A 72,089-nucleotide genomic window follows, 5' to 3' on the forward strand; every position below is an offset into this window, starting at 1 on the left:
TACATGTCACTATATTATTATTGTTGATATATGCTCACTTTAACTCTCAAATGAGTTTAATTGGTAACAATTTAATTCTCATAATGAAAAATCTCTTCAAATTAAGTTTTATGTAACGATTATTTATATATAAAAAATTGATTTTCAATCAATTTATTGATTTACGCATGTATGAAAAATTCATTAAATCTTAATAATATTTTCCACAATAAGAACAAAATCGTTAAAAATTGTAAAGTATATGAATTAAATTGTTACTTATTAAAGTTTAAGGATTAAATTGTTACAAATTTCGAAGTACATGAACAATATAAATCATTACCAACTAAAAAATAAAAAACTAATTGTTATTTCTATACAAACTTTTGGGACTAAAAAGATGTTTTTTAACTTAAATTTTTAATAATGTCTCATCTTTTTATAAAGACATCTGCTTGTTGAATTAGAATTCCCAAAAGAAATACTATCATCTTCAACACTTGCTATCTATTGGTCTATCTGGAAGGAAAGAAATCAACGTTCATTCAAAAATATATCTAACAACATCCTTTAAATTTGGGAAATTGTTTGTAATTTGTCTGGTTTCTTGATGCATAGATCATTGCTATTCATCTCAATCTTTCTGCTTTCATGTAATTTCGTGTTTTTCTTCGCCTTCGATTTTTTGTTATGTACTAGTTTTGATATCGTTTGTTCACATGAACTTCTTCTCCATCTCTTATATATACTGAATTGTTGTGATGCCAATATATCGAATATGAGAAATAACGAGAGTGTTAAGAATGTATCAATCTAATTGAAATTTCAGACCCTCACATCTCTAATATATATATATATATATATATATTTTAAAAGTGTTTTCTATTGTCATAGAATATTACTAGATATCATATCGGATGAGATTATTGAAGTACAAAACTAGAATAATTACTTTTAGAAAAGAAAAAAATTGAGATGGAAGTAGGATTAAAAAAAGAAAAAGTGATCATTTATTGGGTGAAAAAGAGGACCTAATAATGAAACATGTTGTGTATCTCTCTCTTCTCGTGAAAGCCTAGCTGGTGATGTTGGGACTGTCCAAAACCAGTTACAATTTAAAATTACATTATTTTCTTTAATAATAATACTGCCAACATAAATATATATATATAATATTTCAAAATAATTCAGAACCTCGACCCAATCTCTAAACATGCACTCCTTCAAATTAATTTAATCCCCTCTTTACATGAAAAAGGGATTAAATTATAAAAAAATATCATAAACTTTGTCATTTATTTTTAAAAGCTACTATTATATATTATATACTCTCAATAGTATAATGCTCCTAAACTTTTATAGATATTTAAAAAAATACTTTTAAAATTGATTTTTTTAAAAATTTTAGACGAAAATTGGAATATGAAATGATGTAATAATGATCTAAAAAGAATATTTAGATCATCACATTATTTTAAGTTATTCTCATGTAATTTTAAAGTCTTGATGTTTGTTCGAGATTCTAAGAGAATATTTTGAAATTGAAGGATAATATTATAATTTTTTAAAAATGTAGATATATTTTTTATACAAATGACAAGGTTATAACTCTTTTGGAGATTTGATTGATTAATTATTCTATACAAAAAAAAGCATTTAAATAATCACAATTTCCCCCCTCCGTTACATGAATCATTGAATCCTAATCCCAATTCCAACCTCAAAGAGAGAGAATGAAGAAAACTGGGTTCCATTTTCATTAATAATCTAATATTTTTTTTTTCACAAATATTGAATTGATTTTTTTGGGGGGGGTCAAGTTTCGAGGAATCCGGTCATTCTGAGAATAGAATTTCGAACTTGACTTAAATCTCTTCCCTTAAGCGTCCTACCGTTGCCGGTGCAGACGGAGAAAGCCATTTTTCCGGCCACGCGGCGCCCTATGATGACGTGCGGTGGTACTATATTGTTGTCTTCACTGTCCCATTCCTCGTCCAGCTCCTCCATGTCGGAAGTGTAACGGAAAACGGTTTCTGGGATTTTGACGGGGAGAGAAGCGATGAAATCTTTGTTGTTATTGTTGTTGTTGTCGTCGCCGTCGTCGTTGGTGTTGTTTCTTGAGTTCCCATGGGTTGTAACGAGGATTTGGGTGTAGTCGAGTGAAGGGTGGAAAAAATGGCGGCGACGTTGGCGGCGGTGATGGTCGGCGAATACGATGTCGGATTCGTGGAATTCTTCGGCCATAGGGAGGATGGGAATATGAGTGGATTGAGAAAGGGGGGGAAGGGAAAGAATGGGGTTTTATAGGAAAAAATTGGAAGGGAAAGAGTGTGTGAATAAATTGGAAAGGAAATGAGAAATGGAATGGGATTTTATAGGAAAAATGGAAGAGATGGGAGAAAAGAAAAAGGAGAAAAAGGAGAATCTTAAATGGTGGAGATGGGAGAGTTTCGATATGGAAATGTGTTTGTGAAATGGCGTCATTGAAAAGGCAAAGATTATGACATCATATGTCTTTTTATTTTCCTTCTTCCCAACTTTCTCTCGAGTTGGGTATCAACCCAATATTTGGTTGGTATATTGATCAAAATAAAAAATATATATATATCTATATTCTAAAATATAAGCATTAAAATATTGGTATAATTAAATTTAGGCTTAAGTCTTATTTTGGTTCTTGAATTTTGAATGTTGTTCTAATTTAATCCTTAAATTTTAAAAAACGTCCATTCTAGTCTTTGATCTTTTAAAAACGGTTTATTTTGATCCTAGATATAGTTAACTCTTGAACAAAATGATAGATGACCTGTATTTTTGGATGACTAAGCTATCTAATAAGTTAATCACGCTAAAAAATCTTGGTTTTCAATTTTGAATCAAGTGATAAAGTAATTTTCTACAGGAGAACTCAAAAATTATTTTGCGTTCAAGATTTTGGTTGTTCACTATTTTGACGCATTGGATCTTGACATTTTACTTTACCTTCATTTTATTAATACATGATAGACGCAGTTTCATTTGAAGTTAACAAAATCTTAACATTGGGGACCAAAATAAATACTTTTTGAAAGTTTAGGGACTAAAACAGACTTTTTTTAAAAAAAAAAAAAAAATTATGAACCAAAATATAACAAAATTCAAAGTCCAGGGACCAAAATAGGATTTAAGCCTTAAATTTATTGTAATCAATCAACTTAAGTTTTTTTTGTTGATTGGTGATTCAACATGGTATCAAAATAGGAAGTAATGTGTTCAAACTCTTATAATGACCATTTGCTTTTCAATTAATGTTGATTCTTACCTATTGGGGTCTTTCGTAAAATTTCAAGTCGCAAGTGAGAGAGGACGTTAAAATATTGATATACTTATCATAACTCATTAGCTTAAACTTCTGGGTTGATTGATGATTCAACCCTAAGTCTTGTTTGATAATTATTTAATTTTTTTTGTTTTTTTTTTTTTAAAATAAGTTTATTTATGCCAAAGTGAGTTTAACTCCGATAATTGATATGGCCTTCCTCCCTAGAAGTTAAAGGTTTGATCTCCTTATCCCTATAGTTATTGTAATAAAACCAAAAAGTTATAAAAAGTTATTTTACCATGATTTTCATCTCTACAAACTAAACATTTGAATTTTTTTTTTTTTTTTTTTTTGCCAAATTAGAAAAGGGAAAACAATTTTTTAAAAATTACTTTGATTTTAGTTGGCTTAATTTTTCAAAAAACTCTTAAAAAGTAGATAACAAACCCAAATAATTTACACCCTAATGAATTTATTAGAAAATAGAGTTGTATTTAGCTGTAGTTATTTTTTAAAGTTAAGTTTATCTTTTTTTATGTCGCTATGTTGGCTTTGATCATAGTTATAGAATTTAAACTTTTGTCCATAAAATTCAAAAACCATTCCAACTAATTTAATTTATTGAATGCATACCAGAAATTAAATATGGATTAGATACTTTATTGTGCGTTAAACTCCCGCAAGTTAAGGTTTTGAGACGAAAAGGTGTTGATTTAGGTGAATTTGATGATTTAAGATGTTTCATGTTTGCCAAGCTCGTCAAAATTGGGTTTTATTGAACAAACTTACATGTTTCAACTGTTTCTTAAAATCACACTCCTCCCACAGTTAATCAACTTCGATTTTTAGTTTAATTGTGCTCCAAAACAAGTTCTATAAACTTTTTTTATTTGAACATACTTGCATTTATTAAGATATTAAACTCGCAGTCCAAACAACTATGCATTGGTATGAAGCTTGAAAATTCGCTCAAATTTTGAATTATTATCCGTATTAATTACAGAACAAATAATGCAACTTAAAATCAATGCAATGGAGTAGATATTATGTGGTTGTCAATATTTGTTTAAGTGTCAGATATGCTATCTTAGTTGTCTCTACATTGGTGGTTTTCTGACAAAGAGATGTTCTATGGAAATGTTGATTTTACAAAATACCTATCTTATCGAGTTTTTCCTTCTGCAATATTATTTGCCAATCCCTTTCCTTTCTCAGTGTGCGACCGCTTTGGAAGTTAGGGTTGTTCGACTGCTTTGGAAGTTAGGGTTGGTCTTCCATATATTTGTTGTGCATATTTAAAGGACATCTAATCCTTCGACTTGGCTTGATCATTCTGTTTCTAAGAGCATCGTTGTGTTATACTGTAGTGAGTGTATTCGGTCGTAATTACAGAAAGGAAAAAGAGTTGAATTGCTTGGAGACATACTTCAAGTTACTTACATCTTGTGTGATGAGATTCATATGGGAAGAGATTCTCAAGCTTAGGGGGAGCCTAAGCTAATCGAGCAAAGGAGACTTTGTTCCTAGGAGAAAGATACAATTCATATGAGAAGGAGTCTCACGATTTGAGGGGAGTTCAAGTCTTGCAGGAGAAGGAGTCCCTGGTCTTCATTTATATGCTTATTATTTCTGATAACTGTTTGTGGAATGCTATAACATTGTTAACATACAATAGGCACCTCCTTTGTTACAATTATGTAATTAAATATTAGTTTATTTCAGACTATTTGGATAAATTGAAATTTAAGATTTAAGTATTTGGTTAAGTTAAATTCGATTTAGTTATTTTGAATTAATTGAGGTTTAATTTGGCCTGTAAATGGAGATTTTATTATTTTCTTAAGATGATTCAATTTGTTTTTATAGAGGGAAGATTTAAAATAATTTTGGAAGAGATTTGAGATATTAGATTTGAATTTATTTGGATTGAATTTAAGAAGAGATGTTGGATTTAAAGGAATCTTGGAAATTTTAGGAAGAAATATAATTTTTTTGGATTTTTTAATAATTTTTTATTATATATATTTATATATATAAGTCTTGGATTAAAAAAAATGAAGGAAAATAGGGAGGAAAAAAAAAGAGGATAAACACTCTCTCTCGTCTTCGGACGCAGCCAGCCGCACTGTTCGTGAGCCAATTGCACCGTTCACCGGCGTTCTTTCCAGCTAGAGGCTGCTCGTCGCCAATGCCGAGCCTGCCATCCAACCTTCTTTTGCGGTCATTTCTTGGATTTTTCCGCCGGATCGTGGAGTTGGGTTTTTTTTTGGGGTAAGTTTAGAGGTCTTTATGAAGTTTTGGGTAAAAGATTTGATACCTATTAAGTTTGGAATGAAATTTAACTTATCCGAGTTATTTTTGGCTTTAGATTTGAGTTTGGAAAACTATTGAAGTGACTGTCCAACGAGTTCGAGATTGTTTTTGACAAGTGTTTTGGTAAGATTTGTGGTTCTTATGATTATTCTTGAATACCCATTTGGATTTGGGTAACTTGATTTGAAATTAGACCCCTAAAGTTAAAATTAAAATTGGTTAATGTTTAGGGATTTGATTAAAGGATTTTATTCAAGATAAAGTAAAGTTTGGACTATTGATTATCTAGACCTAGTCTTGAGGTAAGTGATTTTCTACTTGTTTGCTTTCGAACTAGTCATCCCTATCACTTGGACTATTTACTTATGACTATTTAGACTATTTCTTGAGACTGTTGTAACTGATTTGACTGAGTATTCTAGGCTGTTTGGATTGATAATTTATGACTGATTGAACTGCATGATTTAATGACATTGGCTGATTGGATTAGACTATTTTAACCATGATGAATGTACTGTTGACTGAGGATATACTAGAAATTTTACCCCTAAGATAAACGACTGTAAAATATAACACAAGAGTTATATGAAAACTGATGCATGCTAAGTTATAGAATTCCTGTTAGTTTTTCTTATCTAGGCAATTGTAGACATAGCACATTTATGACTGATCGTAGACCTTTAGGTTACACACTATGACCGATGCATGTTCATTCGGGTTCATGAGCTTACGACTAATTTGTGTATCTTCGAGTTACATATTATGACTAATACATATTCCTTCGGATCACGTTTATGACTAATAGGTGACACTTCGGGATCACTAGGACTGAAATGATATAGGTGTACACCGGTGCCTAGATAAACTAGCTAACAAGTAACCTAGAGGGCCACTAGCAAGTCACTTACTAGGCATTGTTATACTCATCCTTTCCTCTACTATGTTTTTCTTTTTAGGCAATGATAGGAATGGACTGATGAGGGACAAATGGAACCCATGATAGAGTCATACGAGGGCATTAGAAAATGCTTCTGCACATGTTGTGTTTTTATTTTCTTTTTTATGGTTTTTGTTCCTTTCATTCGAATACGTTCTCAGATGACTGTTTTCACTAATTTGCTTTGAATCATTTTCTTTTTAAATCTCAACTAAATATTTTGGTTATTGGATTTATTATTAAATTAATACTTGAGTTTAGAATGATTATTTATGTTTTCACTGAATTTACGTTATGATGGTCAAAATGTTTGAATGAGAATATGCATTATATCGTAACGGTCCTTGTCTGAGTACTCGAAAAGTTGGGTTGGTACATCCTTACATTATTCACTATCTTAAAGTATTATTGAATTTAAAAGTATAAGGGTTATATTATGTAATTGCTTATACATAATATATTATGTTTGACATTGGATGTTTGATTTTGGATTAGTCGGCTGCGGAAGACAGCTTGGTTGCGTAAGAGTGTGGGGTTTTTGGTGTGTTGGGAAAGCTTAGCTTGTTTGGCTTCAACGTTGACTTGGCTAAAATGGCTTACAAATAATACTATTTTTTTTCTAATTAATTTCCATTAATTTAAGTTCTGTTTCCTTTAAGGGTGCATGTTACTATATTTTTCACAATATTTAATGTCTTGGATTAATATTGTCATTCAAAGTATTTATCCAATTCTTATGTTTTTCTACCTATGGTCGAATTTTCTTCGAAATTTCCTGGTCTTTCCTAAACTCATTTTTCTATGACAAATTATTGTTAATGTTGTAAATTAGTAGATTACTTTCCAATTTTTTTAATTGGAACAAATCTTTCTTTCACTGTCTTCTAGGATTTTTGTAAGATAAGTTCTTGTTAATGCTGTATTGAATTGATTAGTGGGTCAACTGAGCAAATCTATTTTCCTTTTCCTTTTCTTCTAGTGATTCTTGAGAAGTCTCTATCTATTAGTTGTGTAATTTCCTTGAAGATGCTTTTTAGAGTAGTTTATTAAGTAAAATGTTTTTATTAAATATAAACTAATTATGTGTCTTTTTTTTTTTTTGAATTTTTAAAATTCTTTTTAGGAGTAGTTGTAGATATAGCAATCAGATTCAAAACATTTGTAGATATAGTAAAATTTAGATTTTACTTTTGAAATATATAAGTGATAGATCATATCATTAGGAAGGGTCTATATTAGTGATAGACCATAAGATTTGTAAGAGTCTAATCAACTGATAAATTTTATTATATTTTCAATTCTTTAAAAATATTGTTATACACTCAATCCCAAAAGTATTATGTAATGCGATTATTATTATTATTATTTTAATTTCACAAAATCATGTCAAAGCCTACTTCTTAACGAGTGCATTTAAAAATACTTTAAATGATTATTTTGTTTTAATTTAATAAAAATACTTACGTTAACATAAAGTGACAAATAACACAATCAGTTTGTTATTTCGAACTCAAATTATTGAAATTTATTCTTATGATTCAAATATCAATGTTTTTTCTTATGATCAATATTCATAGAATTAATAAATAAAAATACTCAAAGCTATTCTAAAAAAAAAAGTTCGTTAAGAGAAATTTTAGTCAGACGAATATAATTAATATGGAGATTTTTGTTTTCTTTTAGAGTTTTATGTTACAAAAATGTAGGTTAGCAAACGAACAAGGTAGGTACGAAAATGATAGATAATATTAGAATAAAAACAAATTCATTGCAAAAATATAGAACCCAAAATATAAAAACAATTTATTTATGAAAGAAACTTGAAACTTGTTTTACACTCAACATAAGTCTTGTCAAAGTGAACATAGATCAACTAACAATTGAGCATGTTAGTGATCTCGAGTCTGTGGTTCGAATTTCTCTAGTTCCAATTGCATAAATCTTTATGTTGCCAAATTCCTTTTGTTTTTTAAAATTAAGCCTATAAACACTACTTTCACCTCCAAATTCCTTCATTTGTTATCCACTTTTCATCAATGGTTTAAAAAATCAAGCTAAATTTTGAGAATTAAAAAAGTAGCTTTCAAAATGTTATTTTTTATTTTAGAATTTAACTAAGAATTCAACTATGGTAATTAAGAAAGATGCATATGATTGTAAGAAATGTACATGAAATAGACTTAATGTTCAAAAAAAAAAAAAACTAAATAATTGTCAAACGGGGTCGTAATTAGTAGGTGTTTTCCATTTTTATGTTACGTGGAAAAATGAATATTTTAAAAGTAGATATGAGTGTAGAAAACACCTTGAAGTTTAATATATAAAAATAATTTTTTAAAAAACAAATTAGGCTATATAAAGTGGAAGGGAGTGCATGATATATAATTGTGAAATTTAAAAATAAAGAGAGAAATTCCACCTCCCTCAAACTCATTGATTACGTAAATTCTAATGAAAAACAGAGAATTAACAATAAAATTTTACCAAGTCATTATTCTATCCAAATTATTTTTATAATTGCAGATAATAAGCTGGAATTACGTGAGGAAACAGAATACTAATTATTCCTTAACAATGTTTGGGAATCAAATAAAATTATTACAAATATATATATATTGAAAAATCCACATAGTCAGCACGCCGAAGTCGAGCCGAGTCGAGCCTAAAGAGGAATTTTTGGCTAAAAAATCAAAAATCGAATGATTAGATTGGGAATCTCGAAAAGTAGTAAGCGTAATTGTAAAGGTAAGATTAGCCGCATCCGTCGGCTCATGCGCCGCGTCGAAGATGTAATAGGAAAATCGAGTGGGGCCCACAAATGATAATGTGTAATTAATTTAAATTTTAGAATAAGGTTTACCATGTCCGGAAGCAGAAAAAAGGTTTCGAATACGACAAGCCACTCATTATCCCACACGTCACCCCATACCTCGCTTAAAGGAGAAATCCTAGACCAATCATCTTTTCCCTTTTAAATACTGTTTCTTTTTAATAAAAAAAAAAAGTTTTTATTGATTAAATTTAGATAACCCATAACACATATTTTGTGCTCTAATCAAGTTATATATAGATCAATTTATTGCAATTTTACGAAACAGTTGTAAATATAATAATTAGATATGAAGTATTAGCAGATATAATATAATGTAAAAAAATTACAAATATAATGAAATATAGATGAAGTTTTCAAAGACTATCAATGATAGATTATATCGCTAATGAGAGTATCAACAATAGACCATATTGCTAATAAGAGTTTAACAGTGTTGAATTTATTATTGATAGATTTGTTATATTTGCAATTCTTTAAAAGTACTAATTTTATAGAACAGTTCCAATTAATTTCTATTCTTTTCTTTTTTAAGGGGAAAATAAACAAATTTAAAACCCCTAAACTAATTATGATGTGTCAATTTTTTTTTTTTTTTTTTTAACTTTAAACTTACCATTTTATCGAATTATAATGTATTTCAAATTTAGAGAAGTATTGCAATTTTAACAACTTTAAACTTAAAAAAGTACTATAATAATTTTTTCCGTTTAATAAATTTTCATTTGAAGATTTGAGAAAAAGTACTAGTGAATTGTAAAACACATTTACAGTATAAAATATAGATAAGATTATAAAAAAAAAAAAAGAAAAAGAAAAAAAAATAAGAGACAATTTTCGCTAAAATTTGTAAGTCTTAAGTAAATTTGTGTAGAACCTTATGTTACTGAAATTAGCAAGTACAAAGATGTATATTTGTCAAAACGAGTATAACTCAATTGTCATGCAATATATATTAGCTACCACGAGATTTGTTGTTCGAATCTTCCATTTAGTATGCATATTTAATTTTTGTATTTAATAAAAGTTTGTATTTGTAAACTTAATTTTTTTTTAATGGTACAATAAAGAGTGGGGGAGATTTAAATCACTGCTCTTGATTGATAATACATAGTTATTATGGTTTTGATTTGTTAAGTCTTTTGAGTTGAATACTTACGCAACAATGTCACTATGATAATGGTAACAAATATTTAATTTATTGTGTATTATTATTAATATTAAAAAAATAAAGCTAGATGCCTAGCTAGCTAAAGATCAAAATTGATAGGCTAGCTTGTCCTAGTGTATTCAGGAGAGAGATTGAGACATTGCTTTCTTAAGAGAGAAATTATTTATTGGGAGATCTCACAATCAAGGCATTGTCTCAAAACTATACTAAACAAAATTGTGTTCCCTTTTCTTTTATTTCATAAAACATAGAAACCAGTTTGGTTGTTAGAATTATTTTTAATGGGGAATTGCAATGACTACTACTTTTAGAAATAATTATTAAATATATAATAATATTTTTTAAAAATTACAAATATAGAATCATCGTTGATGGACTATTACCAACATATGGTCTATCACTTATAAATTAGCAATGTGATTTATTACTGATGGACTATTTAAATTTTGTCATATTTGTACTTTTTTTTTTTTTTTTTTACATTATACTATATCTAATAATATTTTGTATATGATTGTCATATTTGCAAATGTCTATTTTTAATTAGAAAAATTATGTATTTGGTTTCTTAAATTTGTGGTATGTGAATATAATGAAACTCAAGCTGGGAAAGGGGTAGGGGTGGCAAGAGGGAGAGACCAGATAGAGTTCTGGTTAATGGTTAAATGATTAATCTAACCGTTGTTTGATATTCTATTCGTTTTTTAAAAGTTAACGTTATTTTTTTCTCTATTTCTTATAATAAAATAATTTGTATGTTTCTCAAATGAAAGAGTTAAATTTTTAGTCAAACTCTAAAAACAAAAATAAGTTCATAAATATTATTATTATTATTATTTTCAAAATTTGGCCTTATTTTTTAAAATAGTGATAAAAAATAGATACCAAATCAAGAAATTTAAATAAAAGAGTTAAATTCTAAGTGAAATTATAAAAACAAAAACAAGTTCTTAAAAACATTAATATTTTAGTTTCCAAACTTTGGCCTTATTTTTTAAAATAATGATAAAAAGTAAATAACAAATAAAAAAATTTAGAGGTTAAAGAGAGTTTATAAGCTTAATTTTCAAAAACTAAAAATAAAAAATTAAATTGTTATCAAACGAGGCATTATCCTTCTTTAGGGTAATTGCAATTCATAGCATTTTTAGAAATAATAACCAAATGTTTAATAACATCATTTTATAAAACTTGCAAATATAGCCAAGTTAATCAACGATAGACTCTAGCGATATGGTCTATCACTAATAAACTCCTACAGACAATATGATCTATCACTGATAGACTATCAAATTTTTCCATATTTATAACTTTTTTACATTATATTATATTTAATACTTTGAGTCTGATTGCTATATTTGCAACTGTTCCTATTTTTTGGACTATTATATTTGTGTCTAATATATCAACAAACTTCTTCCTAAAAAAAAAAACTCTAAATTTCAAAAAGTATATAATCCGTCTCTATATTTTTAATTTTGTCTCTAAATAGATGCATGTCATTTTCAATATTTTTAAATTAACGAATCTACTAAACATAAAATTATTATTATTATTATTTTTTTTTTTGTTAAATGAAGTGTTCTCTAAACCTTACGAATAAAGGTGTAGGTTTTTTATTTTTTTTAAGAACAAGGTGTCCAATTTTTTGAACTAGATATCAAATACACCAATATTAATATTGAACTCTTATAAAACTATTTAGTTGAAAGAAACACTAAGTTTATATTGTATATTCTAGATTAGGGTAGCTTTTATTTAACTTTGGGTTAATTACCACTTGTAAATTCTACAAGGATTATATGATCAATTAATATCTTTTAAAAAAATGATCAATTAATATATATTGGGAAATTGGAATATACCATTTCATATTATCAGGTAGTGGAAAATATTTTAGGTATATAATTAAACATCAATAAACATCAATGAACAATGCCTTTACATTTTGAAGAATAATTCAGAATGAAATATACTCATAATATCTATACCTAAATTAGTTTTGTGTAGTTTGTAAAGCACATGGTCCCATAAATTTCATTAATTTGTAGAGCTTTCATATATTTTTGGCTAAACATATAATTAGGCATATATTTGTAGCATTGTACCAAATATGTTGTAGATTCAACCTATAGTTGTATGGACCATTTACAAGTGAATAAATAAAATTAATAAAAGCTAAAAACCAAAATAAAACAAAAGATTTTTATGAAAAGGTTAGAGGTTTGGTTGGTGTACACCTGGAATGATGGCATCCACAATGTGCAAAGTCAATACATTGGCCATTTAAAAAAAAAATTGTGCCTTTTTAAAAAAAAAAAAAAAAATATTGTTCTATCTCTTTGGCTTTTTTAGTTTTGCATCTAGGCTTTTTGTTAGAAATTTGGGGAAAAAGAAGACCTTGACTCTTTAATTTTTAAATTTTTTAATTTCATCAAATTTAAATCTTAAATTAAGAAAGTGATTAAAATATTAATCCTAAATTTGTAAAAATAGTATTGCCATTTTTTAAAACTAAATTATTGCTCCAAATATTGTTAATTTTTTTTTCTTTTATATACATTTGATTCGATGAATTATAAAATATATTAAAATATAAGTTGATAAAATTTTAGAAAATAAACTGTCACTAAAGGTATATATTTTTTTTTTTGAAATTTATGAATCTTGACAAAGTAATTGGTTAATTATTTGTGCATAGTAAAATTTATTTTTATGCAAAACCTTATTTTATTGAAATTAATGAGAATTGATGGAAGTTCTTTAAAAAACTATTTTATATTAAAATTAGGATGTAGGAAAATTAAGTTGAGGATAAAAATTGCAATGCTGATTTGAGCTTTGGGTCCAATTGGATGAAATTTAAAAGTTCATCAGACAAAATGATACAATCTAAAAGGTTTGTGATCAAAATTGATTTTCTGTCTAGACAATGTAGGTAGATATAGTACTTTGATTCCATTTGGATCTTTTTTATTTCTCATTTTTGTATACATCTTTCAAGAATAATAATTGTGAAACGAATCAATGATTCTAAAATCAGTTTTGTGCATACTTTGTTCTTTTCTGGAAAAAGTAGTGAGATATATGGCAAGATAAGTTAGTGATAAAGATATGACTTCATTAATTATTGTATTGTAGTTTACACCATTTAGTTAATTTTATCCCTCAACTTATCAACCTCTTTTTTTAGCAACCATAATTTTAACTCATTCATTTGAAAGTTTGTGCGGGGATAGAAAAAAAATCTAATGCCCCAATACCATTTCCTTCCATTCATTATTTGATATGTCACTAAATGATTTATTAATTTATTAATTACTTTTTTTTTTTTTTTTTTTTTTTTTTTTTTTTTTGTGTAGTTGGGGTAGGGGATCTCGTGGACCTCACATAATTCATATTGCGGATGGTAAAATTAAACCTATCTAATTAAGTTAAAGCGAAATTCAGACAAAGATAATTGAGCTAAGAAAATGATCTTAATTAGCTCAACCTATTTGAGCTAAGAAAAAAAGTTGAGCTAAGAGACTGAGCTAAGAAAGCAGGTCGAGTCGAGAAAGGCGAGTTGAGCTTAGAGAATAGCTTGAACTAGGAGGCCGTATCAATAAGCTTTTAGGTGGCTTTAGTCATCTAAGAGCAATGGTGGTGAATGCTATTTTGTTATACAAATGAGTTAAATTAGTATGTATATATACACACAAAAGCAGTGTTGGTTGCCAAGCCGACCCCTAAAAGAAGCTAACCCCATGAAGGGGTCAGCTTGGCAGTCAAGCTAAAGGGGTGGGATGGCATTTTGCTAGTCCACCAACATATGAATCCATGCAATTGTATGCCCAAGGTAAGCCATGCATAAGGATTTTGCATGAATTGTTGTAATTATTTTTAAATAATTTATACCTATTTTATGATAGGATTTTTGTAAGCTCACTTCAATATAATTATCTTTAAGAGTAAAAGATGTTTATTTTTGTTTCATGTAACTGAATAATTAATTAAGCAATTATTGTATTAAAGAGACATAATTATGTTGCAAAAAATAATTGGTTAATCGAGCATTAGAGTTCTACCAAAGAGTTGAGCATATTGAAGACTAAAGTGTGTAACAACTCAGATAATGATGGCTCGAATGGATAACAAGTAAAACTTATACTAATTTTCTACCAATTGAGCTATATTCAAACCTGATTCTAACTTAAACATTAGAGTGAATTCGGCTCAACACCACATCGGTGTTTAGCTTTGCTCATTTTACAGAATATCGAGCTACTCTTACTCAAGAAATATAAAATCACCATTAGTACGATTTTCGGTATTAATAATTGACGCCTCTGTGGGGAGAGAAAGAGCAAAATATTTTAGCCCTAGCACTACATCTTGTATTTGAACCATGAGCAACAACGTGAGCAGAGAGAATCTCCTAACTGATGGGGATGATTTGGATCATGAACGTTACCCAAGGCAAAAACCTACACGTGATCCAGAAACTCGAATGGATGAGACCCACCAGCTTGAGAATGAGTCAGATCATGGAAATGCTCAGATGCCCTAACCCAATCATTAAGGCCATCGGGCAAAATGTTGTGGACCCATATGAGGAAAGCAAGCGTGATGGAAAATCCAAGTACAACCCATTGGGTCAGAGCACCATCCCAGTTATCCGAGATCGGACTAAGGGTAAAGGACCTGTTATTGAAGGGGTGGGTGAGTCCGAGGTCTCTAGGCCAAAGGCATCGAAAAAGTTGATATTAGGAGGGAACAACAACAGGCGAGTGAACAACCTAGATGTAAGGAAGTTTCTGCCTCTTGATCACCATTCTCGAACCCCTACTGTTGGAAATTATGCTCTAGTTAAGAGTCAGCCTAAAAGATCTTACATGCACCAGGAACGATCGATAGTTCGAAGGGACGAGCGAACAGAAGCTCAAAGAATAGAAAGAAAGGAAAAATATGAACTGGGTACAGATCTACGGGATCTCATCAACCGAAGACAGAGAAAGCAAGCTGAAGATGACAAAGAAGTGGATAGCCGATCGTGGGCAATTAAGTTACGATGCATCCAGACCAACTAGGAGATATCAAGAAGGCACATGATCATAAAGGGTTGGACCTTGATAATTTGATGGATTAGGTAGACCCACCCTTCACGAATGAGATGCTGCAGGAACTAGTACCCTCTTAAATTTAAGTTACCTACCATAAAACCCTATGATGGATCAAAAGATCCAATAGAGCATCTAGATTCGTTTTGGTCATGGATGAAACTCCAAGGGGTTCGAGACGCTATTAAGTATCGGGCATTTTCGTTTTACTCTTGCAGGTCCAACCTGAAAGTGGTTCAGAAAATTGAAGAGGAGATCAATAACTTCATTTTGAGAGCTAGCGAGAGTGTTCATTACCTAGTTCCTAGGAGGTCGAGATCAAAGAAAAACTCATACTCATTTGCTCACCATAAAGCAGGGAATGAATGAAACACTAAGAGAGTATGTTGCAAGATTCAACAGTGAAGTTTTGTAGATTGAAGGTTTTACTGATGTCTATCATCGGGCTCAAGATTGAGAAGTTCCTCTGGTCTTTAAGCAAAAAACCCGCTATAATCGATGTCGAACTTCTTTCTAGGGCATAGAAGTTCGTGAGCACTAGAGAGCTTCTTCGATCAAGGAGAAGAGAAAACCACCCATCCGGACCACCAGAGATCAAAAGGTCAAGAAGATGAAGATCGTCACGAAAACAAGAAGAGAAGGATAGAAAATGGCTTGGGCACCGAAGAAGACAACCCGAAAAGGCTTACTACCTAGAAAGTTTGAATGATACACTCCCACGTTGGTCCCTATGGAGTAGATCTTGATGAAGATCTAAAACAAAGAAATGCTAAAAGGGCCAGCTAAGCTGAAGGCCAACTCACACCAAAGAAACAAAGACAAATATTGTCACTTCCATCGGGACCATTTCCATACCACGATAGAATGTTTTTACCTCAAGGAGGCTATAGAAACTTTAATTCAATGAGGTCAGCTGAAGGAATACGTGGGAGAAGGTGATGACCAGAATGGTAACTAAAGAAAAAAGACTAAAAGTAAGAGAGATCGCAGGCCAACTCCGCCTAGAGAAACTAAGACAATCATAGATGGTCCGGCTGGAGGCGATTATGGAAGAAAGCAAAAAAATAAAGCACTTCAGGCCCGACTCTCTCCAAGGGTCCAGGAGGTATGTTATTTTGCTGTAGTAGATCAAGTTATCAGTTTCTCTGAGGAAGATGTAGTAAATTTGCATCAGCCTCACAATGATGCTTTAGTTGTGTCTTTGACCATAGCGAATATCAAGGTGTATTGAATTTTAGTGGATGAAGGCAGCTCGGTGAACATTTTATCTCTTCGTGCCTTCAACGCTATGAAATTGGGGCGCAAACATTTGAAAAGAAACGCGACCCCATTGTTAAGGTTCGGTGGGTAGTTGGTATATCCAGAAGGTAACATAGAACTCCCAATCACCTTTGGCGGGGGCATGGCCTATGTAACAGTCATGGTGAAGTTCGTGGTGGATGATAAATCAATCTACAATGCCATCTTAGGAAGGCCATCCCTGCATCAAGTAAAAGTTTTTCCGTCCACCTATAATCAATTATTGAAATTCCCCACTCCAAGCGGAGTTGGGATTGTGAGAGGGGAGCAACTGATGTTACGAGAATTTTATATGACTACCATGAGAAACCCATAGAGCAAAGTAGAGGTAGTGCATGTCTTGGCACTATTGCTAGAAAAGAAGATGAGAAGGTTCTTTAAGCCACATAGAAGCCCAAAGTCGAGGATCATACCTCGACACCTCTGCTAAGTGATCCATCAATTAATGAGATGGACTTGGATAATGCTACTAATCCTAATCTGATAGTTGAGATCAGGCCTTGGGGTGAGCTAGCTGATCCATTAGAATCTATGCCATTCCTATTTGACACTCGAAAAGTCAACATCAGGGCGAAGCTGGGAGTTAATGAGAGGAATCTATAATAGATTTTTTGAGAAGCAACACCGACGTATTTTCTTGGTCTGCGGATGACATGCCAGGAGTAAACCCACAGGTGATGGTGCATCGACTCAAAATTAACTCAAGCTACAAACCAATGCGCCAAAAGAGACGAGCCTTTAACCATGCTCGTAATGAGATCATAGATGAACAGGTGGACAACCTATTGTGAACGAACTTCATTCAGGAGGTCCATTACCTGTAGTGGTTGTCCAATGTAGTGCTCGTTAAAAAGCTAACAGAGAATGCAGAATGTTCATCAACTTCACCGAGCTCAATAAAGCATGTTCGAAGGATAGCTTCCCACTTCCGAGAATAGACAAGCTCGTTGATGCTACTATTGGCCACGAACTATTAAGCTTCATGGATTCCTATTCAGGGTATAACCAAATTAGAATGCACCCCCTGAATTAAGAGAAAACCTCTTTTTATCACCAGTTGGGGTTTTTCTGTTATATTGTAATGTCGTTTGGGCTTAAAAATGTAGTAGCCATTTACAACATCTGGTAAATAAAACGTTTTCTCCTCTTATTGGAAGAAACATGGAGGTCTATGTGCATGATATGTTGGTTACAAGCAAGAAAATGAGCCACCATTTAGATAACCTAGCTGAAGCCTTTGGAGTCCTGAGAAGATATCAGATGAAGCTGAACTTAGAAAAGCGTGCTTTCGGAGTTGATTCTGGCAAGTTTCCAGGCTTCATGGTAAACCAGAGAGGAATCAAAGAAAATCTAGACAAGATACGAGTTTTGATAGAGAAGGAATTTTATAAAACAATAAAACAGATATAGAGCCTGAATGGGAGGATAACAACTCTTAATCGATTCATAAGTCGAGCTACTGATAAGGGTCTTCCATTCTTTAAAGTATTAAGAAAAAAGCTAACTTTGAGTGGATGGAGGAATGTGAGTAGGCATTCAGACAACTCAAGAATTATTTAAGCTCAGTCCTATTCCTTTTCAAGCTCGTGCCCAACGGAGAACTTTTTCTATACCTTGTTGTGTCTGATTCTACAGTTAATTCTGTCCTAACCAAGGAGGATGAATGTCGATAGTCACCAGTATACTACACAAGCAAGTCAATGGTAGGGGCATAAACGAGATACCCCCAGGTAGAAAAGCTTGCCTTTGCGTTAGTGGTGTGCAAGCTTAACTTTTTAGGGCTATGCAAGCTTAAGTAGCAAAATTCCAGGCTCACTCATGCACGTATAGATTAAGAAACATTCTTAAATTAGTGCTTCATTGATTGATCATAATTGAATTGCATTCTTGATTACAAATTTCATTCTAACTGACTGCTGAGACTGGAGTAACAATTTTATGAATTAAGCTAGCATGTTTTTTTATTATGTTATATTCTATTTGATTGTGTGTTTCTACATTGCTCGGGACAAGCAAGAATTAAGTTGGGGGTATTTGATAGCTCTCAAAAGGAGCTATTATTCTTAGCTTAATTTAGGCTCATTAATAGATTTTATGTGTTTATTTTCTTATTTTGTAGGTATCATGCACCAAGGAGGTAGAATCAAGGAATCGGAGTCAAACAGGACTAATTTGAAGCAATTTGGAGGTGCTTTGAGCAGCTAGACTTCAAAAGAGTGAAAAGTACGAAAATGCCACTGGCACAGGGCTGCAACACTAGCCTGACACTCTACCCTCACACTCTAAGGCAGAATATGCAACATTGCAACGCTATTTGCAGCATTGCAACGCTTTGAAGTTCGATAACACCAACATTGCAACGCTGTTTTTAGCGTTGCGATGCGGCGATTTTTCTTATACCCCTCAGCCGTAGGTCATAATATGCAGAATTTAAGAGGCCAAATTGATGGAGGCGGAAGTTAGACTTCATTCTTCTTCTATTCCCTTCAATTTTTCAGTATCATTAGATTAATTTTTATATTATTTTCGGATTATGAACGTGTGCTGGATTGTATCCCATCAATTTTATCAATGAGGTAATCTTTCATTTAGTTCTTAGATCGAACATTCTTGTATTTTGATGAGTTTTCTGTTCAATTTTGTACTTTGATTAAGAATTCTGTTTTTCTTGAATCTTGTTTAATTTAGACTTTCTTTTATGTGTTGGATTGACGCCCCTATCATGATCGCATGCTTTTGCTAGTTAAATTCAAGCTCACACGCATCCTTGTAATCGTCCATGCTTTGAATTTACCCTCGTAGCATTGATTAGATGAGCATGTTTAGGTTTATAGGCTAGTCTCGAATCTTTGCATCGCACGTTTAATCCATATTTAAAGAATAAATTCATTATTTAAACATGGCTGTCCTGACATTTAATCAATATAGTTGAATCCTAAATCTTAATGCATGTGTTTCTAGTTCTTTATGGCCGCTGGGGACCCAATTGAATCTAGGAACATGTAGGTTAGTTGAGGCATGGTCTTTCCAGCCTCAATTACGAATTAGGACGCTCGATTGGTTCAGTTTAATTGACTTTCGGGCTTGTAGAGATTAGTTAATTCACATCGATTGGGTAACTATGCATGCATAATTTGAGTATATGATATGTTGGCTTAAAACAATTATTTAAATTACATTGAATCTCTACTTGATATGAGAACCACATGAATCCATTACTGTTTCATATATCCATTGCACTTTACTTTATCTTGCATGTTTTCAATTTAAAACAGAAAACCAAACCCTTGTTTTTACTGTTTTTTCACGGTTAAATCTAACCCAAAAAAAAAAAATTAATTCTTCGTTTCTCTATGGTTTGACCTCGCACTTACCACTTTTTCTACGTTCTAGTAGTAATAGGAGTAGTTCGATGATTTTGAAATTTTTCTTTTTGACCAAATGTGAGGCTTATTAACGACGTAAGTTTTAGACCTATCATTCGCCCTCGAGCTACAATGAAGGGTCAAGTTGTAGCTAACTTTGTCATTAAATTCACTCCACATGCCATCCTTGGTGACAACATGGAAGTGTGCATGATGGAAATACCTCATGAGACCAAGAGCTACAATGACCCTCCATGGAAAATCTATGTGGATGGATCATCCAATAGAAAAGGTTGCAGAGCTACTTTGCTGTTGTTGTCACTAGAAGAAGGATACCTTGAATATGCATTGAGGTTCAAGTTTCGAGCCTCAAATAATGAGGCAAAATATGAAGCACTCTTGGCCATCCTATGATTAGCTATTGGAGTTGGAGTCACCACTTAATTATTTTAAATGATACCCAACTTATTGTCAATTAGGTAGCTGAGATGTACCAGACCAAAGATCGTGGAATGGCTGTTCTATTTAGCAGAAGTTGGAAAGATGTTGAGCCCATTTAACAGGTGCGAGATAAAAAAAATACTATGATCTCAGAATGCTAATGTCGACCTAAGTAGAATGGTACATGTGGAGGTTTTTAATGCACCCAACATATTGAGAGAGGAAGCTATGGAGATAGAGGACCAAGTTTAGACCGAGCATCGCAATTGGATGACCCCTTTAATCAAGTATCTCGAAAGAGGGGTATTGTCAGATGATAAAGTTGAAGCTCGATGGTTAAGATGCGTGGTTGCCCACTATGTGAGAAATAATGATAGACTGTACAAGAAAGGATTTTCTCTCCCTCTTTTAAAATCTATTGATTCAGATGAGGCCGATTACATCATGCGAGAGATTCACGAGGGAGTATGTGGTAATCACTATGGAGTTTGACCCTCATTAAGAAAATAATTCGGCAGGGTTATTATTGACCCACCTTAGCTTGAGATGCATATAGATTCACCCCATATTTTGACCGATGCCAAATGATCACAATTGTACCTAAGCATCCTCTCGAGCTTGTCATGAACATTATGAGCCCTTGGTCATTTGCACAATGGGGAATCGACTTAATTGGACCTCTGCCTCCGTGCAAGGGGCAGACCAAGTTCGCTATCGCCATTGTTGATTACTTCACTAAATAGGAAGAGGTTGAAGCTTTAGCAATAACTATCGAACAAAAAATAATCAACTTCATTTGGAAGAATATCATATGTAGATTTGGCATACCATATATCTTGATTACTAACAATCATCATTAGTTTGATAATGTAGTGTTTTGTCAATTCCATGCTGATCTTAGCATTAAACATTATTTTTCATCTCCAACCTATCTGTAAGCCAATTGACAGGTAGAAGTCGTCAATAAAATCATCAAGCAAAATCTCAAAGCGAACCGGGAAGGATTAAAAGGGTTATGGCCTGAAGAACTGCCAAATATGTTGTGGGCCTACCGAACAACATCACAGACTTTTAGCTGTGAGACCCCCTTTTCTTTTGCATTCGAGGCAGAAGCCATAGTATCGGAAGAGATTGGAATTCCATCTCCCAGGGTCAAACAGTTCGATTTAATCGAGAAGGATGAAGCACTTCGGTTAAAACTGGATCTCCTAGAAGAACATCGTGACACTGCACATCTTCAGGTTGCAGAATATAAAAATTGGGGGGCTCGATATTATAACTTCTGTGTGCACAAGAAAAGCTTTAGAGTAGGTGACTTAATTCTTAGGCAAGTCATGCCCAACACTACTGATCCTTGCAGCGGAGCTTTGGGACCAAATTGGGAGGGCTCTTATCAAGTGACCAAGGTTATTCGACTTGGAATGTAACAACCCGAGTTCAGGAGGGGGTACATGAATGAACCGATATCACATCCGAATGAGAGGGATCCTGAGGACATGAAATTATAGTTAAGAAAGACTTAAAAGAATTGAAAGTTACTACCTATACCAATAAGGTGCACCTTTCTTTTCGGTGGCTCAATAATAAGAACTCCAAAGTTAAGCGTGCTTAGCTTAGAGCAATCCTATATTGAGTGACCTCCTGGGAATTTTTCAAGGATGCATGTGAGTGAGGACAAAGTATGCTAAAAGGACTTGTGTTGGTTTGTGGGGAGAACTTTCACTTCTAAAAGTATGATGATGTAGCTAGGTCGCAGGGGAATGCTGAGGCCATTAGGGGCTGAATCCGGATTCCGAATCTTAGTCCGAATCCTGGGCCTGAGGCGTTACAAATGGTATCAGAGCGGAACCTCTCCCAGTAAGATGTGGTTCGGGGACAAACCAAGCGGAAGCTGGTAGGCATGTAATGACCCGGATGCATGTGAGTGAGGAAAAAGCATGCTGAAAGGATCCGTATTGGTTTGTGGGGACAACTTTCACTTCTAGAAGCATGATGATGTAGCCAGGTCATAGGGGAATGTCGGGCCGAATCCGGATTCCAAATCCTAGTTTGAATCGGGCCTGTTGCCTCACTCGTGGAATGCTGAACATCTGAAAATTTCTTTTCAATAGATTTATCTTTATGTTTTCGTGATGAATGATTTTATATTTTCCAACTTTCCTTCATGATTGCAATAAAAGTTTCTTTCAATTCAAGTAATGAGAGTTGTCTTTTTCAAATTTACAATGAGAATTTTTAGTCTTCTAATTTACTCAAGCAACAAGATTCTTTCTCTCATGTATAAAATTACTCGTGCATGAGTGTGGGGCAAAGAGTATTAATGTTTTCAAAGATAAGACTGAAACTACAAGCTTTGATATGTCAAGTTGCAAGCTCGATCTGCAAATAAAGGCAAGCTACAAGTTTTAGTAGGTAAAAGCTAAGAGGGCAAGTTTCAATAGGTCGAGCTATGAGCTTGAGTTATGAATAAAAGCTAGATATAAAGCTCCATAAACAAACATTGAAGTTGCAAGTTTCATTTAGCTAAGCTACAAGATCGAGCTGCCAGTAGGCTTACAAGTTTTATTTTTTTTTTTTTTTAAAAAAAAGCCCAATGACAATCAACCAGAATTTGGAAAAGAAAATATTCGTCTATATTCCCGATATCACCAAGCTCTGCTAAAGTTCTTGAATTAGGAAAATTAGAGACACCCTAAAGGAATGTATCAGTGAAGTTATGTCAAGGGGCAGTTGGTAAGGCTTGGCTAGCAAAAACATCCACGCTATCAAGACCTTGGGTTTAATCGTCTCGCCAAACATTGACTTCAGATTGTACGAATCTGTAGTCGACGTTAGGGTATTTTGTCTTAACAATGCCCATAGCTGGCATGACCCCAAACTGAAGGCAGTCATCCTCCATCTGATAGTATACTTCCATTTTTTGAAAGCTCTCAGCCAAGTATTTGGCATCTGGTAGCTTGGCTCGAGCTTCTTGCAGTTTTGTGTTAGATGTGGATAGCTTCTCCTTTAGCTGACTAACCAAAACATCATATTGAGATTGAAGTGTCACTAAAGATTCTTGAGAATGGGTAAGCTTGGTGGATGCCTCAGCATATAGAGTTGAAACTCGATCAAATTTCCCTCGAGAAACAGAATGTTGCTTGAGAAATTCCATCTTCTCAGGCAATCTCGCATGGTTTTGTTTATGAAATTCCACCTTGTCGCTTAACTTTTAGAATACATCAGCATCTCGTAGGATGCTTATCAAAAAACGAAAAAGATGAGAATATGTATATAGTTAGTTGGAAAATGCAAGAGTGTGATCTAATAGGGTCCTTTACCATGCGAAGGTACTGTTGGGCTTGTACAATAACCGACCTTGGGTCAGCTTGAAGACACTCGTTTTAAAGAGATCTTTAAGTGGAGGTGGATCGTCCAAATTTCATTTAGATTGGAAACACAAATTTATAATAAACATACAGTTTATGCATTCTAATTAAAATTACAACATGCTTTTTAAACAAGAAATAAGGTTTAAGAGATTATACCTTTGAAGAACATTTTTCCGCGTAAACCTCTCGAATGATCACGAACTTGAACACATCAGTAAACTTGAAGACTTTCTTCAAAAACTTCACGAACCAAAACGAGACACAACCACCAGGAACCTTCGGTATACTCCGGGTGAGAATCCAGGAGTTGTGGGCTCTGACTATTTTGGTAAGGATGGATTTTGAGTTTGGAGGAGGAAGAGAATTGAGGAAGACAAAACTCTTTGTATAGAAAGCTTCTCAATGGTGTAGTGTAAAATTGCCTATCGTATAGACTCTGTGTTTGCCGTAGAGACTTGTTATGGAAAAATAAAAACTTATTTTCATTTATCCTATTTGCCATAAAAAAAATACTTAACCACCCACTAAAGTGATTGGAGAGAAAAAAAAGATTATTATTCAAAATAATAAATAATATAAATAAATATGATAACCAATTTATCATATTATACTTATAACCTATAGTTTTAATATTGCATCATATACAATATAAACTATAGTTCTTTCTCTCTATTTTGTGGTATTTAATTTAAATCATATTTATATTAAATATAACAACTATGAATCTCATTCATAGAAAATATATTTGAAGTACATTCAAATATTTATTCCTTCAATTAAACTATAATGTATCAAATACATTATGTCAATTATATCATATATAATTGAATCAATTTAATTATATCATATATAATTAAATTCTCTCTTATTAATTTGAACAATTCAAATTAACTCAAAAACTGATTTTCAACTAAATCCTTTTGAGCTACCATGGGGATCTTTTGAACCTGTAACTTGAAGCTCCAACAGTACATGAATAATTAATTAAACTCTTTAATTAAATTATCCACCATTCGTTAACTGTCGAAAACTCCACTAAAGATCGATAGCTGCAATTTCGCACTATAGATATATTTCTATGTCCATTGGATATAACAAGTTAATAGTACGATGACCCTTCATAAGTTGCTCGTAAGTACAACTGGGCCAAATTATCGTTTTGCCCCTGAATTTACGTCTAACTCTTTAAGTACCACTTATCTCTCTAATGAACAATAGATCATAGTCTTATTATGACTAAACACCTCTCGGGCCAAGAGAGGGTGTGGCGCCACAATGTTCAAAACCCGGAATTAGCCCTTAAGAGAGCAACTTATCTACTTACCCCTGCTTTGGGGAATGAGTGAATTCCATCTTGTGTAGCCGAGTTTCCAACTCCCCAATCCGACTAATCCCTAAAATGGTAGGCTTATTGAGTCGACGTTTAGCCACTCTCACCTATACAAATCAAAGTACCGCCCTCATAGGCCGGAGTTCACATCTCACTCAGGATTATGGTCATGTTACCTATTGTCATCCTAGTGAAATGAAAGTCTCTATTATGAACGGTGTTATATAATGAGACTAAATATTTTGTGGTCATTTCTTATACAAACTCCTTTGTATAGAATATCCCCGCTCGCATGTTTAATACATGAATGATTAAGACCAGATCATTTGTAGCACTTTACAACATTTGTAACATCTATAAAGCAGGCCATACTCATAGTGTCACCAGGATAAGGTACTCAACATTTTCCATATACTATAAACCATTTAAGTTATCACTTAAAAATGATCCACCTGTATGTCTTCACATACATGTTTAAGTTACAACGATAACCTTGGATGTTAATTTATTCGTTTGTGGTTAATGCAACTAAAATAACACATATTTCATAGACAAAGTGAATACAATATCAAATATTATTAATCACATACAAGTTTGTTCCTATAGGGTTTACAAACTATAGGACCCTACGAGATTTGAGAAATCAATCCCAACACAGGTAACCATCGAGTTGGCAGTTTTTCGTTTACACCAGACCATTGAGCCATAGCCTGAGTTAGGTATGCAACTTCGTCACTTTCAGAATCATATGGTCCATTAAAATCGGAAGCATATGGAGAGGACGAGCTGGATCCTTCAGCAGTTGAGGGGGTTGAAATTATCATTGTTTGGTTAGAGATATTTTGATAAGAAGAAGTATGAATGCATGGGCATCAGGAAGGTGGTTCCTCGGATGGACTCTGAATGGATTCAAAACCCATCAGGGCACCCATCGAAGTTATAGGAATGGATCCTCAATCCGACCTCCATTCTTTGGCGCATAATTTTACGATGAGCCATTTATAACAAAAGGGGATGGAGAGAGAGGGGAAGGGTTAGATAAAGCTTCAAAGTAATTATCCATAACTATTTGTGTTAAACAAAAAAAAAAAAAAAAGTCAAACCAGTATGTGCTGAGAGGTTGAGCTCAAAGGTGTCGAGAAGTTCTTGTTGAACCAAGCTCGGACTGTAGTAGAGCAAGTTGTCAGTCAAAAAGACTGAATCTCGAAAGGCATTAGTTGCATTGGTTAGGGCAGGATACGATCAACTGTACAAAGCAAAAAAAAAAAAAAAAATTGTTAGAATAAGTTGTAAAAGCCGGTCCGATCGAGCGAACATGTGAGAAACTTACTAAAAGTCTGAAACTCGATCAAGATCGAAAAAGAAGGACCTCTACGGTTTGATGCGAGCCAGTCGCCCCTGATAAAAAATCATTGTTTGTTCCACCCTTTTGTGGTAGTCGGACACGAAACAATGAAGTTTTCTTTGTGAATAGTAACATAATAAGAGTTAGATGAAGATCTTATTTTCTTAAGAGTATGAAGAGACATAAATTCCTCCATGGTAATGGGATTTGGTTTCCCTAGTTGAAAACAGAGAACATAAAAATCTAGTAACACACAGTAAGAATTTGGAAATAGTTGAAAAGATGCCACATTTACGTAAGCTAGAAACCGTTGAATAAAAGGATGGAGTGGAAGCCTAACTCCGTAGGTGAACATAACAAGACAAAAAGCTACTTCACCTAAAGGTGGGTTAGATGGATCATCGTCTAGGGAAGGGATTCTCATGTGCATCGAGTATGGAATCCTAAATTTATTTCTAAGGGAATTTAGAATATCTATGGTTAAGGCACCCGAAGAGGAACCGTGGGAGCCAATCGAGGCTTGTGATTGAGAAGAAATCGATATCATCAGAGTCACTTGAAAAATTGATCATAGAGTCTAAGGCTTGGATGTTTTCCATGAACAAAAATAAACTAAGTAGGAAATTACCTTGAGGAATAGTGGAAGAAAGATGAAAAATGGAGTGCGATGGATTTTGGGCCACGTGAATCCTTTTTATAAGGAAATTCAGCACGAAAAATGAAGAAAACTTTTACCAAGGCCAAGCTGAAATAATGGATGCCTTTGAAGTTTGAGAAATAATTCTCGAGTTAGGCTCTATTTCAAGGTTATACATAACCCTGTTCGAGAGAGTGACAACTGTGGAGGGTAAAATTAAACCTAGTTAATTAAGTTAAAGCCAAGATTCGGGCAAAGGTAACTGAGCTAAGAAAATGACCTTAGTTAACTCGATGTATTTGAGCTAAGAAAGCAAGTCGAGCTAAGAGACTGAGCTAAGAATGTAGGTTAAGCCGAGAAACGCGAGTCGGGCTCAGAGAATAGCTCGAGCTAGGAGGTCGAACCAATAAGTTTTTAGGTGACTTTAGTAATCTAAAAGCAGTGGTGATGAATGCTATTTATATATATATATATAAATGAGTTAAATTAGTATATATATATATATACACAAAAGTAGTGTTGGATGCCAAGCCAACCCCCTAAAAGCAGTGTTGGCTGCCAAGCTGACCCCTCAATAGAAGCTAAGCCCATGAAGGGGTCAAACTTAGTAGCCAAGCTGAAGGGGTGGATTGGCATTTTGCTAGCCCACCAACATTTGAATCCATGCAATTGTATGGCCAAGGTAAGTCATGCAGAAGGATTTTGCGTGGATTGATATAATTATTTTTAGATAATTTATACCTATTTCACGATAGGACTTTTGTAAGCTCACTTCAAGATAATTATCTTTAAGACCAATGAGATGTCTATTTTTTTTTTTTTTTTTTTGATAGAGTTGAAATTCAACATGCAGAAGAAATTAAGGATCTAAGCACTCTAACTACATCAATCTTAGGCAAATAGCATGCAAGTTTATAGTTTTTAGTATTTTAGGGTTTCTGGTGAATACCTTTGATGTTTCCTTCGAATTGCTTGAATTTACCATAAATTTCTTCTTCAGTCTATGCAGTAGACCACCATAAGTATATTTTCTATTAATCTCAAACTTTAGATTGAGTGGTGGAACTCAAATTGAGAGGAATTTTATATGGTTTTGAGAGTTGAAGAAAAGAGAAAAAACTATTTTTCCTTCTTTCTGAATTTTGTATTGCATGAAACTTTAATTTGATCTTTAATCCTCATTTTATAGTTCTAAACCTTGCAGATCAGATTCAAACAGATGAAGCCACTCAATTTTCGATTAAAAAATGAGTGGCATGAGGTGAATTTCAATGGAAAATGTGGTATTGTCCCACTTTCCATTATTTTCAATATTTAATTCATGAAATTGAATTAATTTATATATAAAACTTATTTTAAAACTGAATTTCAAATTCAACTTAAATTAAATAAATTTTATAATTTTAAATTTCATAAATTTAAAGTTTAATTAACCAATTTCATAATTTTGAATTTCATAAATTCAAAATTTAATAATACTAATTTGGATAATTAATTAAATCAATTTAATTAATTAAATTTAATATCAAATATTAAATTAATATAACACCTCATTAAATATTTAAATCATATTTAAATATTGTCAATTCTCTAAAATCGTAACGTTTAATTTGATAATTAAATATCATTTATATCAAATATAAAAATCCAAACCCTAAATCAAGTTTGGGCATTTCAAATTCTCCCAAGACGTTATTCTAAGGTTTTATCCTTTTACGAGCTAGTAGAAGAATCTAATAGACTTACAGATCATGAGCTTCAATGATTTGAGATTAATTGGTAAACTCTTTAAACCGAATTAATCAATATTTGTTAACTACCAAGACATACCACTATAGTTCAGTAGTTGCACTTTCCTCACTGTAGATATATTTTTGTCCACTTGATTTAACCATAATCACTATGTCAATTATTCACAGGTCGTCTCTGTTGATCCTCTAATGAACGATTGGTTTATGGTCCTACCTAATAAACTGAATCCCTCTCATCTACGAGAGGGATGGGTCCCTTTATTCAAGACCAGGAATCAATACTTAAAAGAACAACCTATCTGTTAACCCAAAAACGGGTAGAAGTGAATTCTATCTTGTAGGACTATGTACCCAACTATCTATACGTTCTTACCCCTAAAATGGGAAGCTTATTGAGTGGCAATGTTGAACCCCTCTCACCCATAAAGATTAAAGGATAATCCCGAATAAACAGAGTTCATATTTAGCTTAGGATTAAGATCGAGTTACCTTAGGTCATCGAATTGAAATAGTCAGTTTTGATAGTAAACGATCGTTATAAAGAAAAATGACTATCTCATGGTCTGGTCTTATGCAAACATCCTTTGCATATGACGCCCCCACTGACATGTCTCCACATGGACGACTTTGGAATCACATCTAATATACAAAGCGGATTGCATCCATAGAGTCCCCAGGAAAAGGTACGCAACCCTATCCATATATTTATAGACCTTTTTGGCTATATACTAAACTTGGTCCTCTTTTACGTCTTTATATAAAGTATAAGTATTCATGTTATAGCCATGGGTTAGTTTATTGGATTTAGGAACGAATGCAATTCAATAATACTTTTATTAAAATAAATTTCAATAATACTTTTATTGTGAATAGAATATGTTTAATATTTACAAACTACGAGATTTAGGATATACCCGAAAAACTTCCATTTGGACTAGAACTCCAATGGGTTTAAATATATACAAATATATAATATTGAGTATGAGAGAATAAATACAATAAACTAGGGCATCTATATACCCATGAATTCTCCCATTTGCCCTAGATTTATGAAGCTCGTAGTCCTAGTCCCACTGGGTGACCCTCGAACACTTTAGCCATAAGGGCCTTAGTAAATGGATTAGTTAAATTGTCTTCTGAAGCTATCTGCCTTACAATCACGTCTTCTTTATATACTATCTCCCTGATGAGATGGTAATTACATTTGATGTGCTTTCCTCATTTATGATTTATTGGTTCTTTTGAGTTGGCAATTGCTCCACTGTTATTACAATATAGGGTGATTGGCCAATGCATATTTGAAACCATTTCTATACCAGTCAAGAACTTTCTAAACCATATTGCTTGTTTAGCTGCTTCACATGCAACTACAGATTCCGCTTCCATGATGGAGTTAGTAATACAACTTTGCTTTATACTCTCTAGACTATAGCTCCTCTATTTAGAGTGAATACTGATTCAAAAGTAGATTTCCTAGAATACACATCGATCTGAAAATCAAAATCAATGTATCCAGTAAGAATGAAATTCTTATAGCCATACACGAGCATATAGTCCTTCGTTCTCTAAAGATACTTAAGGATATTCTTAACGGTAGTACAATGACTATATCCAGGATTGGACTGAAATCTGCTGACTATTCCAACCGCATAGCATATGTCTGGACATGTACACAACATGACATACATCAAACTCTCAACTGCTGATGCATATGGAATTCTTTTCATTTCCTCAAATTCTTGAGGTTTCTGAGGACATTGTTCTTAGACAAATGAATTCCATGTCTAAAAGGCAATGAACCTCTTTTGGAATTTTGTATTTTATATCGAGACAACATCTTGTCTATATGAGATGCTTGAGATTGTGCTAGCGTTCCATTCTTGTGATTCTGAATTATTTGGATTCCAAGAATATATTATGCATCTTCTAAATCTTTCATTTGAAATTGTGATGCCAGCTATCTCTTGACATCAACAAGGAATCCTATCTCATTTCCAATAAGTAGCATATCATCAACATATAATATCAGAAAAGGTACAGTTTTGTTGACAATTTTCTTGTAAACACAAGGTTTATCAACATTTTGTTGAAAGCCATAAGATTTGATCGCAATGTCAAATCCTATATTCCAGGATCGAGATGCTTGTTTTTACCAATAAATGGATTTGTTAAGTTTGCAGACTTTTTGCTCTTGACTCTGGTCAATGAACCCTTCTGGTTGAGACATATAGATACTTTCTTCAAGATAGCCATTCATAAAAGTTGTCTTGACATCCATTTTTCATATTTCATAATCATAAAAGGCGGCAATGGATAAAAGTATTCTGATAGATTTGATTATGACAGTAGAAGAGAAGGTTTCTTCATAGTCTACCCCCTCTCTTTGAGTAAAAACCTTTTGCCACTAGTCTAGTTTTGTAGATCTATACCTTACCAAATTGGTCTCATTTTCTCTTTTTTAGATCCACTTACAACCAATAGGTTTTACCTCATCTGGCTGATCTATAAGTTCGTAGATTGAATTAAAGTACATAGACTCCATTTCAAGCTTCATGACTTTTATCCATTGGTCTTTATCTACATCTTCCATCACTTGTTTAAATGTCAATTGATCCTCTAAGCCATCATCAAGTATGACGACCTGAGTTTTTGTTAAACTCATGTATCGGTCAAGCTGTTGAACAACCTTTCAACTACATCGAGGAATTCTTAATTCATGAGAAGGATGTGATGGACTAATTTCATCAACAACTTTTGTTGAAGGACCAACTTAATAAAAAACTTTTGTTGACGTATTTATAGATTTTCTGAACATTTCCTTTAATACCAGTTTACTGCGAGGTTACTGATTTCTTATGTGATCTTCCTTTTAAAATGTACCATTTGTTAATACAAATACTTTATCATCTTGTGGATCATAAAATAGACCACCTATTTTTTATTTGGGGTATCCTACAAATAGGCATAGTTTAGAACTGAAGGAACTCTTAAACAAGAGTATCCATAAGTGGAAATGGATCTTTCCGAATACATTGTGACAGAATTACCACACATACATTCTAACTTATAGATATGCATTGTAAACTCTAATTACTGACATGCTTTAAGAAATAAATACAAATGATCGAGAGAATTACCAGTTGAAGACAATCTTCAATCGAACTCAGTCCAACGAAAGCGAACTCCTCAAGCTTCTTATTGTCCAGCAAGTAGTCGCCTAGCAACACCACGGTCGTTTACACGATCAGCAGTGCACGAACAACCAGCAACCAGGGACGACACCACCACTCGAAGCCCTCGTTATTCTCGAAGTGAGAATTCAAATAGTGGACTTTGATGGAATTGGTAGAGAGGAGAAGGAAAAGAGATCGTGTAGAACGAACAAGCAAATGGGAGATAGTAGAAGACTATCGTATAGTCGGGTGCTTATCGTTTAGGTCGGGGTACCCGATTGTGTAGGTTTAGCTAAGCGATCGTCTATCAAATTGGTAAGCGATCGTTTAGTTCTGCTCGGTGCGCTAAGCAATCATGTAGTAAACGTAAGCGATCGTTTAGAAATTGCGGGCTATTCTTTAGTACGCGGGTGTGTGATCGTTTAGGAAGATGAGCACTATCGTATAGGCTCTCAACGCTAAGCGATCGTATAGGTTCACACCGTGAGCGATTTTTTGGATATCTTTCGTAACCCTTGTAAAAAGAAAAAAAAATCATTTTATTCTTCAGTTACAAGAACTGAATCAAACTTCCAACTTTCGCACGAATCTGGAGAAAAACTCGACCAACTATCACATAACCGCCCAATTAATTAATTAATGAATATAATAATATTATATTCTTAACCTATAGTTTGATATCATATATCTACTATAGTGTGTTCTTCTCTACTTGATATAAATCATATTTATATCCAATTTTCTCCAAAATAATGTACTCATACATTTAGTTAATCATATCATATATAATTAACCAGTTCAATTATATCATATTTAATCGAACTCCCTCTTGTCAATTTGAACATTTCAAACTGACCCAAAAACTGATTCTCAACTTTATCCAAGACCAAGGGGACCTTATGAACCTATGGCTCGAAGCTCCAATGGTACGTGAATAGCAGACTAAACACTTTAGCCACGAGATCCACCATCCGTTAACGTTTTGCCCCTGTAGTTACATCTCACTCCTTAAGTACCACTGATCCCTCTAATGAACAATACAATATAGTCCAATTATGTGTGAACACCTCTCGAGCCAAGAGAAGGCGTGTGGCGCCACATCGTTCAAGCCCTGGAATCAGCCCTTAAGGGAGCTATCTATCTACTTACCCTTTTATCGGGGAAGGAGTGAATTCCATCTTGTGTAGCTGAGTTCCTAGCTCCCAAATCAGACGAAATCCCCAAAGTGATAGGTTTGAATCGGTGACCTGGCCACGCGCACCCATGCAAATCAAAGGACTGCCCTCAGTGGCAGGAGTTCCTAACTTACTCAGGATTGAGGTCTTGTTACCTTTAGTCATCCTAGTGAAGTGAAGTCTTTGTCATGAACGGTGTTATATAACGAGACGTTAACGCTTTGTGGTCAGGTCTTATACAAACTCTTTGTATAGGACGCCCTTGGTCAAATGTCCCCTACACGAATGATTAGGATCAAATCATCTATGACAAGTTACAACACTTGTAATTATTTCACAAAGCGGGCCGCATCCGTAGTGTTACCAGGATAAGGTTTACCTCCTATATCCATATACTACAGACCATTTTGGTTATCTCTTAAGACATGATCCATTTGTATGTCACCACATACATTCTTAAGTTACGTAAAGACAACCAGGGATTTTAGTTTATTGGTTTGTGGTAAAGCAAATAAAACATTCAACTGAGCAAAACCAAGAAGTGAAGTAAAATATAGTATATTATACATCACAAGCGTTCATACAAACTGTTTACAAACTACAGGACACGAGACTTTAGGGCATCAACCCCAACAAGAACATTGTTCCAATTTCTTTGAGTTTTGCACCAATACATGTGCTAAGCATCTTCAAATCCTGAAGTGACATAAACTACCTTCCTTCTCTATAGCTCATACAGAGTTTCTGAAACACTTTTTGAAAGAACCATGTTTAAAAATATAGTGCAGTCTGTACTGCATACCCCAAAAAGGATTGAGGTAACTGGGCATAACTCATCATTGAACGAACCATGTCTAACAAGAATCTATTTCTCATTTCTGCTGCACCATTTTGTTGTGGTGCACCAGATGCAGTAAGTTGGGATTGAATTCCATGTTCTACCAGATAGTTTTAGAATTTTAAATCCATATACTCACCACCTCGATATGATCGAAGCGTTTTAATCTTTTTACCTATTAAGTTCTCAACCTCTACATTATACTCTTTGAAATTTTCAAGATTTTCGAACTTATGATGCATTAGGTAAACATAGCCATATCTTGAATAGTCATCAATAAAACTGATGAAGTATTTAGATCCTTCTATAGCTTTAACATTTATCAAACCACATGAAAGTACAAGCTTTAGAGGTTCTGTGGCTTTAAGACCTTTTTCTGAAAAAGATCTCTTAGTCATTTTTCCCTCAAGACATGACTCACATAGAGGTAAAGAATGAACTTCTAAATGTTACCTCTCAATCCTTTGAGATTTATGTGTCCAAGTCTTAAGTGCCAAAGATAGGCATTAGGAGAATTTTTTTTTTTTTTTTTTTAGTTTCATTTGTTTTTAATATCTCTATATTTAAAATACCTTTTGCCTCAGTTGGTTTTAACACATATAAGTTATCTTCAAGTTTAGCAGAACATATTTGAACACCTCTTGAACTAATGAACACTTCATTTATATCAAAAGCAACTTTGTACATATGTTCTAATAAACAAGAGAGAAATTAAGTTCATTTTCATATCCAGTACATAATATACATTTTCCAACAAAACGTAAGCATCTCTAAAAAAAAAACTTATGATCTCCCACTGCTTGAGCCGAGATGACTTCACCTGTTCCCACCTTGAAAGTCATCTCGTTCTTCATTAGCTATCTTTAGGAACTAGTTTCCTAAATGAAAGTGCAAATATGATTAGCGGTGCCTGAATCCAGTATCTAAGTTAAATGAGAAATTTCCACTAAACATGTTTCAATTACAAATAAGTTATATTTACCTTAGTTTGCCTTCTCACCCTTCTTTTTAGCAAGATGTTTAGAACATTTCCGTTTCCAATGCCCATCCTCATTGCAATGGAAACATACCTTTTACAACCTTTGTCTTGCTCTTTTTAGTAGAAGTTTTCTTCTTCCCCTTTCCCTTTTTCTTCATTTGAATACTCTTATCCTTTGAAGTGCCAGATTTATTTTTAGTTAGTTTCGTACAAGATGTTGATGTCTTTGAAATTTCTTTTGGGTAAAAAATTTACTTCATCTTCTTGATTTTTAGTTTTCACTAATGATTGGTAAGTCTGGAGTTCATTTAAAAGAGTAGTCAGGTTATAAATAGTTTTTTTCATCTCAAGGTTTGTGCAAAAAGTTAGGAAGCTCTTCGGAAGAGATTCCATGATTATACTGACTTGACTCTTCTCATCTATGACAGTGTCATTCGCTTCCGCGATATTGAAGTGGACCATCATGTTTTAGACGTGTTCCATAACAGAGGTCCCTTCCTTCATGTGGGAATTGTAAATGTACTTAATAGCATCATGTCGAACAGATAAGGATGGCTGTCTAAACATCCCCTGTAACGACTCCATGATCTCCCTAGCGGTGACTATGTTTTCATACTTTTTAGTAAGCACATTGGATATCTTACTAAAATATAGGCTCGGGTCTTCTCATTAGCCTGACCCATTTGTCATAGGTATCCCGAACACTCTGGTTTGCATTTGAACTGGGAAGAGGAGGACATTCCTCTGTTAAAAGGAACCTCAGAACATTTACAAATAGTATTGTATTAGTGTTTGATTTCCAGTTTAAGTAACCATCACCATTGAATTTATTAGAAGCTAATAGTTGGATAATCGAATTCGACTTGCTGAAACATAAACAAATTTTATCAAAAAATTGCATCTAAATTGCATCTAATCCAACTTCATTTTAGCAAAAGTAATAATGTACCCAGATTTCATTATTTATTTACAACGATACTTTAATGGGTCAAAATAGATGCTACTGAGGTGCAATCATTTAATCCTTCACTGAAGCGAGACATTCTTGACTAAATACTAATTCCAGAATAACTCTTTATTCTATAAGTTATTTACTTACCGTTTTCGGCCAAGAACTTACTAATACTTAGTAACTCTTATAAGTGTGACCCTCCATTTTTAGTTTTCATAGAAGCCTCTGATGTGGAAGACAATGTTGAAGATGGAACTAAGAAAACTTATTCATTTCTAAAGTTTAAGTTGTTCTGGATCCTATATTACAACTCTTCGAGGGGATAGTTGTAGAAATAGCTAATGCTGCCTAAATACAACAGTAGGCGCAACATAAGAATCCCATGGCTCAAACTAATGGAAGAGACTGTAGGATATGTTGACACATTTCTTCCATCAACTTACCATGAACTACTTCCCTTATTCACCTTGTTATCGACCCATGCAAACACTTTCCAAATGGAGTAAAGGTAAAAGTGACACGAAGTCGAGCATGGATCTCACCGTGAGAACTCTTAGGGACGTGAGAGCTAAAAATAATATGTCATATATAATATTATCTCCTATTGAAGTGTACTAATCGTTTGAGTATATTCTTTTACTTAGGTATATTCTGGCTAACAAACCTCCTAAGTATAGGTCGTTTATCTAAGTATAACGACTATATTTGGATTTTAACCTACGATGTCTAAGTGATAAAACCATTTTATTACCCCACACCACTCACTCATGCTCATAAAACTATGTTAACAATGCTCAATAATTTTGCTATAATCCCCAGGTAGCAGGTGTTGCGTAAACTGTCAACTTAAGTACCTCGAGCCTTAGACAAGATTATAGTTTGATTGAGTTTGTAACCAAAGTTTTACAAGATAACGGCCAATTTTAACTATTAAAACAAATTGTTATTTGTTATCCCTACGTTAGCATGCTTCTTATCTTTTTTATAGATTTTAAATGTGTAACCCATTTTATAACACTTTATAAAACTATAGATATGCTATAACATACATAAAGCATTCCATATTTTAATAAAACAATTATATTAATTACATGAAACCCCAAATCATGCATACTGTATATTATAACATATTATAACATACTTTCAATGCATGTTTCATGTTTCCTATGGTGGGATTTTAAATCTACCTCCCAAACTTTATGCACATAGAAGATTTAATTTAACTAAACATACATTCATAATGCATAAATAATTAAACATAAACTGAAATGGACTGGTTTTGGCATTCTAAGCAAGCAAACAAGCTAATTATTACATTAGTAATTGAAAAATAGCTTCTAAAAGCCTTTGAATCGCCCAAACTAACCTGAACTAGAACCGAACCACCTGAAGAAATGCCAAATGTGTTCTGAGCCTACCAAACAACATCACGGACTTCTACCGATGAGACCCTTTTTCCCTTGTGTTCGGGGTAGAAGCTTATTGCTAGTGGAGATTGGAATTTCATCTCCTAGGGTCAAACAGTTTGATCTAATTGAGAATGATGAAGCACTCAAATTAAACCTTATTCTCCTAGAAGAACACCATGAGATTACACATCTTCAAGTTACAGAATATAAAAATTGGATTGCTCGATACTGTAGCTTCCGTGTGCACAAGCAAAGCTTTAGAGTAGATGACTTCGTTCTTAGACAAGTCATGCCCAACACAAAAGATCCTAGCAATGGAGCTTTGGGATCAAATTGGGAGGGCCCTTATTGATGGGATACACAAGCATGTAATGGAAGCAAATAGAATCAATAAGCACTCTAATTACATTTAATTTAAGTTCTAAAGCATGCGATTTCAAAAAATCAAAAGTTGGGTTTCAAGTTTCATACCTTTGATGAATTCTCCCGAATCCAAGCTGCTCTTCACGTTAATTCAACTCTAAATTTTCAGTGAACCATCAATAGATCTTCTCTACTATTCCGAGCCTTAAATTTGAGTGGTGGAACTCGAATTTGAGTGAATTTGTGAAGGTATTTTTCTGGGTTTGAGAGGAAGAAGAAGATGAGATCAAAAACTCATTTCTGAGATCAAAAACTCATTTCTCAACTCAAAGCACAACCTCTTCCTCTTCAATTCAGAGTGTTTTATCACTCTTCTAAAAAGCATCTGAAAAGTGCTTTTATTACCTTCAAATTTAGAGCTACTATTGTTAGTTTTTGTTTGGTTTGATATGGTATATTGAGTGATTTCAAGAAGCCAAGCATCGAAGTAGTTGTGCGAAAATGAGCAAAAACTCGGGGCAAAACTCAAATTCTGAGCAATTTGGGTTGGCTATGGAATTAGGAAGAAATCAAGGAACCAGAATCAAGAAAAAAAAGGCAAGTTTGGAAAGCAATTCGGAGGAGCCAACGTTGGCCAAGCATTGCAACGCTGCTCCTTGACGCTGTAGACCCGAGAGCAATTTGAAACAGGGCAGCATTGCAATGCTACGACTTGTACATGCGGTTGGCATGAAAGCCAGCGTTCAACGCTGCGAGCATATTATAAATAATAGTGTTGCACCGTCAGAAAATGGATAGAATAAGGCAGAGCCGATTTTGAGCGATTTTAGTACATACAAGAGCCGAATTACAGTAATTTTGATCATTTTTGGAGGAAGACTCGAGATTTTGGTTAAGAGTTGATCCAAGACCATGGGCTGTTCGTGACGGGAAGATTGATCGTGATTATGCTGTTTTGTTAAAGAACAACACGAGATTCGTGTCGAGAGTCAACGAGATCGTGATTGAGATTCAGACCTATTGAAGGGAGATCATTCTTCTACGTTAATTTACTTTTTGCTTTAATGATTGATTATTTGTGGAATTTTGTTATCGGAATCATGTATGGCTAAACTCTATTATTCTAGGGTGTTTGTGGATTTTAGGGAATGTTACTTTGAATATTGAATTTACAGTTGTTTATTTCGCATGGATTTCTAAATTATTTGTGTTTAATGCTTTTGATTAACTGGCTATTAATTGAATGAACCTTAGTTAATTAGATATCTCGAGAGAGAGTTTAATTCGCTTGACCCAATAATTTAGATTCTTATTCGACATTGCATGAGAATGAATTTAGAATAATAAGGGGTGTGATTGAAGGATCTTAATGCTGTAACTATTCAAGCGATAGAAGAGATTCAGGTCGATGGATAGTTATTAGGCGGGTTTGAGCTCAAGAGAGGATTTCTTGATTTTAGAACATCTAGCCTCAATCTATCAATTTCAATCAATTGCATGTCATATTCACTATATTTCCTAAATGAAACAACACCCTGGAATCTTGTTGCTTTGAATTTGTTCTTGTGTGTGTGATTGAGTTTTCATTAGTCATAGTTATAGATAAAATTCATTGTTTGGGTTGCCTGAATAAAATTGACAAAGAATCATGATAGCTAACTTTAGGAAAATTTCGCTCACGTCGGTCTCTAAGGACGATACCCTATTTGGGATTTATTAGTTCAATTGCATACGCTTGTGCATCGCATCAAGTTTTTGGCGTCGTTGTCGGGGACTGACACGAAATTTTTTTTCCCAAAATTAATATTACTAAGATTGAGTTGATCTTAATTTGGGCATTTATATTTTTATGTTTTTTTTTTGTAGTGGTTGAGGAATCCTTGTATGCGAATAAGTCAACAGGCTGAACTTGTTCCATTTGATCCCGAACTTGAACGGACTTTGAGAAAGGCAAGAAGGAACCAGGGAGTTGATTTCGACGCCATGGGAGATCTAGGGGGAGTTGTGAGAACCATCAGAGACCATTTTCAACCACCTGTTCCCACAACCCAGATAGGCATAGCTGAGGCCCCAATTAATGCCAATAATTTTGAGCTAAAACTTGACCTAATTCAGATGACACGAGACCTCGCATTTAGAGGAACTTCACATGAAAATCCACTCTTTCCTAGAAATTAGCGGGATGGTAAAAATAAATGGAGTCTCTTCTGATGCTATTAGACTGAGATTGTTTCCTTTTTCTGTGCAGGATAAGGCTAAAGATTGGTTGGAGTCACTTGCAATTAGAAGCATAACCACATGGGATGAGTTGGCCCAAGCTTTTTTGAATAAATTTTTTCCTCCTACAAAGACGAGCATTTTGAGAACAGAAATTGGCACGTTTAGACAGAGAGAGGACGAAAAGTTATTCGAATCATGGGAACGCTGTAAGGAGTTGCTGTGGTAGTGTCCCCAGCATGGGTATCCTGTCTGGTTACAGATCTAATTGTTCTACAATGGGTTGATTAGTACTACGAAATCCATCTTGGATGCTGCTGCAAGCGACTCAATCTTTGCAAAAACTGCTAATGTTGTCAGGGCATTATTAGAAGATATGGCTGCTACGAGTTATCATTGGCCCTTAGAACGGTCTCCATCTAGAGTGGCTAGTGTCTATGAACTCGATGAGGTAAACGCTTTAAAGGCGACAAATGGCCACTTTAACTAACACCATTAATCTCTTGTCTACAGGTACCCAATCGTTGATTGCATTGATGGCAGCTTGTAATGCACTCACTTCATGGGAGGTACCTAACTTTGAGCGGGAAAATTATGTGCGACAAGCTTATCACCTTCAAGGAGCCCATCAAAATATCTATCAGATGAACCTACCCACTCATTATCACCCAGGTTTGCGAAATCATGAAATTTTTTCTTACGTTAATAATAAGAATGTTTTGCAGGCACCTCCAGGTTTTTCTGAAAAGAAACCATCTGTTGACGCTTTGCTTGGGGATTTCATAAAAGAATCCAAGAGTAGAACCAACTTCTTGGAGAGCACGATAAAGAATAATGGGATAGCTATCCAGAACCTTGAGGTTTAATTTAGCCAGATAGTTGTTACATCGAATACGATGAAAAAAAAGGAGCTTTCCCTAGCTGTATAGAGAAAAACCCAAGGGAAGAGTGCAATTCAATAACATTGAGAAGTGGGAAAGATGTGGTGCATCCTCTAACAGACCAGATAGAGGAACAGGTAGTATTGAGTCCACCAGCTAATAAAGCAATTCAAGGAAAAACGGATGATGTTTATGTATCATCCAATTTAGGGAGTGATTTTGGACCTTCTTCTGTGGTATTGAATAAAATTCCTTATCCCCAGCATTTTGAGAAAAGAAAGTAAATGATCAGTGTAACATCCCGAATTTTTATTATTTATGTAATTTCAGTAATTTTTATTAATTAAGGACATTTTTGGAATTTTTGAACTTAAATGTAATTGCAAAAATTTAATTATTGACGTTGAAATTATTTAATTTGGAAATTAATGGATTGACGTTGAAATTATTCAATTTGGAAATTAATGGATTGGCGTTGAAATTATTTAATTTGGAAATTAATGGATTGACGTTGAAATTATTTAATTTGGAAATTAATGGGCTAACATTGAAATTATTCAATTTGGAAATTAATGGCTGAAATTAATTTCATTTTGGAAGGAAGTGGTGTTTCAATTTAATGGTTTAATCGGAGGGAAGTTATGGAAATTGGACTTTTAATATCAAACAAATTTAATTTGAAATTAATGTCAAGAATTAATTTCATTGTGGAAGGGAGTGAGTTAAATTCTTTGTGAATTGAAAATTTTACGGGAGAAAAGGATTAAAAGTTAGAAGCAGGGTCTGATTGAAGGAAGAATTTGGAGATTGGAATATTGAGGGTGGTTGTTGCTCAGGCTTCGTTGGGGAATTAAATTTAAAGATTTATTATTGAAGACTGCCGCTTGGATCGATATCTAAATCTAGTATTGAGGTAAGTAATCTTACTACTGGAACTGCCCACGAGCCAGGCTCTAGATGTATGCTGGCATGATAGATGGATGTTATGGCAGAATGACAACATGATAGACTGATAGTATATTAATATCAATGTATGTTCTGGTATGAGATCTGAAAGATTTATTTGTGCACCTAGACACTTAAAGCTAGCATGAGATGATACGTGATTCCATATGGTTGTATTTGATCTGAGGATATTGAGGTATACATGTATGTTGTAGAACCATGAAGTTGAGGTATATGTGTATGTGTTAGAGCCATGATGTTGAGGTTTATATGTATGTCATAAATTCGTACAGTGATGATTATGATGTTGAGATTGTGCAAATGTCCTTACTGACTAGTTAGATGCCCATTAGATATTGTGTTTCCTTCAGGATTCATCAGTTTGTGTTTCCTTCGGGATTCACCAGTTTGTGTTTCTTTCGGGATTTACCAGTTTGTGTATCCTTTGGGATTCACCAGATTGTGTTTCCTTCAGGATTCACCAGTTTGTGGTTCCTTCGGGATTCACCAGCTTGTGTTTCTTTCGGGATTTACCAGTTTGTATATCCTTTGGGATTCACCAGTTTGTGTTTCCTTCGAGATTCACCAGAGGTAGTGGGCATACTTAACTACAGTAGGATAAAACTCAGTTTCCTTTTGTTTCATGTGTATATGTGTCCCTTGAGGACTAGAGCAGTTTATGTGTTTCACCAGAGGTAGGCATCTAAAGAACATAGATGCCTAGCTTGACCCCAGTAGTGGGGTTACTTACTGAGTATTTTATACTCATTGTTTCTCATGTTGTTATTTCAGGTAAGGGTAGGGACGCGCCGGTGAATGACAAGCGAAATCCGTGATCGAGCCACTGGGACCAATTTTTATGCTTCCGCTTATAAGACTTAGATTTCCTTTCATGTTTTGCTAAATTTTCAGTTTTGATGTTTGAAACTTATTATTGAGAATTGTTTTTCATACTTATTTATTAACCTTTATGATTTATGGGTACCTTATTGTTGTTTTAACATTTGCATTTAATAAAGGACTTTTGAACTCCCCTTACTTAATTAACATTTATTTCACCATAAAAGAGTATCATTTTAAGTTCCATGCATGCATGTTTTTTTTTAGTAATGGCCTAACTTAAGTCCTAGGGAGTCGAGTCATTACAGTTTGTATCCGAGCCCATGTTTTGGGTTCTGTAGACTGACTTACTATGTATGTCCAGATTGTCCCTATGGCCCATGAACGGATTCATCGTCATCGCCAAGTATGTCTTATCAATTAAAAGTTTTATGATAGTTGTGCATTAAAATATTTGTTTAGCTTAAATGCACCAGTTATGTTTTAATGCTAGGTCAGTGATTCGTTGGAAATTATTATAAGAGGATTATCAGGTATGACACCACAAAAGGAGAAAAATAAAATAGAGTAAATTATGAGGTCACTTGGCACTAGTTTATCTCATGGAAATTATGTTAGAAACGAGCAAATATATATACCTCAGTTCAGAGATCTTAAAAGTTGATGCAACTATGTAGAGTTATGACAGTTTAGGAATAAAGGTATGTATATGTTTAAGCCAGGGAATAAATTGTCAAGACCAGAATTGATTAAGGACTAGTGTTATGTTTTGTGTTGGATAGTGCAATCAGTGGTAGTATAAATACACAGGCCAGTACTTAAGTATAAGGTTAAAAGTTGTTTTATGAATAAGGAGGAAAAGAAGAAGAGTCTAGAGATTTATTAAAGGTTCTGAGATATTAAACGAAACGTTTCGAGAAGAACTTTGAAAAGGATTAATAAGTCATAAGCACTTTGGTAATACTAGGAACTTGATGGACTAGGTAAATTATGTGTAGTGATATGAAGAATTCTCTTAGAATATCTAGCTAAGTTGATGTCATTAAAGGAAGCCAAAAAAAAGTTAGACATGAGTTTAGACTTAAAGGGGATAAAGCAGAGTGTTATTAGTTTGGGTTGAAGGATTATTTTAGAATACCTAGATTAATTAAATCCATAGCCTTATTGTGATGAAGAGATCAAAGTTGGACAAATTTGAACAAACGAAAGTCTTTTGGAGCTTAAAAGCATGAAAATTGGCAAAAGGAGAATTCCATAAGATGAAAATTCTTAGTGAGAGAGATAAAACTTATGGAGAAGTTAAGTAAAATATACTTTAGTAAAGAGATTATGTTCCACTTGGAAAGTGGAAAAAAAAAGTATCCAAGAAAGTTTACTCTTTTGGAAAGAGAAGGGAATTTAATTTATTCAAAACTCCTAGTTAAGTATGATTTGGAGGCATGATATGAGGGGTTACATGGAATTTGTTTTGGTGTAAAAGAAAAATATCTCATTATCATGTGGAACTTTAGGAGAATATGAGTTGGATGGAAAGATGGCTTACATAGGTGATTAGTATAGAACTTTGTTTTAGCACAAGAATCTATTACCGAAATAAAAGGTTGAGAAGGGATAAGCTAAAATGGAGTTACTAATAACATCAAATGTTTAAGAACTATTGACATGGTATGTTGAGGCTTCATTAGTTAAGAGGTAAATCATTGATAGCATTAGTAAGATTTAAAGGATTTTGACGTAGTGTGCAAGTTCGAAACATGAACTAGTAAGACCATCAATTTGGTTGAAAAAGAAAATTAATCCAACTCGAGGTAGACAAAAGTGGTATATGCACAAAAGTAAGTAAGTTGAATCTTCCAATATCACCATTGACATAAGGGATAGACTGGTAATAAAGTTGAGTTGATAACAAGAAGTTTCTATAGGTGGGTTTGGAGCAGTACAGTATAGTATGTTTTCCTTTGCATGGGCAATGAGTTAACTAGCTTTAGGGAGTATGAGTAATTCAAGCTATGACTTATGAATCAAGAAGATTTTATCGTAAAAACTAACTTCGGGGATCAATTACGATTATTATGAGGTTATAAAAATGTGTTATCAATTGACTGATGCTTTAGCATCCAGGGACTTCAAAACCTCATTTTCAGAGGGAATTTTAGACTCATCTGCAACAGGGTCTAAGTAATGATATGTGATTGTTTTAAGGCTAAAGGATAATATGAGGTTTGACTCAAGCAAGTTTTATGGCCCATGACAGTGTAGAGCCTCATGATGAGTTTCTCATGAATGTGAGACCTAATTAGATAGAGTTATTATCAGACATGTAGACCCTAACAGAGACATCATAGTCGGCGCTTCTAGAGTAGAAGCAGTTTTCATTGATTTGTTCTGGTACGTATCTTCAAATGACCAATTTCTCCACTACACATATGAAGTTTTCCCTGTGATAGAATGGTAAGCTCAGATATATGTTTTTAGTGAATAAGACTTTCTTAAGATCACAACAATTTTCATAGTTCTCAGCTTGAGCGTGTTAAAGTATTGTTGGTTTTCAGCATCTTAAGTTTCATAGTTATATGTGGAAGGGGTTGTCACACCTTTTTTGATACTAGTTTCAACTATGTCAAAAGTGACTCTCGTTTTACATCTAGTTTTTGGAAGAGTCTCTAGTTAGCATTGGGTACTCAATTGGATTTTAATACAACTTTTCACCCACAGAATGATGGTCAGAAAGAACGTTTGAACCAAACATTGGAGAATATGTTGCACACTTGTGCATTAGAGTTTTCAGGGAGTTGAGACTCTCACTTGCATTTGATGGAATTAGCATCATAACGGATATCTGGTTACCATTGGCATGTCGCCATTTGAAGCCTTCTATGGGAAGATCTGCAGGTCTTCTATGTGTTGGGATGAGGTAGGTGAGAGGAAATTGCTAGGACTTGAGCTAGTGCAAGCCATGAATGGGGCAATATAGAAGATCAAGGCTTGTATGCAAACAGCTCAGAGCAGACTGAAAAGCTACGTCGACGTGAGACGGAAGGACCTAAAATTTAAGACTAGGTGATAAAGTGTTCTTAAAGGTGGCAGCTATAAAGAGTGTTTTGAGGTTTGGAAGGAAAGGGAAGCTGAGCGTGAGGTTCATTGGACCTTTTGAGGTCTTGAAGCGAATTGGTCTCGTAGCTTACTGATTGGCATTGCCTCCATCACTTTCTTCAGTTCATAATGTCTTCCATGTTTCGATGCTGAGAAAATATGTAACAGATCCGTCCCATGTAGTTGACTTTGAGCCATTGTGGTTGAATGCAACTTGAGTTATGAAGAGAGGCCTGTGCAGATTCTCACTAGAGAGGTGAAGATGTTACGCAATAGGGAAATAACAGTTGTAAAGATTTCGTGGCAGAATCACCAGTTCGAGGAGGCCACTTGGGAATGAGATGATGAGATGAGGACCCAGTACTCAGAGCTTTTTCAGGAATGAACTTTCGAGGACGAAAGTTCTTTAAGGAGGGAAGAATGTAACACCTCGAATTTTTATTATTCATGTAATTTCAGTAATTTTTATTAATTAAGGGCATTTTTGGAATTTTTGGACTTAAGTGTAATTACGGGAATTTAATTATTGATGTTGAAATTATTTAATTTGGAAGTTAATGGATTGACGTTGAAATTATTTAATTTGGAAATTAATGGATTGATGTTGAAATTATTTAATTTGGAAATTAATGGATTAACATTGAAATTATTCAATTTGAAAATTAATGATAGGAATTAATTTCATTTTGGAGGGAAGTTATGGAAATTGGACTTTAATGTCACACAAATTTAATTTAAAACTAATGTCAAGAATTAATTTCATTGTGGAAGGGAGTGAGTTAAATTCTTTATGAATTGAAAATTTTACGGGAGAAAATGATTAAAAGTTGGAAGCAGGGTCTAATTGAAGGAAGAATTTGGAGATTGGAATATTAAGGGTGGTTGTTGCTCAGGCTTCGTTGGGGAATTGAATTTAAAGATTTCTTATTGAAGACTGTCGCTTGGATTGATATTTGAATCTAGTATCGAGGTAAGTAATCTTACTACTGGAATTGTCCACGAGCAAGGCTTTAGATGTATGCTAGCATGATAGATGGATGTTATGGCAAAATGACAGCATGATAGACTTATAGTATATTATAACCAATGTATTTTCTGGTATGAGATCTGAAAAATTTATTTGTGCACCTAGACACTTAAATGCTAGCATGAGATGATACGTGATTCTATATGGTTGTATTTGATCTAAGGATATTGAGGTATACATGTATGTTGTAGAACCATGAAGTTGAGGTATATGTGTATGTTGTAGAGCCATGATGTTGAGGTTTATATGTATGTCATAAATTCGTACAGTGATGATTATTATGTTGAGACTGTGCAAATGTCCTTATTGACTAGTTAGATGCCCATTAGATATTGTGTTTCCTTTGAGATTCACCAGTTTGTGTTTCCTTCGGGATTCACCAGATTGTGTTTCTTTCGGGATTCACCAGTTTGCGGTTCATTCGGGATTCACCAGTTTGTGTTTCTTTCGCACCAGTTTGTGTTTCCTTTGGGATTCACCAGATTGTGTTTTCTTCGAGATTCACTAGTTTGTGTTTCCTTCGGGATTCACTAGATGTAGTGGGCATACTCAACTACAGTAGGATATGAATTAGTTTTCTTTTGTTTCATGTGTATATGTGTCCCTTGAGAACTAGAGCAGTTTATGTGTTTCACTAGAGGTAGGCATCTAGAGGACATAGATGCCTAGCCTGATCCCAGTAGTGGGGTTACTTACTGAGTATTTTATACTCATTGTTTCTCATGTTGTTGTTTTAGGTAAGGGTAGGGACGCGCCGGGGAATGACAAGCGGAATCCGTGATCGAGCCACTGGGACCAGTTTTTATGCTTCCGCTCATAAGACTTAGATTTCCTTTCATGTTTTTCTAAATTTTCAATTTTGATGTTTGAAACTTATTATTGAGAATTGTTTTTCATACTTATTTATTAACCTTTATGATTTATGGGTACCCTATTGTTGTTTTAACATTTGCATTTAATAAAGGACTTTTGAACTCCCCTTATCTAATTAGCATTTATTTCACCATAAAAGAGTGTCGTTTTAAGATCAATGCATGCATGTTTTTTTTAGTAACGGCCTAACTTAAGTCCTAGGGAGTCGGGTCGTTACAATCAGTTTGTTAAGTTTTTGGATATCTTTAAGAAACTTGACATGAACAATCTTTTTGCAGATGCATTGGAACAAATACTAGATTATGTGAAGTTCATGAAGGAGATGCTATCTTCAAAGAAAAAAAATTTGAAAAGTACAAAATGGTGAGGTTGAACGAGGAATGTAGTGCCATATTACAGAAGAAGCTACTGTAAAAATTGAAGGATCCTAGGAGTTTCATGATTCCTTGCACTATAGGGAATCTGACGGTAAATAAACCTTATGTGACTTAGAAGCCTCAATTAATCTAATGCCTTTATCTTTGTACAGGAAACTGGACATAGGAGAGGTGCAACCGACAACGATATCATTGCAATTGGTAGATCATTCCCCCACTTACCCTCGTTGTGTAGTAGGGGATGTTTTGGTTAAGGTCGGCGATTTCATATTCCCAGCGGATTTTGTGGTCCTAGACCTGGAAGAAGATGCTTAAATTCCTATTATTCTTGAACGACCATTCCTAGCCACTAGTAGAGCATTCATTGATGTTTATGATGGCAAGCATACACTTCGGGTAAATGATGAAGAGGTAAAGTCCATCATTTTTCGTTCTTTCAAGCCCAATGAACCTATAAGTTTTTGCCAAGAGATCAAGGATGTAGATGGTAAAAATCTCGAACAATCTCGTGGTAAAGAAAAAGGCAAGGAAAAGGTAAGTTGTCCTAAACAAACTCCCAAGAAAGGTATAGTAAATTTTCTGGATGATATTTGTAAGGGAGATATTGAACTTGTGGATGAGGGGACAAAAAATTATGCTTTTTCTGATAACTATTCTTCGAATAATCTTTTATGTGAATGCCAGTGCGGGAGAACGCTATATATTTCAGGTGTTGCTGTGCACAAAATGATGAAACCACCCTGAAAGTTGTCCGAATTGGAGATCTGGTTTAGCTAAAGATGTTAAACTAAGCACTTCTTGGGAGGCAACCCAAGTGTTCTTGTTTTATTTTAATTTTTATTTAAGTTGTTATTTGATTAGTCTGTTTATTTTTAAGATAGAGAGCCACCTCATGATTGTTTTGTTTTGATTTTTAGGTTGGAGATGATGCTCAAGTGTTTTCAAGTACCAGTTTGCCATCCAGTTTCGTGGATCCTCACTCATTGCCCAGGCTTGTATCACTCATCTGTTGTGTGATTGTTCAAGATGTTATGCATTGGGGACAATGCATCCTTTTAAGTTTGGGGTGAAGGGTGCGTACTTTGTGCTTGAATCTTGTGTTGTTATGCATGATGTTTTGAGTTGAATTTTTTATACATGTTATTGGAGAAAATTTGAGGAAAAATTGAAAAATTTTGAAATTTTTTGAAAAAGAGTTGATTTTGGGTTAGGAAGAATGTTGAGACTGATTGAAGTACGTTCTTTGGTTGCTTTCTTTTACTATGATGGTTGATGAGCCACTCATGATGTATGCCATACATCGATGTAGAAATTAGATAACATACTCCTTTCTTGAGTGTTTTTTGTTCTGAATCCCTCTTTGTATCCTCTGTATCTTGAGCTTAAACCACTTTAATTTAGACTCTAACTGAATAAAGCTTTAAATTAAGTCAATTTGGCTGTCACCTTGAAAGGCCCCACTAGTTAGAAAGTGTCTCGCATGATTGTTTGTAATGTTAGACTAAGAGAAAAGAAAATAATATTATTATTGCCCTAAAAAGAATATAAATAAGTAGAGTGTACACTCATGTGCTTGAAATAAATATCTGTCTTTTAATTAAACTTGTAATATGTATGCATGGATGAGGGTAAAAAGAGCTGCCTTTGCTATAATCAGTTAGGACGCTTGGGAATTGACTAGGTATGGTTCCTTGCAGTGAATGTGTGAAAGCTAGTGCCTCTAGGTAAAATGATGCAAGTCGGGATCCCATTAAAATGAGTATTGCAGGCATCTTAGTGGACATATTACTTCCCTAAGTGTGGTGATGGCTACGGATTGGTGCTTGAGCTAAATTAGGGGAAAAACTAACCTTAAGCCAATTGTTGAGTTTTGAATTAAAGGAGGAGTCACACATAGACACAGAGGATAAAAGTTTTGGTTTTTGAAATTCTCAATGATTAGGATGTGTATGAATTTTTCTATGGATGAGTCTTGTGTATGTTGAGAAGCTGATGAAAGCGAAATAAGAGAATGCATGCCTAGAACCTTTTCATTTCAATATTCATAATTTCTCCTACTTTGTGTTTCTTTATTTTCTTTGCTCGGGACTAGGAAAATTTTAAGTTTAGGGTGGTGAAAAGCATCTAAAAAATGCTTTTATTACCTTCAAATTAGAGCTACTATTACTAGTTTTTGTTTGGTTTGATATGGTTTATTGAGTGATTTTAGGAAGCCAAGCATCAGGAGCAAGTGTGCGAAAATGAGCAAAAACCCGGGGCAAAACTCCAATTTGAGCAATTACAGGTTGACTATGGATTTCGGAAGAAATCAAGGACCCAATATCAAGAAAAGAGGCAAGTTTGGAAAGCAATTTGGAGGAGCCAGCATTGGCCGAGCGCTGCAACGATGATGCCAACATTGTAACGCTGCGAGCATATTATAAATAATAGTGTTGCGCCGCCAGAAGAAGGGAAGAAAAAGGCAGAGCCGATTTGAGCGATTTTAGTCCGTACAAGAGCCGAATTACAGCAGTTCTGATCGTTTTTGGTGGAAAACTTGAGATTTCAGTTAAGAGTTGATCCAAGATCGTCTTTGGGTTGTTCGTGACAGGAAGATTGATCGTGATTGTGCTATTTTGTTGAAGAACAACACGAGATTCATGGCAAGAGCCAAGCAAATTGTGATTGGGATTCAAACCTATTAAAGGGAAATCATTCTTCTACGTTAATTTATTTTCTGCTTTAATGATTGATTATTTGTGAAATTTTGTTATCGGAATCATGTGTGGCTGAACTCAATTATTCTAAGGTGTTTGTGGATTTTAGGGAATGTTACTTTGAATACTGAATTTACAGTTGATTGATTTCGCATGGATTTCTAAATTATTTGTGTTTAATGCTTTTGATTAACTGACCATTAATTGAATGAACCTAAGTTAATTAGATGTCTCGAGAGAGAGTTTAATTCGCTGGACCCAATAATTTAGATTGTTATTCGAAATTGCATGAGAATGAATTTATAATAATAAGGGGTGCGATTGAAGGATCTTAATACTGTAACTATTCAAGCGATAAAAGAGATTCGGGTCGATGGGTAGTTATTAGGAGGGTTTGAGCTCGAGAGAGGATTTCTTGATTTTAGAACTTCTAGTCTCTATCTATCAATTTCTGTCAATTGCATGTCACATTCACTGTATTCCCTAATGAAACAACACTTTGGAATCTTTTTGCTCTGAATTTGTTCTTGTGTGTGTGATTGGGTTTTCATTAGTCATAGTTATAGATAAAATTCATCGTTTTAGTTGCCTGAATAAAATTAACAAAGAATTGTGATAGCTAAGTTTAGGAGAATTTCACTCACGCCAGTCTCTGAGGACGATACCCTATTTGGGATTTATTACTTTAATTGCGTATGCTTGCGCATTGCATCATCTTCACCATGCAGACATTCACCAACAACAATATTGCTAGCAGCTGCTAGAAGTTGGAAGTGGAATTGTGTGTCATTCCATGAAGAACACCTCATGGATGGAGAAAATGTGGGAAAAACCCACTTTCTCTATTTTTCCAAAATTTCCATTTTCTCAAATTTGAAATTCAAATTTCAATTAATTCTTTAATTAACAAAAATCTGATTTGATTAATTCATTATTAATCAAATTTGAAAAAACAAAATCCAATTTCTTAAATTGGATTAACATTGAAAATTAATTAAGCATACTTAATTTAATATCAAATATTAAATTGATCACACACCTAATTTTAAACATGAAACCTATTCATGTAGTTAATATTTAAATCAACATTTAAATATTATAAACTCTCCAATTTCATTTAATTTCAATAAATTAAATGTTAATTATATCATTGTTCAGTGGTTAAGTAGGTGTCGTTAGTTCTACCTAACCCAAAACAAATAATATTTATAAAGCTCGAACAACAATCTAACTAACTCGTAGTTAAAGTGGAAGTATGAGGTCGATCCACATGAAAGTTTAATTCTTATCCTTTCTTAACTACCTTGACTAGCAATAAAATGGGGGTTTGAGAAAGTTGAAAAAAAAGTACTAGAAATCAAAAGATAGAAGATGAATGTAAACAAGTAAGGAATGATCTTGATTTTAATTCAAGTTAGACGTTCAATGTAATTCCTATCATCGAATTCGAAAAGTTTATTGACAATCGGATTATACTCGCAACTACTCGCTCAACTCCATCAAGTTAACCTCTACAAAGGCCGACGACGAGCAATAACCTAGTCGAGAGAGTGTCCTAATCATCGATTAAGTTGGACAGGCCAAACCCTATTCAACCTACATGCTCCTACTTCTATTGAGTTCGATACCGACCATATAGAATAGAAAACTTGTGCATTAGGTTTTAGGATTCAATTGCATTGATTAATTGTTAAGATAGCTTACTCAATTAACCAAAATTTCTCCAAATCTAGTAATTAGTGCATCCTAGGATAGCCATCAAACACACAACTACTATTGCACCTTACAGATATTGGCTAGACATTCCATCGAACACATTAAAAGCAACGTATTCAACAACGATTGTGACAAAATCAAGCATCTAGGCTATACATGTTCAAGATTTAGATCATTCAACATGATTCAAGAATTAAAATCTGATTCAGGAATACACAATTCAGATTGAAATTGATAAAGAAAGTAGAAAACTCAAAGGAAATTGCAAGAACCCTTGAAATCGAAACAAGATTCAATCAACTTCACAAATTCATTGACAAATTGTATGAAGAATTACAAGAGATTTTTTACAATTCAATAAAAATATAAAATCTAACCTAAATTGGAGCAAGAATTACGAAAGAAGTGAAACAACTCGGAGACAGATCCCAACCTCCATGATTTTTCTTCCTCCCCTTTGAAAAAATGAAAGAAATTATTTTATAGCATGCAGGCTAGCGTCACGATGCTGAGGTAGCATTGCAATTCTAAATCAATGAAAAGCCTCGAAGCGTTGGGCTTGCGTTGCAACGTTATAACCCCTCAATGCTCGTCAATGCAAGGCACACACGCGCGCACGGTGATATGTCAAAGTTTGAAGTAGTGCAACACTGTGGGGGGCATTGCAACGCTATCCTGTTTTGCACAGAGATTTATCATTTTACAAAACATTGCGCAACGCCTCTCCTAGGGTTGTGACACTGCATTCTTGATGACATTTTGGTAATTTTCTCGATCTTCTTCAAATTGTTGGATTTCTTGGCTATTTTGGATCCTTTTTGCCCCAATCTTCTCTTAATGACTTCTAAATGCCTCGGGGACCGTTTACCTACAAAATAAGGATTTAAAACAAATAATTAACTCAATTTTGAGGAATTAACATATAAAATATGTATCCGTTAAAGACCTAACAATCATATATAATTATACCCTAATTCGAATTTGAACCTATTCAAATTCAACCCTAATTTCAATTTGAACATTTTCAAATTGAAATTAAATTTGAACAATTCAAATTGATATCATTCCAACTTCACTCAATTTAATAAGTCAAGGTGTTCATGTTTTACGAGCTAGTAGAGGAACCTTATGAACCTACCGTTCATGAGCTCCAACGATATAATATCAATTGGCTAAAACTCTTTAGTCCAAATTAATAAGTATTCGTTAACTATCAAGTCACACGACTATAGCTCGATAGTTGTACTCTCATCACTATAGATATATTTATGTCCATATGATTTAACCATAACCAGTATGTCGACCCTTCACAAGTTGTTCGTAATAACGGCTGGGTCAATATGTTGTCTTACCCCTGATATTACGTCTTGCTCCTTAGGTTCCTACTGATCATGTAATGAAAAATTGGTTTATGATCCAATCATTAAACCAAATGCCTCTCGAGCCAATGAGAGGGTGGGGCCTATTGTTCAAGACGTGGATTCAGTAGTTAAGAGTACAACCTTTCTCCTATCCCTAAATCGGGTAGGTGTGAATTCCATCTTGCAGCCTATGTCCTAAGCTATCTACCCGGTCTTACCCATGAAATGGGAGGCTTATTGAGTTAGCGCTGTTGAGCCAACCCTCACCTATGCAAATCTAAGGATAATCTCGAATAAACATGAGTTCATAGTTAGCTCAAAATTAAGATCGAGTTACCTAGGTCATCTAAGCAAAATAGTCAGTCTTAAATAGTAAACAACGTTATAAAGTAAGAGTGATTCTTGGTTCGATCTTATGCAAACTCATTGCATTGGACGCCCTCACTTCTCATGTCAACACATGAACGAATTAGGATCACTTCGTTTGTAGCACTTTTACAACAAGTTTTAACCGCTACAGAGTAAGCTGCATCCAATAGTGTTACTTGAGCATGGCACTCAACCTTATTCGTATACTATACACCATTTTGGCTATTTACTCAAACTTGATCCAACTACATAAAATTCAAGTATTCATGTAATAGCCATGGATCTTAGTTTATTGGATTTAGACTGTATGAATACAATTTAAAGATTCAATAATAACTTTATTGAAGAAATGTTGAATAAAATCTTTATTGATAATAGAATGTGTTTAACTTTATAAACTGTGAGTTTTAGGACACATAACCCAACAATACTCCCATTTGGACTGAAACTCAAGTGGATCAATATATATACAAATAAATATAATGTTGAGTTACAATGAGAGAATAAAAGGTAAAAATACAAAAAACTAGGGCATACACACCCATAAATTCTCCCACTTGCCCTAGTGACAAATATCTCGTAGACGTAGTCCTACTAGGTGACCCTCGAACACTTTAGCCGAGAGGGCCTTCATAAATGGATCAACTAAGTTGTCTTGTGAGGCTATCTGTGTGACGATCACATCTCCTCTGTGTACAATCTCCTTGATGAGATGGTACTTTTGCTCGATGTCCTTTACACGTTTATGGCTTCGAGGTTCCTTTGAATTTGCAACTTTTCCACTATTATCACAATACAAAGTGACGGGCAGGTGAATATTTGGAACCACTTTCAAATTCTTCAGGAAATTTTTGAGCCATACTGCTTCTTTTGCCGCTTCACTTGCAACTACATACTCAGCTTCCATTGTGGAGTCAGCAATACAACTTTGCATGATACTTCTCAACACTACTGATCCTCCATACAGAGTGAATACTGACCTCGAAGTTGATTTCCTTGAATCTATATCAGTCTAAAAGTCAAAATCAGTGTCTCTAGTAAGGATCAGATCCTTAGAACCTTACACGAGCATGTAATTTCTCGTTCTTCGAAGATATTTGAAAACACTTTCAACGGTAATTCAATGATCATATCTAGGACTGGACTGAAATCTGCTGACTATTCCAACTACATAGCATATATTGGGACGAGTACAAAACATTGCATACATTAAACTCCCTACTGCTGATGCATATGGAATTTTTTTCATATCCTCAACCTATTGAGGTGTCTTAGGACTTTTTTCCTTTAATGGGTGAATTACATGTCTGAAAGGCAACATTCCTTTCTTGGAATTTCGCATTTTATATCTAGACAACATCTTGTCTATATAAGATGCTTGAGATAATGCTAAAGTTTTGTTCTTACGATTCCGAACTATTTGGATCCTAAGAACATACTGTGCTTCTTCCAAATCTTTCATTTGGAATTGCATAGCCAACCATCTCCTAACGTCAGCCAGAAATTGTACTTCATTTCCAATGAGTAGAATATCATCAACATACAACACTAGAAAAGCGACAATTTTGTTCATGATTTTCTTGTAAGCACAAGGTTCATCAACATTTTTTTCAAAGCCTTAAGATTTGATCGCAGTGTCAAATCTCATATTCCAGGATCTAGATGCTTGTTTCAACCCATGGATCGATTAAGCCTACAAAACTTTTTCTCTCGACCTTGTTTAACAAACCTTTCTATTGAGACATGTAGATACTCTCTTCAAGATAACCATTCAGAAAGGCTGTCTTGACATCCATTTGCCATATTTCACAATCATAAAATGCAGCAATAGACCAGAGTATTCTTATTGACTTTATCATGACAACCAGAGATAAGGTTTCTGAAGGAACTCTTATTCAAGAGAACCAGTGAGTAGAAGCAAGATCTTTCCAAGCCCTTTGTGAAAGAATTAAAGGCATTCACAGACAAATATAACATTTATGCATCTTAGAACATATTATGGTATGCTTTAGTAATTAATAACAAAAGGAATGAGAGACATGCCTTTGAAGAACACTTCTTCTACAAATCTCTCGCTTTCGCGAAGACTTGGACAATAACCTCTCGTTCAGATCGTCTAGACAATCCCTTAGTAATCACAAACAGTCTTCTTCTTAAACAACCCTTTGACACCACCACTCGATACCTTGGTATTCTCAAAGTGATAATCTAGGAGGTATGAGCTTTGTTGTGAATTTGGTAGAGGGATGGAGGAAGGCAACGATCGAACTATACGATCAAGTAAGTGGGAGAAGGCACTGTCTATCGCATAGACTATGATGCTTGATTGTGTAGTAAATCTCGGTTGGTACACGATCGTTTAGTAAATCTCGCTTAGCACATGATCATTTGGTAAATCGCTTTACACGATCGTTTAGTAAAAGGCACTTTACATGATCGTTTAGGCTTTTGCTTAGAACGCTATCATGTAATCTCTAGTCAACTAAATGATTAGTAAAGCACTTAATGAAGCGAACTCTTAACAAAATGAAAACACTTTTCATTTTATCCTTTAGTTATGAAAACTGAACATAACCTCTCACTTTCACGGTTAATGGAGAAAATAATCAACCACAATTATCTTATAATTGTTTAATTATAAATAAATATAATAACTAACTTATCATATTATGTTTATAACCTATAGTTTTAATATCACATCATATGTAATATTTAAACCATATTTCTTTTTTCTTTTACTTAATATAAAGCACATTTCTATCAATTTCTCCAATTAATCTATCTCATACATCATATTAATTATATCATATAAAATTGAACCAGTTTAATTATATCATATATAATCAAACTATCTCTTGTTAATTTGAACACTTCAAACTAAGCCAAAAACTAATTCTCAACTTGAATCCATTGAGCTACCAAGGGGACCTTATAGACCTGTAGCTTGAAGCCTCAACAGTACGTGAATAGCTGACTAAACTATTTAATCATGAGATTCACCATCCGTTAACTACCGGGCACTCCACTAAAGATCGACAGCTGCACTCTTCTCACTACAGATATATTTTTGTGTCCATTGGATATAGCCAATCAACAGTACGATAACCCTTTATGGACTGCTCGTAAGTACAGCTGGACCAATTTATCGTTTTGCTCTTGTAGTTACATCTAACTCCTTAAGTATCACTGATTCCTTTAATGAATAATAAATCATAGTCCTACTATGAGTGAACACCTCTCGGGCCATGAGAAAGTGTATGGCGCCACATCGCTCATGCCTTGGAATCAACCCTTAAGGGAGCAATCTATCTACTTACCCCTGCATTAGGGAAAGATTGAATTCCATCTTATGTAGTTGAATTCCCAGCTCTCTAATAAGACAAATCCCTAAAGTGGTAGGTTTGAGTCGGCAATCTGGCCACTCGCACCCATGCAAATCAAAGGATCATCCTCATAGGCAAGTGTTCCCAACTCACTCAGGATTAAGGTTATGTTACCTATAGTCATCCTAGTGAAATGAAAGTCTCTGTTATGAACGACGTTATATAACGAGACTAAACACTTCGTCGTCCGCTTGCATGTCTGCACATGAATGATCAGGATCAGACCATCAGTAGCAGTTTACAACAATTGTAACATCTACTAAGCGGGCTGTATTCGTAGTGTCACCAAGATAAGGTTTCCCTCCTTTATCCATATACTACAGACTATTTCACTTAAGGTATGATCCACTTATATGTCTCCACATACATGCTTAAGTTACAACGATAACCAGGGATCTTAGTTTATTGGTCTGTGTTAAATGCAACTAAAATATCTCATATTTCATAGACAACATGGAAGAAAATATCTCATATTATTACATCACAAGCGTTTGTTCATACAGGTATTTAAAAACTACAGGACCCTATGAGAATTAAGGCATCAACACCAATAGTTTCTTCATAGTCTACCCCCTCTCTTTGGGTAAACCCTTTTGACACAAGTCTTGCTTTTTAGATGTGTACCTTACCAGCTTAGTCTCGTTTTCTATTGTAGATCCATTTGCAACTAATGGGTTTTACCCCTTCAGGTTGATCTACAAGATCCCAGACAGAATTGAAATACATAGATTCCATTTGAAGGTCCATGGCTTTAATCCATTGGTCTTTATCCACATAACTCATTTCTGATTTGAAAGTCAATAGATCCTCTAAGCCATCATCTAGTATGATGACTTGAGTTTCAATTAAACCCATGTACCGGTCAGGCTGTAGCACAACCCTCCCACTATGACGAGCTATTCTCAACTCTTGAGAAGGATGTGAAGTACGAGTTTCATCAACAACTCTTGTTGATGGACATGCCCTGTCAACAACTCATATTGATGCATTTGTCATTTCTTTAGACATTTCTTCTATTACTAGCTTACTGCTAGGTTGATGATTCTTCATGTGGTCCTCCAGCAAGAATGTTGCATTGTTGATACAAAAACCTTGTCTTTCCGAGGATTGTAAAAGTAACATTTGTTCCTTTCGGGTAGCCTACAAATAGGCATACTTTAGAACAACGTTCCAACTTCTTAAGATTTTGCACCAACACGTATGCTGGGCAACCCCAGATTCTGAAGTGATGTAAACTTCCTTTACATCCTCTCCAGAGCTCGTATGGTGTTTCAGAAACACTTTTCGAGGGTACCATGTTTAAAATATACACTTCAGTCTGAACTGCATAATCCTGAAAAGAACTTGGTAATATGGCTTAACTCATCATGGAATGAACCATGTCCAATAAGGTTATGTTTCTCCTTTCTGCCATACTGTTTTGTTGAGGTATGGCAAGGGCTGTGAGTGGAGACTAGATTCCATGTTCTATCAAATAGTTTAGGAATTCCAAGTCCATATACTCACCACCTCGATCTAATCGAAGTGTTTTAAGTTTTTTTTACCTAATTGGTTCTCAATATCGGCCTTATACTCTTTGAACTTTTCAAATGTTTCGGACTTTTTACTCCCCCTCGATAGCATTTATTCTGACTCACTATAATATCGTTACAAATAAATAATGGTTATGGGTATATTATTACTTGTTTTTGCTAAAACTTTATTTTAGATTTAGGTGCAATTTTACTAAATTCGATTTTTTTTTAAAATTTCAGCATGCCGAATTCTTCTAGAATACTCACTTTCGAATTAGTTAACAGTAAAATCAACGACAAATTACTAGCAGTTGACAGCTCTAAAAGAGTTTTAACAGAGGATTGTTCTCTATCTCCCAATTCATCTAAAGTTTGGACGATGTAGATAAAATGCAAAATTGAAACAACAAAATACATATGATTTACTTGTTATCGAAGCATGTTTAGTGGAAAATGATAAAACCTGGATAATAGATTCAGGTGTGGCTAATCATATCTGTACTTTCTCATAGGAAACAAGTTTCTGGAGACAGTTGACAGAAGGCGAAACAATCTTTAAAGTAGGCACCGGGGAGGTTGTTTCAGCTAAAGAAGTGGAAGATATGAAGATATTTATAGGAGATAGATACATTTTACTTAAAAATGTTCATTACATTCCTTCTATGAAAAGATATTTAATATCAATCTCTTGTTTGCTAGAACAAAATTATAAGGTTTCGTTTGAAAATAATGAAATGTTCATTACTTCTAAGAGTATCAAAATTTGTTATGCAAAATTAGAAAATAACTTGTATTTGTTAAAACTAACTAAGGTAAAGGTCGTTTTGATCATAGAGATGTTTAAAAAAGTTGAAACTCATAATAAAAAAAGGAAAGTCTCTCCTAATGCCTATCTTTAGCACTTGAGACTAGGTCACGTAAATCTCAACAGAATTGAGAGATTGGTTAAGAACGGTCATCTAAATAAGTTAGAAGACAGTTCATTACCACCATGTCAATCCTGTCTTGAGGGAAAAATGACTAAAAGATCTTTTTCTAGAAAAGGTCTTAGAGCCAAAAAACCCTTAGAGTTGGTACATTCAGACCTTTGTGGTCCTATGAATGTTAGAGCTAGAGGAGGGTATGAATATTTCATCAGTTTCGTTGATGACTATTCTAGATATGGGCATATTTATCTAATACAACAAAAGTCCGAAACATTTGAAAAGTTCAAAGAGTATAAGGCTGAGGTTGAGAACCAATTAGGTAAAAAGCTTAAACACTTCGATCAGATCAATGTGGTGAGTAAACAGACTTGGAATTCCAGACCTATTTGATAGAACATGGATTCTAGTCTCAACACACAGCCTCTAGCACACTTAAGCAAAACAGTGTGGCAGAAAGGAGAAACAGAACCTTGTTAGACATGGTTCGTTCCATGATGAGTTTTGCCCAATTACCAAGTTCTTTTTGGGGTTATGCAGTTCAGACTGCAGTGTATATTTTGAACATGGTACCCTCAAAAAGTGTTTCTGAAACACCTTACCAGCTCTGGAGATGACGTAAAGGAAGTTTACATCACTTCAAAATTTGGGGTTTCCTAGCACATGTGTTGGTGCAAAATCCTAAAAAGTTGGAACGTCATTCAAAAGTATGCCTATTCGTAGGTTACCTAAATAAATGAAAGGTGGTAATATGATCCTCAGGAAGATAAAGTGTTTGTGTCGACAAATGCAAATTTGTTGAAGGAGGACCACATGAAGAGTCATCAACCTCACAGTAAGCTAGTAATAGAAGAAATGTCCAGAAAAACAACAAATATACCAACAAGAGTTGTTAACAGAGTAAGTCCATCAATAAGAGTTGATGAAACTGGTACTTCACCTCCTTTTCAAGAGTTGAGAATACCTTGTCATAGTGAGAGAGTTATACAACAGCCTGACCGGTACATGGATTTAACTGAAACTCGAGTCATCATACTAGAAGATGGCTTAGAGGATCCATTGAATTTCAATCAAGCAATGAATGACGTGGACAAAGACCAATGGATTAAAGCCATGGACCTTGAAATAGAGTCTATGTACTTCAATTTTGTCTGAGATCTTGCAGATCATCCTGAAGGGGTAAAACCCATTGGTTGCAAGTGGATCTACAAGAGAAAACGAGACCAAGCTAGTAAGGTACAGACCTTTAAAGCAAGATTTGTGGAAAAAAGGTTTACCTAAAGAGAGAGGGTAGACTATGAAGAAACCTTTTCTCCGGTTACCATGATAAAATCAATAAGAATACTCTTGTCAATTGCTGGATTTTATGATTATGAAATATGACAAATAGATGTCAAGACAGCCTTTCTGAATGGCTATCTTGAAGAGAGTATCTACATGTATCAACCAGAAGGGTTCGTTGAACAGGGTCGAGAGAAAAAGGTTTGCATGCTTAATCAATCCATTTATGGGTTGAAACAATGATCTAGATCTTGAAATATGAGATTTGAAACAGCGATCAAATCTTATGGCTTTGAATAAAATGTTGACAAACATTGTGTATACAAGAAAATTGTTAACAAAACTGTCGCTTTTCTGGTGTAGTATGTTGATGATATTCTACTCATTGGAATTGAAGTAGATTTTCTAGCTGACGTTAAGGGATGATTGGCTATGCAATTCTAAATGAAAGATTTGGAAGAACCACAATATGTTCTTGGGATCCAAATAGTTCAGAATCGCAAGAATAGAATATTAGCATTATCTCAAGCATCTTATATAGACTAGATGTTATCTAGATATAAAATGCAAAATTCCAAGAAAGGAACGTTTCCTTTCAGACTTGGAATTCATTTGTCTAAGGAACACAGTCCTAAGACCTCAAAAGATTGGGATATGAAACGAATTCTATATGCATCAGCAGTAGGGAGTCTAATGTATGCCATGATGTGTACTCATCTTGATATATGCTATGAAGTTGGAATAGTCAGCAGATTTCAGTTCAATCCTGGATATGATCATTGGACTGCAGTTAAGAACATTCTCAAGTATCTCTAGAGAACGTGAAATTATATGCTTGTTTGTGGTGCTAAGGATCTGATCCTTACTGGATACACTGATTCTAACTTTCAGACCGGTATAAATTCAAGGAAATCAACCTCAGAGTTTGTATTCACTCTGTACGAAGGAGCATAGTGTGGAGAAGTATCAAGCAAAGTTGTATTGCTGACTCCACAATGGAAGCTGAGTATGTAACTGCAAGTGAAGCGACAAAAGAAGTAGTATGGCTCAGAAAGTTCCTGGCTGATTTGGAAGTGGTTCCAAATATGCACCTGCCTATCACTCATTATTGTGATAATAGTGGAGCAGCTGGAAATTCAAAGGAACCTCGAAGCCATAAATGTTGAAAGCACATCGAGCGAAAGTACCATTTCATCAGGAAGATTGTACACAGAGGAGACGTGATCATCACGTAGATAACCTCACAAGACAACTTAGCTGATCCATTTATGAAGGCCCTCTCGGCTAAAGTGTTTGAGGGTCACCAAGTAGGACTAGGTCTATGAGATATTTGTAACTAGGGCCAGTGGGATAATTTATGGGTATCTGATGTCCTAGTTTATTGTATTTATTCTTTTTATTCTCTCATTGTAACTAAACATTGTATATATTTGCATATATATTGATATGCTAGAGTTTCAATGCAAATGGGAGTATTGTTGGGTTGTGTGTCCTAAAGCTCAAAGTTTGTAAAGTTAAACACGTTCTATTATCAATAAATATGTTATTCAACATCTTTTCAATAAAGTTGTTATTGAGTCTTTAAATTGCATTCATACAGTCTAAATCCAATAAACTAAGATCTATGACTATTACATGAATACTTGAACTTTATGTAGGGACATAAAGATGGATTAAGTTCAAGTAAATAGCCAAAATGGTCTATAGTGTACGAATAAGGTTGGGTACCTTGTTCTGGTAATACTATTGGATATGGCCTACTCTGTAGCGACTACAAGTTGTTGTAAAGGTGCTACAAACGAAGTGATCCTTATTTGTTCATGTATTGACATGAGGAGTGAGGATGTCCTATGCAATGAGTTTGCATTAGATCAGACTAAGAAATAAGTCATTCTTACTTTATAATGCTATTTACCGTTTAAGACTGACTATTTCGCGTAAATGACCTAGGTAAATCGATCTTAATCCTGAGCTAACTATGAACTCCTGTTTATTCAAGATTATCCGTAGATTTGCATGGGTGAGAGTTGGCTCAACAACGCTGACTCAATAAGCCTCCCATTTTAGGAGTAAGACCGGGTAGATAGTTGGGACATAGGGTGCAAGACGGAATTCACGCCTACCAGATTTAGTGATAGGAGAAAGTTTGTTCTCTTAAGTAACTGAATCCAGGTCTTGTAGAAGGGGTCCCACCCTCTCACTGGCCCAAGAGGGATTTGATTTAGTGATTGGATCATTAACTAATTGTTCATTAGAGGATCAATAGAAACTTAAGAAGCAAGTCGTAATATCGGGGGTAAAACAGCATATAAATCCAGCCGTTATTATGAACAATATGTGAAGGTTCGACTTATTGGTTATGGTTAAATCATGTGGACACAAATAAATCTACAGTGAGGAGAGTGCAACCATCGAGTTATAGTGATGTGACTTGATGGTTAATGAATATTGATTAATTTGGACTAAAGAGTTTTAACCAATTAATCTTAAATCGTTGGAGCTCATGATTTGTAGGTCCATAAGGTCTCTCTACTAGCTCGTAAAGCATGAACACCTTGAATTATTAAATTAAGTGAATTTGGAATGGTATCGATTTGAATTGTTCAAATTGAATTTCAATTTGAAAATGTTCAAATTGAAATTAGGGTTTCAATTTGAATAGGTTCAAATTCGAATTAGGATTTGTATAATTATATATGATAGAATTAACATTTAATTTATTCAAATGAAACGAAATTGGAGAGTTTACAATAAATATTGATTTAAATATTAATTACATGAATAGGATTCATGTTCAAAATTAATTGTGTGATTAATTTAATATTTGATATTAAATTAATCAATTAATTAAATGTGTTTAATTAATTAAATATCAAATTGATTTCCAATTTTAATCCTATTTAAGAAATTGGATTTTGTTTTTAAATTTGATTAATTATGAATTAATCAAAATCAAATTTTAGTTAATTGAAGATTTGAAATAGTAAAATATATTTGAAATTAGGAATTTGATAGTGGGTTTTCCCACATTTTAGCATGAGGTGTTTTTCATGCATTCACACACAAATTCCACTAGAGTTTGCATCTTGGAGCTGGAAATTTGGATTGCCGATGAGTGCTTGCATGGAATAAGTGGATAAAACTCCTAGTTTCCGAGTTGGAGAGAAGAGGTCTAAGGATTGAGCTGAAGAAAAGGGTTTCTACACTCATCTTCTTCTTTCTCTCAAACCTAGAAAAATAAGTTCATAAATTCACTCAATTTCGAGTTCCACCACTCAAATTCAAGGTTGAGAAAAGTAAAGAAGATCTCTTGGTGGTTCACTAGTAATTTGGAGCTGAATAGACATGAAGAGCAGCTTAGATTTGAGAGAATTCAACAAAGGTATGTGAAACTTTTGATTTTCTGAAATAGCATGCTTTAGAACCTAAATTAAATGTAATTAGAGTGCTTATTGATTCTATTTGCTTCCGTTGTATGCTTGTGTATTCCATCAATTGGTATCAGATAGGATTCACATGGTGGTAATAAACTATCTTCTAACTTATTTAGATGATCGTTCTCAACAAATCTCTCAATCCTGTTGAGATTTATGTGACCAAGTCTCAAGTGCCAAAGATAGGTATTTGGAGAGACTTTCATTTCTTATTATGAGTTTCAGTTGTTTTAAACATCTCTATGTTCAAAACGGCCTTTACCTCAGGTCATTTTAACAAATATAATTTATTTTCTAATTTTTTAGAACAAATTTTGATATTCTTTAAAGTAATGAACACTTCATTATTATTGAAAGAAACTTTATGATTTTGTTTCAGTAAACAAGAGATAGATATCAGGTTTCTTTTCATAGAAGGTAATAAATATTTTTAAGTAAAATGTACCTGTCTCCTATAAATAACCTCATATCTCCCACTGCTTAAGTTGAAACAACCTCCCTGGTCTCCACTTTAAAGATTGCTTCACCTTCTGTCAATATTCTCCAGGAACTTGTTTAATGTGAGAAAGCACAAATATGATTAGCGGCACTTGAGTCTATTATTCAGGTTTTATCGTTTTCCACTAAATACGCTTCAATAACAATTTATAACATATATATAATGCATGTAACATGCTTCCTATGGCAGGATTTTAAATCTAAATTACATACGATATGCACAAACATGTTTAAATTTAAATACAACATACATCACATGCACAATTATTTAAATAATACTGATATGGTTTAACTTTGGCATCCTAAGCAAGCATAATAACTAAATTATTACAAAACGGTCAAAAAACAGCTTCAAATTGGTGTAGAACTGCTCGAACCGACCCAAAGCGGACTCGAAATGCCCGAATCGGACCTCAAAGGCATCAAAATGGGTGGAACCAATCCAAAGAAAGGTTGAATCGGATCAAATTGGGGCTGAACTGAACCAGAACTGAAGAAAATCGGTCAAACTGGTCCTCCTCATTCGTCCTCACTCAACAAAACTGTTTAGTCCTCGATCCTCGCTGCTCGGCTAGTCCAACTCACATCACGACGCTAAGTTGAAAACTTGTTGACTCGATGTGCTGTGATGAACAACGTCATGATGCTACATCCCAGCGTTGCGATGCTGCGGGAAGAATTGCCACGATCTGGGTAGCCATGAAGAACAGCATATCAATGCACAAGGGCAGTGTTGCAATGCTACATGGACAGAAGCATTTCTGCAAAATTTTATCCTCGACCTTGCTTGCTCAATCTCTAAATTATAGCCTAATTTGGAATCTAATGACTCCAAATAAATTACAGACTGTAGAGCACACATTTAAGCTCATCAAACAAGAGTCAATTACAAATTTATCTTGGAAATCAAAGAGAAATCTAATGCCAAAGCTGGAAAATCATCCATATCAGTTCATAAACATGCAATTTCAGAAATTCACCCACCAAACTCAAATTAACGTTAATTGAGTGCTTAAATCACGCTTTGATACCAATTGATAGAATACACAAGCATGCAACAAAAGAAAACAAAATCAATAAATACTCTAATTACATTTAATTTGAGTTCTAAAGTATTCTATTTTAGAAAATCAAAAGTTGGGTTTCAAGTTTCATACCTTTGATGAATTCTCCCGAATCCAAGTTTCTCTTCACGTTAATTCAGCTCCAAGTTGTTAGTGAATCACCAAGGGATCTTCTTTACTATTCTCAACCTTGAACTTGAGTGGTGGAACTCGAATTTGAGTGAATTTTTGAAGGTATTTTTCTAGGTTTGAAAGGAAGAAGAAGATGAGATAAGAAACTCATTTCTCAACTCAAAGCACTACCTCTTCCTCTTCAATTTAGAGTGTTTTATCACTCTTCACCATGCAGGAACTCACCACCAACAACATTGCCAGAACTGGTAGAAGATGGAAATGGAATCGCGTGTCATTGCATGAAGAACACCTCATGCATGGAGAAAATGTAGGAAAAACCCACTTTCAACATTTTTCCAAAATTTCTATTTTCTCAAATTTTAAATTCAAATTTCAATTAATTCTTTAATTAACTAAAATCTGATTTGATTATTCATTATTAATCAAATTTGAAAAAACAAAATCCAATTTCTTAAATTGGATTAAATTGAAAATTAATTAAACATATTTAATTAATTAATTAATTTAATATCAAATATTAAAGTGACCACATACCTAATATTAAACATGAAACCTATTCATGTATTTAATATTTAAAATATCATTTAAATATTATAAACTCTCCAATTTCATTTAATTTCAATAAATTAAATGTTAATTATATCATATATAATTATACAAACCCCAGTTCGAATTTGAACCTATTCAAATTCAAACCCTAATTTCAATTTGAACATTTTTAAATTAAAATTCAATTTGAACAATTCAAGTTGATATCATTCCAAATTCACTCATTTTAATAATTCAAGGTGTTCATGTTTTACGAGCTAGTAGAGGGACCTTATGGATCTATAGATCATGAGCGCCAACGATATAAGATTAATTGGCTAAAACTCTTTAGTCAAAATCAATTAGTATTCGTTAACTATCAAGTCACACTACTATAGCTTGTTAATTGTACTCTCCGCACTGTAGATATATTTGTGTCCACATGATTTAACCATAACCAGTAAGTTGACCCTTCATAGGTTGTTCTTAATAACAGCTGGGTCAATATGTTGTTTTACCCTCGATATTACGTCTTACTCCTTAACTTCCTACTGATCCTCTAATGAACAATTGGTTTATGATTCAATCACTAAACTGAACCCTTCTCAGGCCAATGAGAGGGTGGAGCCCCTTGCTCAAGACCTGGATTCAGTACTTAAGAGAACAACCTTTCCCCTATCCCTAAATCGGGTAGGTGTGAATTCCGTCTTGCACCCTATGTCCCCAACTATCTACCTGGTCTTACCTTTGAAATGGGAGGCTTATTGAGCCAGCGTTGTTGAGCCAACCCTCACCTATGTAAATCTAAGGATAATCCCGAATAAACAGGAGTTCATAGTTAGCTCAAGATTAAGATTGAGTTACCAAGGTCATCTAAGCAAAATAGTCAGTCTTAAATAGTAAACAGTGTTATAAAGTAAGAGTGGCTTATTTCTTAGTCCAATATTATGCAAAGTCATTGCATAGGATGTCTCCACTCATGTCAACACATGAACGAATCAGGATCACTTCGTTTTTAGCACCTTTGCAATAAGTTGTAACCACTACAGAGCAGGCCGCATTGAATAGTATTACCAAAATAAGGCACCTAACCTTATTCGTTATAGACCATTTTGGCTATTTACTCGAACTTGATCCAATTTTTATGTCTCTACATAAAGTTCAAATATTCATGTAATAGCCATGGATCTTAATTTATTGGATTTAGACTGTATGAATGCAATTTAAAGATTCAATAACAACTTTATGGAAGAAATGTTGAATAACATCTTTATTGATAATAGAATGTGTTTAACTTTACAAACTGCGAGTTTTAGGACACACAACTCAATATTATTAAGTGGCCAAGGTTATTCGACTTATAACCTACAACTTGGCTGATCTGAGTAGAAAAAGCTTGCCTCACTCGTGGAAGGCTGAACATCTGAAAATTTATTTTCAGTAGATTTCTCTTTATATTATCATAATGAATGATTTTATATTTTCCAACTTTGCTTTATGATTGCAACAAATGTTTCATAATTTCTTTCAATTCAAACAATGAGAGTTGTCTTTTTCAAATTTACAATGAGCATTTTTAGTCTTCTAATTTACTCAAGCAACAAGATTCTTTCTCTCGTGAATAAAATTACTCGTGCATGAGTGAGGGGCAAAGAATACTAATGTTGTCAAAGAAAAAACTGAAACTACAAGCTTTGATAGGTTAAACTGCAAGCTTGGCCTACAAATAAAGGCAAGCTACAAGTTTGTGTAAGTAAAAGCTGAGGAGGCAAGTTTCTATAGGTCGAGCTGCAAGCTCGAGTTGTGAATAAAAGTTGGATACAAAGCTCCATAAACAAACACTGAAGTTGCAAGTTTCATTCAACTAAGCTGCAAGCTCAAGCTGCCAGCCCGAGCTGCAAGCAAGTTTACATGCTCTATTTTTTTTTCATAGAAAAACAAGCCCAATGACAATCAACCAGAATTTAGAAAATAAATTATTCGTCTATATTCCCGATATCATCAAGCTCTGCTAAAATTCTTTAATCAGGAAAATCAGAGACACCCTGGAGGGATGTATTAGTGAAGTTATGCTAAGGGGTAGTTGGCAAGGCTTGGCTAGCAAACACATCCATGCTATCAAGACGTTAGGTTTCTTTGTCTCATTAAGCATTATTGGATTGTATAAAGCTGTGGTCGACGTCACGCTATTTCGCCTTAGTAATGCCCATAGCTAGCGTGATCCCTAACTAAAGGTAGTCATCCTCCATCTGATAGTGAGGCAAGTTTCAATAGGTCGAGCTGCAAGCTCGAGTTATGAATAAAAGTTGGATACAAAGCTCCATAAAGATACACTGAAGATGCAAGTTTCATTCAGCTAAGCTGAAAGCTTGAGATGCAAGCAGGTTTACATGCTCTATGTTTTTTTCCTAAAAAAACAAGCCCAATGACAATCAACCAGAATTTGGAAAAGAAATTATTCGTCTATATTCTCGATATCATCAAGACCTCCTAAAATTCTTTAATCAAGAAAATCAGAGACACCGTGGAGGGATGTATTAGTGAAGTTATGCTAAGGGGTAATTGGCAAGGCTTGGCTAGCAAACACACCTACGTTATCAAGACCTTAGGTTTCTTTGTCTCATAAGGCATCATCAGATTGTACGAAGCTGTGGTCAACGTCACGGTATTTCACCTTAATAATGCCCATAGCTAGTATGACCCCTAACTAAAGGTAGTCATCCTCCATCTGATAGTCTTCTTCCATTTTTTGGAAGCTCTCAGCCAAGTATTTGGCATATGATAGCTTGGCTCGAGCTTCTTGCAGTTTAATGTTGGCTGTGGATAGCTTCTTCTTTAGCTCACTGACCAAAGCATCATATGGAGATTGAAGTGTCACTAAAGATTCTTGAGAGTGGGCAAGCTTTGTGGATGACTCAGCATACAGAGTTGAAACTCGGTCAAATTTCCCTCGAGAAACAGAATTTTGCCTTAGAATTTCCATCTCCTCACGCAATCTCCCATGGTTTTGTTTATGAAATTCCACCTCGTCGCTTAACTTCTGGCAAGACATCAACATCTCGTAGGATGTCTATAAAAAAACAAGAATGATGAGAATATGTATAGAGTTAGTTGGAAAATGTAAGAGTGTGATCTATTAGAGTCCTTTACCATGTGAAGGTACTATTGGGCCTGTACAATGATCGACCATGGGTCAGCATGCCATCGAGCTGACACTTTTTTTTTTACACCAGACCATTCGGCCATAGCCCAAGTCTGGTATGCAACTTCGCCACTTTTAGACTCGTATGGTCCATTAAAATTGAAAGGATATGGAAAGGACGAGTTGGATCCTTCAATAGTTCAGGAGGTTGGAATTATCACTATTTGGTTAGAGATATTTTGATAAGAAGAAGTACGAATGAATGGGCATTGGGAAGGTGGTTCATCGGATGGACTCTGAATGGATTCAAACCCTTCAGTGCACCCATCAAAGTGATGAGAATGGAGTTTAAAGGGCGAATTTGGCAAATATGTGCACTAATCCCTAGTCTGACCTCCATTCTTTGACGTATAATTTTACAAATTTCTAACAAAAGTGTGGGAGGGTTAGATAAAACTTCAAAGAAATTCTTCATAGCTATTTGTGTTAAAAAAAAAAAAAAAAGAAAAAAAGAAAACCAGTCAAACTAGTATGTGTTGAGAGGTCGAGCTCAAGGGTGTCGAGAAGTTCTTGTTGAACCAAGCTCGGCCCGTAGTAGAGCAGGTTGTTAGTTGAAAGAACTAAATCTCGAAAGACTGTAGTTGCACTGGTTAAGGCAGGCTACGATCAACTATACAAAGCAAAAAAAAAAAAAAAAATTGTCAAAATAAGTTGAAAAAGCCAGTCTGGTCGAGCGAACATGTGAGAAACTTATTAAAAGTCTGAAACTCGGTCAAGATCGAAAAAGAAGGACCTCTACGGTTTGATGTGAGCCAGTCACCACTGATGAAAAATCATTGTTTGTTCCACCCTTTTGTGGTAGTCGGACATGAAACAATGAAGTTTCCTTTGTGAATAGTAACATAATAAGAATTAGATGAAGATTTTATTTTCATAAGAGTATGAAGGGACATAAATTCCTCCATGGTAATGGGATTTGGGTTCCCTAGTTGAAACCAAAGAACGTAATAAGCTAGTAACACAAAGTAAGAATTTGGAAATAGTTAAAAAGGTGCCACATTTATGTAAGCTAGAAACTGTTGAATCAAAGGATGAAGTGGAAGCCTAACTCCGTAGGTGAACATAGCAGGATAAAAGGCTACTTCATCTAAAGGCGGGTTAGATGGTTCCTCGTCTAAGGAAGGGATTCTCATGTGCATCGAGTCTAGAATCCTAAATTTATTTCTAAGGGAATTTAGAATATCTATGGTTAAGGGACCCGAGGACGAACCATGGGGAGCCAATCAAGGCCTTTGATTGGGATGAAGTCGATATCATCAGTGTCACTTGACATATTGATCGAGAGTCCAAAGCTTGGATGTTCTCCATGAACAAAAATAAGCTAAGTAGAAAATTAATTTGAGGAATAGTGGAAGAAAGATGAAAAACGGAGTGCGGTGGATTTTGGTGGCCAAGTGAATCCCTTTTATAAGGAAATTTAACACGAAAAATGAAGAAAAGTTTTACTAAGGCCAAGCTGAAGCAGTGGATGCCTTTGAAGTTTGAGAAAGAATTCTCAAGCTAGGTTCCATTTAAAGGCTATACACAACCCAGTTCGAGAGAAGGGCAACTGTGGGGGGTGAAATTAAATTTGATTAATTAAGTTAAAGCCAAGATTCGGGCGAAGGTAATTGAGCTGAAAAAATGACCTTAGTTAGGTTGACGCATTTGAGCTAAGAAAGCAAGTCGAGCTAA

At 34.3% G+C, this 72,089-nt stretch overlaps 1 protein-coding gene and 1 pseudogene across 1 annotated transcript; one reads left to right on the top strand and one right to left on the bottom strand.

Annotated features, from left to right (window-relative positions):
• Positions 1-1,713: 1,713 nt before the first annotated feature.
• On the bottom strand, positions 1,714-2,388 carry LOC120073009 (protein S40-3 pseudogene; annotated as a pseudogene).
• Positions 2,389-20,426: 18,038 nt separating this feature from the next.
• Positions 20,427-22,162, top strand: LOC150036989 (uncharacterized). Its single transcript, XM_090311841.1, has 2 exons — positions 20,427-20,675; positions 21,686-22,162. The coding sequence occupies exons 1-2, from the start codon at positions 20,427-20,429 to the stop codon at positions 22,160-22,162; spliced, it is 726 nt and encodes a 241-aa protein (XP_090167967.1).
• Positions 22,163-72,089: the final 49,927 nt, after the last annotated feature.

This window comes from Benincasa hispida, chromosome 3 (assembly GCF_027475165.1).
Source record: "Benincasa hispida cultivar pf3 chromosome 3, pf3_genome.v1.1, whole genome shotgun sequence".
Classification (NCBI taxonomy): domain Eukaryota; kingdom Viridiplantae; phylum Streptophyta; class Magnoliopsida; order Cucurbitales; family Cucurbitaceae; genus Benincasa; species Benincasa hispida.

What these genes read in the sequence shown, in the direction of transcription:
- LOC150036989 (XM_090311841.1), top strand. Translation starts at nt 20,427, where the DNA reads ATGAAGGGTCAAGTTGTAGCTAACTTTGTCATTAAATTCACTCCACAT. An exon ending in TTCGAGCCTCAAATAATGAG is followed by an intron (nt 20,676 to 21,685) that starts GCAAAATATGAA and finishes GCCAATTGACAG; the next exon opens with GTAGAAGTCGTCAATAAAAT.